At 40.8% G+C, this 60,948-nt stretch overlaps 1 protein-coding gene and 1 non-coding gene across 5 annotated transcripts; one reads left to right on the top strand and one right to left on the bottom strand.

Moving 5' to 3' along the window:
- Nucleotides 1-30,322: 30,322 nt before the first annotated feature.
- On the top strand, nt 30,323-52,105 carry SERBP1 (SERPINE1 mRNA binding protein 1). 4 transcript variants are annotated; one of them, XM_010357071.2, is made up of 8 exons: nt 30,323-31,098; nt 34,803-34,953; nt 35,805-35,945; nt 36,047-36,136; nt 36,695-36,817; nt 41,311-41,488; nt 47,031-47,204; nt 49,882-52,105. In XM_010357071.2, exons 1-8 carry the CDS (start codon nt 30,573-30,575, stop codon nt 49,936-49,938), a joined length of 1,440 nt encoding a protein of 479 aa, XP_010355373.2. In that variant the 5' UTR covers nt 30,323-30,572; the 3' UTR covers nt 49,939-52,105. The 4 variants fall into 4 exon arrangements, with proteins under 4 accessions (XP_010355373.2, XP_010355375.2, XP_010355374.2 ...); XM_010357073.2 differs by having other exon boundaries at nt 36,740-36,817; XM_010357072.2 differs by having other exon boundaries at nt 36,065-36,136.
- LOC115892494 lies at nt 44,457-44,561 on the bottom strand. Its single transcript, XR_004052373.1, has one exon. It is a non-coding gene; the product is annotated as a U6 spliceosomal RNA (small nuclear RNA).
- Nucleotides 52,106-60,948: the final 8,843 nt, after the last annotated feature.

Below are 60,948 nucleotides of genomic sequence, written 5' to 3' on the forward strand. Positions count from 1 at the left end.
TAAAACCCAGTAGCAGCTGTTGGCTAGTTGTGAAAATTGTCCAACCTTAGTAGAGCCTGTCGCCAAGCACACAGGGCCTCCTTGGGGCTGGACCCTGAGGCCAGGCAGCTTGCCCAGGCAGCTCCATAAATAGCACCTGTGATATGTGCAAAAAGAGGTGAATCAGGGAGGGCTGCTGCTGCTCCTCAGTGATGGTAAGCCAGTGAGTCTCAACAGCAGGTCTCGGATAAAGGCAGTTCCTATCACACATGTCTGACACTGAGGATCTAAAAATCAGTTCATATTAGGAATGGTTTAAGACTTTCTCTTTCCCTCATTCCTTCACTCCTCTTTCTCCCAGCCCTCTAGTAACATGCCTTTTCCATCACGTCTGTCAGATGATATTGTATAAGAATCCAGACTGAGTTTTTCTGACTATTTATAGAAGGCAGTTGTGCTGCGTTAGCCACTATAGGAACTAAAGCTTGGTTCTGGGTTATGTGACATGTGAAAAACTTACAGAAATGTGTTTTCTCTCAAATGTGCCTATCCGATCCTTGTCCTATCATATCAAACAGGCCTCTTGGAATAACACATTGCTCTACTATGTCCTTTTATAATCAAATTTTTTTTTTCTGATTCTCAAAGCATGTTTATACTAGTTAAAAGTTTAAAAGACTATAATGTATACAGTCTTTTACATTTTGGGTTTGTTTTGTTTTGTTTTGTTTTTGAGATGGAGGCTCACTCTGTCACCCAGGCTGGAGTGCAGTGGCGCAATCTCGGCTCACTGAAACCTCCACCTCCCGGGTTCAAGCAATTCTCATGCCTCAGCCTCCCAAGTAGCTGGAATAACAGACGTGTGCCACCACGCCTGGCTACTTTTTGTATTTTTAGTAGAGATTGGGTTTCACCATGTTGGCCAGGCAGGTCTCGAATTCAAGTGATCCACCCGCCTTGGCCTCCCAAAGTGCTGGGATTATAGGCATGAGCCACCATGCCGACCTATCTTTTACATTTTTAGCTATATAATTATAGCTATATAATGTATAGCTAAAACTGTAAACGTGCTTGCTAATTTTTCACCCAGAGGTAACAACTACTAATAGTTCAATGTGGTTTTTAGCTTAGGGGCTCTTGAACTGATAGGAAAAGTAAAGAGCACTGACAGTGGTTACAGAAAGGAGGTGGCAAATACAAATATGTTTCTAAATAGAACCAATGGGATGTTAGGGGAAGAGGAAGGTGAAGGAAATTAGCCCCAATCTTTTAGCCTGGGTGACGGGGAAGGTGTCTCATGAAATAACCCAGAGGCCACCTGCCAAAGGGTAGATCTAGGAAAGCTATCTAGTCTGTTAGGCTTGCTGGTCATTTTGTATCAATTATTATCATCCAGGAGTCACAATTACAAATGATTAAAAGCCTACAGTTGGCCTCACAGATGTGCTGTTTAATATTCCAAGCTCAGACCACTTCAGCATCTCAACAGGATTTAGAAGCTGAGAGGCAAGAAGAAAGTTCAAATGTAGAAGTGACTGACTCACCTATTGGAGGAAATGGAAGTTTTCCACCATCGCCTCCAATCAGCTGCTTGGAACGTTTCAGCTCTGGAGTCCACATTTTCTATGAAGTCACCCATCACCATCTCAAGGTGTAAACACTCTTTAATAAATTCAAAATCAGCTTCAAGAAAATTCTTAGAGCTCTAACTTAAGCCAAATATACACCTTAAAGCTAAAGTAAGAGGTAGACTGTTTCTAAGTTAGAAATATGACTTTGTCAGCCTACTTGGTTGCCACATCATCTAATAATGACAGCAGACCACGAGTTAAACTTTTGATCCCATCACTCTTGCCACTATTTAATGTTGCTGACACTCATTTTGTGGTGTGTATAACCAGGAAAATTCCAGTTTTAGGGCCTGACAAACAGGTCCCACTGGTCTTTCCTTTTCTTAATGCACAATCCTGATAGGTAGCACACACTATTAAGTAGACTATAATAATGTTGGTTGCTATGCACCTTGAGTGAGGCTGGTGAGGTTAAGTCAGCCATGGGTCCTGCTGACTTCACAGTGGGAGGGTAATTGCCGCTGACTCGAAGCTCTGGCTCCCCCAGGCTTTGAGTCTCTCTGGTGAGGTCTTTGATGGGGGTGATGATTGCTGTATCTGTACTTTCCTTGCTTTTTAATTATCAAAAAAGAAAAATAAAAGTGCAGAGATATTGTTGCTGCTACATGGTTCTTTATTTCATTTAGTTTGTCATTTTAGGTTTTTAACATTGTCTTAACTAAAGCTTAAATTTTCTCACCATAGCTCCAAGGAGTGGAATGAGGATCAATGAGAAGAAAAGGAAAAAGCAAGTTTTAGCATTTCTAAAGGCACCAGCCAAAGACTGAAAGTAATTTCATGAATACTGAGTTCTCTCTTTCTAACAGGAGCCAGGTACAAGCAGTGTGACCTATTGTTAGGATGTGGTCATCTGAATAGAGAGGCCTGGCATAAAGTCATATGTTACTTGGGCAAGGCAAGCTGGCTGACCATCTAGAAAGTTTACCAAAGGCTGGCATCACTTGAACATAGTCACCAGATTTTCTGGAAGGGTTATCTTCTTTGTGGGCTCACACATTAAATTACAAGTACACCAAGAGACAAAAAACACTAAGAGACTAATTTACCAAACTCATGAGAGACACGTGTATAAAAACAAGAGAGCCGTTTACTTACTCCCATTGAGAAATATAACTACACAGGATATTGGATATGTCGGCCAATTGACTGCATTATCAATTGTGAAGGAAAAGAACAAGATTTAAACATATCTACAGAATCTTGGAAATATATTGTCAAGATTTCATTGTACTTTAGGAATAAAATCAGCCTTATGTAAGACTATTGACAGATTTTCTCACTCTCTCATTTAGAAATGTGTTTCCAACTTTTGACTATACCTATGTTTCCAAAAATATATTTGCCTTTATGTGTTTAGTAGAAATGCTTGTTTTGGAGGATTCACAGATTCTCTCTTTTTTTACCTCCTCAGTTACTAAACTTATGTCTTATATTTTGATTCATACTAATGCTCTTCTCACAGGATTTTGAGTCCATTCTTTGTTTGTTAGGTTTTGGTTTTGTCTTTGAGATAGGGTCTTGTTCTGTCGCCCAGGCTGGAGTGCAGTGGTGTGATCATGGCTCACTGCAGCCTTGAACCCCTGGGCTCAAGCAATTCTCCTGTTTCTTAGCCTCTCGAGTAGCTGGAACTACAGGTGTGCACCACCTCATCTGGCTAATTTTTTATTTTTTGTAGAGAAAGGGTCTCGCTATGTTGCCCACACTGGTCTTGTACTCCTCCAGGCCCACCTCAGTCTCCCAAAGTGCTGGGATTACAGGCATGAGCCTACTGCACCTGGTCAAGTTGAGTTCGTTCTGAGAAAAGCTTATAGCTCAACCCCATACTAAATATAGGGTATTTAGGTTTTAAGTGGGAAGCCACACTAGATGACCTTTATTGTCCTTCTGAATTGAGGTTTTATGGTTCTATGAATACAGCAGGGGAAGGAGAGATGCATGGGAAAACTTGGGAGAGTTGAGGCAGGGGAATAAGAGGAGGCTAGAGGCCAGAACTGATTTAATTAACTAAAGAAGTTATCTTTGCCAAACTGAACAGAGATATGGAATTGCGTATGTTGAATTTTCTCTACTTTCATTGTTTATTGGCAAATGCTACTTTTGGCAGCTATGTATCCAGGGAGGCTCTTCTGTGAGACAAATGAGGCAGTTGCTCAGAACTGTGCCTGTGCAGTGGCCCCCATTGTGTAATGGCCCAGGTACCTTGCGTAAGATCACCAAAAACACTTCCCAACTTCATGCAGGAACTGGTTTGGCCTCAATTCCATTTAGCTAAGTAGCTTGCTCTGTCCAGTAATTCATTTATTCAAATAACTTTTACTGAGCACTGAGCCAGATGCTAGAATAGAAAAATAAGGAAGATAGTTTCCACCCACAATCTAAGGAAGAAGAAAGATGTACAAATAATGGTTTTAAAAAAGAAAGTTTAACATAAACAATGCCAGCGGATTCAGAGGACAGAGGTATACCTCTAAGGACTGCTTTAGTTGTATCCTGCAAAGTTTGACATGCTGCACTTTCATTTATTTCAATGAATTTTTAAAAATTTCTCTGAAGACTTCTTTTTTGACCCAGGAATTATTTATATGGATGTGGTTTTTCTTTCAAGTGTTTGGAGATGTTTCTGTTATCTTTTTGTTATTCTAATTTTATTTCATTGTGATTAGAGAACACATTCTGTATATTTTCATTTCTTTTAAATTTGTTAAAGTTTTATGGCCCAACAGATCATGAGGTCAGGAGATCGAGACCATCCTGGCTAACACGGTGAAACCCCATCTCTACTAAAAACACAAAACATTAGCTGGGCGTGGTGGCAGGCGCCTGTAGTCCCAGCTACTTGGGAGGCTGAGGCAGGAGAATGGTGTGAACCCGGGAGGCGGAGCTTGCAGTGAGCCGAGATGGCGCCACTGCACTCCAGCCTGGGAGACACAGCGAGACTCCGTCTCAAAAAAAAAAAAAAAGGTTTTATGGCCCAGGATATGGTCTATCTGTATCTATGATCCATGGACAACTGAAAAGTTTGTTTACTCTGTTGTTATGGGGTGGGACAGTCTATAAACATCAGTTAGATCCTGTTGATAGATGATATTGTTGAGTCCTTGTTAATTTTTTGTCTACTTGTTATATTGGTTGTTGAAACAGGTGTACTGAAGTCTCCAATTATAATTGCTAATTTGTCTATTTCTCTTCTCAGTTTTGTCAGTTTTTGCTTCATGTATCTTATAGCCCTGTTGTTTGGTGCACACACATTTAGGATTGTTATGTCTTCTTGATGTAATCTTCTTGGTGTAGTGTTCCTTTTATCATTATACATTATCCCTCTCTCTCTGTCTCTCTTTAATAACTTCTTTTGTGCTGCAGTCTACTTTATCTGATATTATTTTGGCCCACTCTTTCTTTGGATTAATATTTACATGATAACATTTTTTCTATCTTTTTACTTTCAACCTTTCTCTATCATTCTATTTGAAGTAAGCTTTGTTTTTGTTTTGTGCTAACATGCCCAGCTAATTTGTTTTGTTGTTGTTGTTTTTCTTTTTTGGTAGAGATGAGGTCTCACTATGTTGCCCAGGCTTGAAGTAAGTTGTTTATAGACAGCACTTAGTTGAATCACGATTTTTAATTCAGTTTTCCAGTCTCTGTTATTTGATTGGTGTATGTAGATCATTTACACTTAACATAACATGTTAGGTCTTAAATTTGTCATTTTTATCTTTGTTTTCTGTTTGTTCTGTCTGTTGTCATTTCTGTTTTCTCTGTTTTCTTTTTTATACCTTCCCATGAGCTACTTGAACATTTTTGATAATTCCATTTTGATTAATCTACAGTGCTTTTGAGTATATCTCTTTGTATAAGCTGTTTAGTGCTTGCTTTTGGTAACAATATCAAATATACATAACATATCTACTGGGATCATCTTTTTACTAGTTTGAATGATATAAGTGATTGAATCATAGGTGAAGTTCTTTCCAAAGTCTTTAGTATTTAAAAATAACAGTTCACTTGAGAAGGTCTTGATGTCATGGAGGCCCAGATTTCTAATCTTCCTCAGGTCTTCAGAGGTGGCTGTCTATGAAATCCAGGCTGTCAACTCCATAGGAAAAGGAAATGTACTGAAATGTTTACCTAAAAAGCTATCAATTATCCATGCTGGTGAGCAAAGGGAAGACTAAAATTCAAATGGAGCTTCCCAAATTCCAAATGTTAGCTGCATATGCCAATTTGTTAAAGTTTCAAGAGGAAGGCTTAAAAATAGCAAAATTGAATTACTCAAAAATTTCACCTGATTATTTTATTCTCTTGCTAACTTTTTTTGTTTGTTTGTTTTTTGAGACAGAGTCTCGCTCTGTCACTCAGACTGGAGTGCAGTGGTGTGATCTTGGCTCACTGCAACCTCTGCCTCCCGGGTTCAAGCAATTCTCTGCCTCAGCCTCCCAAGTAGCTGGGATTACAGGCACCTGCCACCACGCCTGGCTAATTTTTGTATTTTTAGTAGAGACGGGGTTTCACCATCTTGGCCTAGCTGGTCTTGAACTCCTGACCTCATGACCCACCTGCCTCGGCCTCCCAAAGTGCTGTGATTACAGGAGTGAGCCACCATACTCAGCCCCTAGCTAACATTTTATATAAAAACGGAAATGGATCATAAATGACTCATACTGCATGTACTCAAAAGACTGCATGTACTTTGAGTAAAGCTGTATGAATTGGCTATTTGGACTTTTGGAAGATGTTGAAATTTAAATGTCAGAGAGCTGTAAGGTTGAATCTCAGCTTTGCCATTTGCTATCTATATGGCATTAGATAAATTACTTAACTTTTTGGATACCGTGTTTCCTAATTTACAAAGGTTAATCATTTTTCCTGCATATAAATTATGAAAAAAGCCTAGCCTAGAGAAGGTGATCAGCAAAAATGAGTTCCCTTGCTACGCTCCTGTTGACTTTTCACAAGGAAAAAGCAAATATCTCTGTTTCCCAACTCCATGCAGGAATTGGTTTCAGTGTATGTGTATTTCCAAACTAGACCTCTCTCACCAACCAAGGTTTGTATTTATTTATAGCATCTTGATGCATAGGCATGAGACGGCTATCAGAGAGCAGAAAGGTATGCTAGTTAATATTTTGGGAGCAGTAAAGAAGGCCCTTCTTGGCCAGGTGTGGTGGCTTATGCCTGTAATCCCAGCACTTTGGGAGGCTGAGGTGGGCAGATTACTTAAGCCTAGGAGTTCGAGACCAGCCTAGGCAACATGGTGAAACCCTGTCTCTATCTTTACAAAGAAAAATTTTTAATTAAAAAAATAAAGAAGGCCCTTCTTAAAGAGCTTTTTAAAAAAAACAAAAACAAAAACAAAAACAAAAAACAGCATTTACTGCTCACTGACTATGCAATAAGCAGGGAGTGGGCAGTTTGACATCTGATATCATGGGTGTCTTTCCTTGCATCCATCTTGTCATTTCTGAGATCCAGAGAGACAAAGAGGCAGGCAGAGAGGGGGATGACCTGAAAATTAAAGTCTGGGATCCAGATCGAAGCTGCTTAGGTAATTGTTTGACCTTGAAGGAGTTACTTAGCTTCTTTACACCTCAGTTTCCTCGTCTAGTAAATGAGACTAGACCTGTCTTTGAGCAAGTTGTAAGGGTGAATTAGGTCATGTCCATAAAATACTTGAGGTCTTTGGAAGAAAAGCATTTACAAACCTATAAACGGCATAATTAATGTCATCATCACCATTATTATTGTTGATGAAGGGGAATAGTTCAATGCACATGCCAACTTCAGAGTTGGGAATATCTGTTACAAAGAATGTGAACCTAAAGACTCTAATATGGATCATCTTTTTCCCACTCCATTTTCTACTGGATTAAAACAACCCACTCCCACAGAAGTATTCTTGTTCATAGAACTGGTGTTTTATAGCTGGCAACAAAATATGTGCCTACAAAGTCTCCTGACCCATTACCCTTCTTTTCCAAAATGATTCAGAGTCCCTTAGGAGTATCTTAGATGGAACCAGAAAGATTTTCACCTACTTAAAGCCTTATCTGTAATGCCATACTTTCTATGTTAATATTGACAACTAGCACTGATAGAGAACCCAGTGTATTCCAGGTACTGTGCTAAGAGTTTACCTGTGTTATCGCATTTAAATCTCATAACAACCTGGAACACTCTCCACTCTCTCACATTCCTTAGTCTCTACTCAAAGAGGAGGCTTTTCAGATCACTCTCTATAAAAAAGTAACCTACTCCATCACTTCCTTTCCTTTTTCCTGGCTTCCCCGCTACCCCCATAGCAATAGTCACCATCTGACATATTTACATTTCTTGGCTTATTCTCTGTCTCTTCCATGGAAATGTGAGGTCTATACAGGTAGAATTTTGTTTGGTTAACTGGCTATCCCCATCATATAACACAGTGCCTGGCATAAACTGGGTGCTCAAAAAATACATATATTCGTGAGTGAATTAATGGCCCTGTGAGTTAGGTGTGATTATACCATTTATTGATGATCAAAAGAGGCTTCAAGATGTGCCCATGGTCACATGATAAGTGGCAAAGCTGCGAATGGAACATTTCTGATTATGGCCTGATCACCAACCACTGATCTCATGCCCCACTGCCTTCAGGGAAGAACACAAAGGTGGTAATTTATTGCTGTGGTACGTGTCTATCAGAAGAGTCATGAAAGCAATAGAAATGAAATATAGGCAAGTGTTGTGTCTAAAGCATCAGATAAAGTGGAGGAAATAATTAGATTCTAGGAAATGGCACTTTTGTCTCCTTCTAACATCTTTCACATCTAGACAAGGTACCTCAGTCAATTTTATTTTCGGGTTTAGCTAAGAAGACCTGTAATTTCAAGAGCCTCAGGTGTCTCCTCTCTCTTGTCTAACTTCCGTAACCTCTCCATCAGTTTGCTGGTGCCACAAGTTCCTATAAGGAGAAAGAGGGAAATCACATTTATTATTTAATACACATCTCTACTGCATTAGGCATGCTACATTCTTTATCTGCACTACTCATCGATTTACTAGCAGCAGCTATTTTAAATTTTATAGATGAGAAAACAAAGTCTCAAAGAGATTAAATATCTATTCCAACTTGTCTCAGCCTGACTTCAAACCTCATGCTCTTTACCTGTGTAGATTACAGAAGATGGTAAAAGAGACTACTGAATTTGCCTATTGGGTAAACCCACTGGGATTTTCCTACTGGGATTCTGTTTGTTTTACTAGGATATTGCGGACAAATGCCAGGTCTTAAATATGATGATAGTCAAGATTGCAGGATTGCAACACCAGAGCAAAATGACAAGATTGCTATCTCCGTACATGGGTGAGCTATGTCACTGCCATCTTCCACACCTTGTCCTCAGATGCTCTCATACATAGGAAAAGACCAGGGTCCAGGACTGGGCATTCTCTATCCCTGAGGCTTTATTCTCTCCAGGTAGAAAGCCTATGCTTAGAGAAGAAGGTCTTGATTAAAATAAGTTATCCTAGGACTGTAGCAGATTTGGGCCATGAGAAAATGGATCTGACTCTGGAAAACAAAAGGGCAGGAGTATTGAGAGAAGGCAGCCTAAGACAGGAAAGGTGGTTAGGCTCCCGGGGAAGGACAGGAATTAGACCTGACATTTCCTCCTAATTCTCTACCTTCTTCCCCAACTCCTTTCCTAATTCCTCCCACCCACACCCCCTCTACCACTATACATATTCTCTTTCTGTCCACCCTCCACCTATCTCCCACTCTCTCTACGCTACCCCACCATCCTGCATTCTTAAAGGACTCCCTCTAACAGAAACAGGCTTAGAGAGAAATACAAATTCCTAATCAACGTAAGAAAAGCTGCCAAACCTCTCTGGAAACCTAGAAAATGGAAATTTAAAACAAAGCTAACAAATCTTGGAAGAGTTTTTAAACAGGGAAGCGATGTGGTCAGAACATTTTTTTAAAATACACCTTTGTTCAACTTGAGATTTTAGTGCAGCATATAATTCCTTGAATACATTTCAAAAAATGAATGATTCCATTTGAGGTGAAAAAAAAAATACATCAACAAGTACACTGGTGTTTTGGTATTTAAAAACAATGTGGTACTCTTGTATATGGAAAACTAGTTTTGCAATTACTTGTTATCTTTCTTTTTCCATATCTGAAGAACTTCTCTTACCTTGGGACTTATAGGACAAACAAACAAACAAACAAAATGATCACTAATGAAGAAGTAAAGGACAGCACACACTCTAACAGGAACAATTTACACTTTGTAAATATTAATTGAAATATAACGGTTGAGTATCCCTTGTCTGAAATGCTTGAGACCAGAAGAAGTGTTTTGGATTTCTGATATTTTCAGATTTTGGAATATTTGCGTATACATAATGAGGTATTTTGGACATGGGACCCAAGTCTAAACATGAAATTTATTTATTTGTTTATTTATTTTGAGACCGAGTTTCGCTGTTTCACCCAGGCTGGAGTGCAGTGGCGCGATCTTGGCTTACTGCAACCTCCGCCTCAGGTTTCAAGCAATTCTCCTGCCTCAGTCTCTGCAGTAGCTGGGATTACAGGCGCCCGCCAGCACGGCTGGTCAATTTTTGTATTTTTAGTAGAGACCAGGTTTCAACATGTTGGTCAGGTTGGTCTTGAACTCCTGACCTCATGATCCACTTGCCTCTGCCTCCCAAAGTGCTGGGATTACAGGCATGAGCCACCACGCCTGGCCTGAAATTTATTTATATTTCATATCTACCTTATACATATTGCCTGAAGGTAATTTCATACAATATTTTTAATAATTTTGTACGAGACAAAGTTTGTGTACATTGAACCATCAGAAAGCAAAGGAGTCACTATCTCAGCCACCACATGGCATTATGTCAGCACTCAAAAAGTTTCAGATTTTGGGACCCTTTAGATTTTGGATTTTCAAATTAGGAATTCTCAACCTGTGTGTAGATATGCATGAATTTTTTTTTTTTTTTTTTTAATTTTTTCTTGAGATGGAGTCTCACTCTGTCACCCAGGCTGGAGTGCAGTGGTGCTATCTTGGCTCACTGCAACCTCCGCCTCCCGGGTTCAATTGATTCTCCAGCCTCAGCCTCCCGAGTACCTGGGATTACAGGCACAAGCCACCACACCCAGTTAATTTTTGTATTTTTAGCAGAGACTGGGTTTCGCCATGTTGGCCAGGCTAGTATCAAACTCCTGATTTTAGGTGATCCACCTGCCTCGGCCTCCCAAAGTGCTGGGATTACAGGCATGTGCCACTGCACCTGGCCTCATAAATGTTATTTAATAGAAAGCATACATTTAGAGTGGTACTAGGGTTAACGGCATAACTCAGAAATCTTTGAAAAGTTTCAAAAATTGAAAATTGGTGGGTTTTTGCTTCATTTTGTTTTGCAACTCATTCTGTGGCAAGACCTAACATAACCTGAATTCATTTAGTAGCAAAACCCGAACTGAGCTCATGTGTCATGTGGCTATATATATTCTTTATTTACTACTTATTATGAGTATTCTAAATTTCACTGCAGAAATTACATTTGATTATGATTACAGGTCTGCTTTATTGGAGTGTTACATACTCTACTTCACATGCACATATTATCTTTCCTAAATCTGAACAATTCTGAATTCTGATAACCTCTGCCTCCAAAGATTTTATTTTATTTTATTTTATTTATTTATTTATTTATTTATTTTATTTTTTTTTTGAGACGGAGTCTCGCTCTGTCGCCCAGGCTGGAGTGTAGTGGCCAGATCTCAGCTCACTGCAAGCTCCGCCTCCCGGGTTTACGCCATTCTCCTGCCTCAGCCTCCCGAGTAGCTGGGACTACAGGCGCCCGCCACCTCGCCCGGCTAGTTTTTTGTATTTTTTAGTAGAGATGGGGTTTCACCGTGTTAGCCAGGATGGTCTCGATCTCCTGACCTCGTGATCCACCCGTCTCGGCCTCCCAAAGTGCTGGGATTACAGGCTTGAGCCACCGCGCCCGGCCCCAAAGATTTTAGACAAGGAATTGAGGATCACCTTTCTCTCATCTCAGGTATTAATAGCTGCATTAAAATGTTAAAGACAGAAACTATCTCAGAGCAGTAAGTCCAACATTGTCCCCTGTTTAAAGGGAGAAAACTAATGTCAATAGAGAAGGAACATACACAAACTGTTACTCATAAGGCTGGGGCCAGCATCCCCATGTCACATATCTGATTCTGGAGAAATTCAGCCAGCGAGTAGCACCTGTGGTGTCTTGGCCTAAATCATCTATTTTCCCCGTCATGATTCTGAGCCTGGCTTTCCCTATCTTGTCTTAGAAGCTGAGAGAAGCCCAGGCCATGTATGGATTTTGAAAATCTTGGTGGCCGGGTGCGGTGGCTCATGCCTATAATCCCAGCACTTTGGGAGGCCAAGGTAGATGGATCACTTGAGGTCAGGAGTTCGAGACCAGCCTGGGCAATGTGCTGAAACCCCATCTCTACTAAAAATACAAAAATTAGCCAGGCGTGGTGGCGCATGCCTGTACTCCCAGCTACTCGGGAGGCAGAAGCAGGAGAATCACTTGAACCCAGGAGGCAGTGAGCCAAAGATCACACTACTGCACTCTAGCCTGGGCGACAGAGTGAGACTCCGGCTCAAAAAAAAAAAAAAAAAAGAAAAAGAAAATGTTAATTGATAACACATTACAGTGGTGGGGTCCAGTAATGAAACACAAGTTTAAAATTGCATAATGACCGGCCGGGCATGGTGGCTCAAGCCTGTAATACCAGCACTTTGGGAGGCCAAGACGGGCGGATCACGAGGTCAGGAGATCGAGACCATCCTGGCTAACACGGTGAAACCCCGTCTCTACTAAAAAACACACACACACAAAATTAGCCGGGCGAGGTGGCGGGCGCCTGTAGTCCCAGCTACTCGGGAGGCTGAGGCAGGAGAATGGCGTGAACCTGGGAGGCGGAGCTTGCAGTGAGCTGAGATCCGGCCACTGCACTCCAGCCTGGGTGGCAGAGCGAGACTCCGTCTCAAAAATAAAATAAAATAAAATAAAATAAAATAAAATAAAATAAAATAAAATTGCATAATGAACATGACTTTCTTTCAATTCTGTAAGTATATGTCTAGGACAAATATATAACCTCATTTGCAAATAACATCAAGAAAACCCAAGAAGTACCCGCTTTGACTACCAAGGGATGCATGGAGATGGCTGAGAGTTTGTCTGTGTTTTATAAAGTAGGAAAAGGGAGATTGTACAAGGGAATGTGGAGACTGAGAATCCCTATCACCTCATTTATCAGTGGGTTCTTAGTTAAAATAATTTTAGCAAAGAATACAAATGGAGCATACAAACTGGAATTAGATACCTAAAGTTATCCATGCCGAAGAGCCCTTGGAAAGTCCGTAAGTGGGCAGGCACGGTAGTTCATGCCTGTAATCCCAGCCCTTTGGGAAGCCAAGGCAGGCAGATCATTTGAGCCCAGGAGTACAAGACCAGCCTGGCCAACATGGTAAAACCCCATCTCTACTGAAAATCCAAAAATTAGCTGGGCGTGGTGGTGCATGCCTGAAATCCCAGCTACTCAGGAGGCTGAGGCAGGAGAATCACTTGAACCCCAGGAGGAGAAGGTTGCAGTGAGCCAAGATCTTGCCACAGCACTCCAGCCTGGGCGGCAGAGTGAGACTCCAGCTCAGAAAAAAGGCCATAGGTGTTCTCAAGATTATCTGTACTTTTTTTTAAGACTCACCAAGTGATGTGTTAGTTTTTTTCTACAGAATATTTGCCACCCAAATACATGGACTATGATCCTTTTGTTTACCGTTTACCGTTTCCCAGTGTTACCCTTAAATCTCCTATGGTGCCTACACATTATCTTTGCACATAAGAGGTTCTCTGCAAATATTAGTTGCAGTGGAAGAATCCATTGTATCACTTTAGGTGAGCAAAGACAATTAAAAGGGCCGGATGTGGAAGCTCAGACCTGTAATCCCAACACTTTGGGAAGCCAAGGCAGGTGGATCACCTGAGGTCAGGAGTTTGAGACCAGCCTGGACAACATGGCCAAACCCCATCTCTACTAAAAATACAGAATTAGCCGGGCATGGTGGCACATGCCTGTAATCCCAGCTACTCAGGGGGTTGAGGCAGGAGAATCCCTTGAACCCAGGAGGTGGAGGTTGCAGTGTGCTGAGATCATGCCATTGCACTCCAGCCCAGGCAACAAGAGCAAAACTCCATCTCAAAAACAAAACAAAACAAAACAAAAACAAAAACAATTAAAGATAGCAACCATTGTGTACCATAAGGAAAAAAAGAAGTGTAACAGGAGGGCTTTGGATGGGAAGCCTAGGCCACAGGGCTTTCCTGACAGTCCTGGGTCAAGACTCCTGGCTGTCCCTGGATTGTTTGCTTTCCTGTTTTAATGCTGATCTGCCAACTGCACAGAACCCTCACTTTCTGAGGGTACCCCAGGTTTGGTCCTTCAAGCATGGGCTTCCCCTGTATGACATATTTCTGTTGCTGAATTTATATTATTCTTATGTTTTGGGTCTGGACCTAACAATAATAAATCAGACCCACATATATCGGGAGCCAGGATTCTCCCTCCAGTGAAAATCCTTCCAAAGGCTCTAGAAGTCAGTGGCTCTTCTCTGCCCTCAAGATCAGGCTGTTAGGACCTCAGTGCCTAGAGTCTATTGAAAAGCAGGCTATCTCCTGGGCCAAGTGCTGCCCGGAAGACTCTCCTCTTACTCAAAAACCTTTTCCTCTGGTTATTTCCTGCCTTTCACTGTAATTGTCTCCCTGGCAGAGAAACCACCTGCCCTAATTCTCTGGGGGCTGAACATAGCCAACTGACCTCAGGTTTTCCATTTAACTACTTCATGCCTACCCTATATGATTTGTGATAGAGAGAGGTTATGTAACTTGCCCAAGTTCTTACCCCTAGCAAATAGCAAAGATCAAAATCCATATTCTAGTCCATTATGCTAGATAGACCGGGTAGTCTGTTTCTTCTGACTCTTACAAAGCATTGGCAACTGACTGTTGAATCAATTACAAATTACCTAACTTTGCTATCCTGTGACCTATCTCTCTCTCGCTTTTTCTCAAGGAATTCATGAAATGCTATGCTAAATGTCATTAATTCTTTATGAACTGTGCAGTGACTCCATTAAAGAAAAAAGTATGTTTAATTTGTGGAGCAAGTATTTCTTGAATACCTACTTTGTCTACCATAATTTATTCCTAATGAATCCATGTGGGATCCTAGTAATAAATTCTTCCTCTTTTAGTAATTCAAAAACTATTCCCTCAACATGCTGTTCCAGAATTTAGCCCAAGATGTACATTGAAGTAACTAAGCTGTAGTTTGTAGATTCCAACATCTTCACCTTTTAGAGAATCAGACTATTTATGCATCCACAGGATGGCCTCCTTGATGCCTCAGAGAGATAACCAAAGTAGTTTACTCCCTCATTTTTTTTTCTGTTTTTTTAGATATGGGGTCTCACTATGTTGCCCAGACTGGAATACAGTGGCTATTCACGGAGGTGATCGTGGTGCACTACGGCTTTAAACTCTGGGTTCAAGCCATCCTCCTGCCTCAGCCTCTGAAGTAGCGGGGGCTATAAGCACACTCAATCATGCCCAGCTGTTCACTTTTTTTTTTGAGATGGAGTTTTACTCTGTCGCCCAGGCTGGAGTGCTGTGGCACAATCTCGGCTCACTGCAACTTCCGCCTCCCAGGTTCAAGCGATTCTCCTGCCTCAGCCTCCCAAGTAGCTGGGACCACAGGCATGCACCACCAAGCCTGGCTAATTTTTTTTTGTATTTTTAGTAGAGATGGGGTTTTCACCATGTCAGCCAGGCTGGTCTCGAACTCCTGACCTTAGGTGATCTGCCTGCCTCAGCCTCCCAAAGTGCTGGGGTTACAGGCGTGAATCATTGCGCCTGGCACACTCCCACTTTTATTTATTTATTTTTATTTATTTATATATTTATTTTTTGAGCTGGAGTTTCACACTTTCACCCAGGCTGGAGTGAAGTGGTGCAATCTCAGCTCACTGCAACCTCCACCCCCTGGGTTCAAGTGATTCTCTTGCCTCAGCCTCCCGAGTAGCTGGGAATTATAGGCACCTGCTACCATGCCTGGATAATTTTTGTATTTTTAGTAGAAACAGGGTTTCGCCATGTTGGCCAGGCTAGTCTTGAACTCCTGACCCCAGGCCTCCCAAAGTGCTGTGGTTACAGGCATGAGCCACCATACCGGGCACGCTCCCACATTTTTAACTGCTATTGCACCAGAAAATCTAATGCAGAGTACAACTTTATTCATACTCTGACTTTTATTTTTAATGGTAATGTCTCATCCGTAGCTGTTTCTGAGGAAAATATATGGCCTGCCTTCTTCTCCTAGGGTCTGCCCAAATGGGAATCTCTCTGATTCCAGGAAGGTCTTACTTTTAGATCTGGGATTTATGTGTTTCATTGTGTAAAATCAACCTCATTGTATGTATCTGAGCAGAGGGTCCTTCATAGACTCACTGCCTTTAGCATTTTTCTGGTTAGGACTACCTGCATCTGTCTTGTAGCAATGTTATGATTATTTATTGCGGCGTAACAAATCACCCCAAAACTTATTGTATTAACATAACAGTTTATAATTGTCTCTCATGGTTCCATAGGTTGACTGGGAAGTTCTTTTTACTTTTTCTTTTTATTTATTTATTTTGAGACAGAGTCTTGCTCTGTCACCCGTGCTGGAGTGCATTGGCACGATCTCGGCTCACTGCAACCTCCGCCTCCCAGATTCAAGCGATTCTCAGCCTCAGCCTCCCGAGTAGCTGGGATTACAGACGCCTGCCATCAGGCCCAGCTAATTTTTGTATTTTTAGTAGAGACGGGGTTTCACCAGGTTGCTTTCAAACTCCTGGCCTCAGGTGATTCCCCCTGCCTCGGCCTCCCAAAGTGCTGGGATTATAGGCGTGAGCCACAGTGCAAGGCCCAGAAGTTCTTATTTAGGGTCTTTTGACTTGTTGCAGTCAACGTCTACACAAAGAGCCAGGGTTGCTTTGTGACATGTAACCTGTGCAGTGACATAGGGCCCCTTGCTTAGAAGGGGCCTCATGCTTGGTTTAATGCTGTGCTGCTGCTGTCTTGAATCCTTAATACTTTTAGTTATTTGGTGGTTGTTGTTTGGTTTTGTTTTTAATTTAAATGTTTAAAAATAATTATTACCTGGGACCAGGGACATGGGCATGGCCTGCAGTGGCCTCACCCACTCCCACCCAATCTTATTTTTTGAACATGGAGCCCCAATTTTTTTTGTTTTGCACTGGGCCCTGCAGGTTATGGAGCTAGTTCTTGCTGAGGCTGCAGTCATCTGAAGGCTTGGCTGGACTGGACATCCAAGATACCTCACTTACAGGCTGGCACTTGATGCTGGCTGTCGATACAGAGTTACACTAAGGCTGTCACCTGGAGTCCCCACATCTAACTTCTCTGTTTGGCCTGAACTTCTCAAAGCGAGTATCTCAAAAGCAAGTGTCCCAAGAGATCCAAGCACGAACATACTTCCTATTACTCTACTTCAGGAGACCCAGAGCATCCCTTGCAACATATTCTATTGGTCAAGCAAGAGATTAAGAGCAGCATAGATTCAAGCAAGAGAATAAGAGCAGCATAGACTTCACCTCTTTTATTTATTTATTTATTTATTTTTTGAGGCGGAGTCTTGCTCTGTTGCCCAGGTTGGAGTGCTATGGCATAATCTCAGCTCACTACAACCTCCACTTTGCAGGTTCAAGTGATTCTCCTGCCTCAGCCTCCTGAGCAGCTGAGATTATAGGTGCCTTCCACCACGCCTGGCTAATTTTTGTATTTTTAGTAGAGACAGGGTTTCACCATGTTGGCCAGGCTGATCTCGAACTCCTGACCTCAGGTGATCCACCCACCTCGGCCTCCCAAAGTGCTGGGATTACAGGCATGAGTCACTGCACAGGGCCCCTTTTTTTTGTTTAATTGACAAATAAAAACTATATGTTTTAATCGCACACAAACATGTTGTTTTGAAATAGGTATACACAGAGGTAAGGTTAAATTGAGCTAATTAATATATGCATTGCCTCACATACTTATAGACTCCACCTCTGAATGGGGGAGTTGCAAGATCACATTGCAAAAGAGCATGTGGGCTGAGACATATCTGTGTTCATCTTTGGAAAATACATTCTGCTGCAGGGATATTTGGGGCACATCATTGCTTTGATTGGGTGCTCTGCCTCTTTCTGGTTTCCCTGCAAGCCCTACCCTATTGGTAGGCGTTCATCACCATGTGTGAATGAATAAGACAGCTTCAGTGTATCAGCCCTATCTTTTGACTTATTTCTAGTAGAATTAAAGATAGGTCTTCAAATCAAGTATGTGCCTATGAGAAGTGTGCTTAAGGAGGACTCTGACCTCAACATAGTGTCAGGGGGTACTAAAACAAATGACTCTTTGAGCCCTTGTTACAGGTTCATGTTCAGTAAAAATATTGAGCTTTTCTAGATTACACTGCTAAATCTTCAAGATTTCAGCTCTAAGACCTTACAATGGAGATAAAAGAAAAGAAAGTTTGGAGTTTGATAATCCTAGAGATAAATCTCAGTTTTACCATTTACTAGGTAGGTAAGCCTCTGAGAGCCTCCATTTCCTTATTTATAAAGTAGGATTAATGATACTCCCATATGGGCCATTGTGATGATTAAGTAGGAATAGTGGGCTGGACGTGGTGTCTCATGCCTGTAATCCTAGCACTTTGGGAGGCTGAGGCAGACGGATCACTTGAGGTCAAGAGTTTGAGACCAGCCTGGCCAATGTGGTAAAACCCCATCTCTACTAAAAACACAAAAATTAGCCAGGTGTGATGGCACATGCCTGTAATCCCAGCTACTCGGGAGGCAGAGGCAGGAAAATCCCTTGAACCCAGGAGGCGGAGGTTTCAGTGAGCCGAGATCGTGCCATTTCACTCCAGCCTGGGCAACAAGAGCAAAACTCTGTCTCAAAAAAAAAAAAAAAAGTGGAATAATGTATCAGGTACTCAAAAGATAATAGGTGCTATGATATTAATAAGTATACCACTTGTTATTGATTCTTGATTTCTAGGGCAAAAGAAACCTAAAAGGGACTGTACACGGGAAATACAAGTGAAGAGAAGGAAAGATAACTGTACAAGGGAAGTACAGTTCGTTTTAGGTTTATTTTGCCCTGGAAATTCATGGTCGGGTTACCAAACACATCAAGATTCTCTGGGGAGACTTATGAGCATAGACATAATGAAAATAAACTCAGACCGACATAGTCCAGAAGCCTCAATACTAGGAGCTATAATATGAGGCATTGGTTTCCACCCATAAATGTTGAGAGTTGGCAAAGCTAGTAGTAGCGGTAACTAACATATGCTGAGCAGGATATTTAAATGTGTTAGTAACTTTTGACTTGATTCTCACCACAACTCTGTGAGGTGGGTACTGTTTTATTCTTAATTTTAAAGCTGAAGAAACAGTAGTTCGGTGAGAATAAGCAATTTGTACAAAATCGCCAAGGTGGTTTAAGTAGTGGGCCAGGATCCAAACTGAGGTCTCTCTGGCCCCTGGGCCTGTGCTTTCTCCATCCTGAGATATGGCTTTCCAAAATCTGAAGGCCTCTCCATCCTGAGATATGGCCTTCAGATTTTTGAATCCTCTGCATGTAACCTGAAATCCCAGGTTCTTGCTTAGTGACTGATTTGGGTGCTTAAGGCCCTAATATTTTACCATTAACTCTGGCTGTAGGATCTCACTGGGACAAAGTTCCTGAAATCATCCAATTTTCAGGCTGTTGGTGTAAATTTTCCTGGAGAGTTACCTAGTGGTGAGCCAGTCTCTCCAGCCTATGTCTGGGTAGCTTTCAGCAAAGCCTCTGACATTTGGCATTTTTCCTGGCAGGCAGCCAAGTGACTGAGTTTTTTTTCTTTGTTTTACTTTCATCCTTAACTGTTTTCCTCTCAAACAAAAAGGAACTCAAGGATTTTACCAGTGCATTTTAAAACGTTGTTTGTGAGGGAAAGTTTGTAGCTGGAGGGAAAGGAGGGAAAAAGATGATTGAGAGAAAGGTGGAAACAGGCTCTTGAAATTGTTCACAGAATTTAGAACGCTCTTGAGCTAGAAAGGTTCTGTCTAATTTAGAAAGCTACTTAGATTCCTCAAAAAAGAGGTGTTCTCTAAGTATAAATATATGATCAGACACTCTTCAGGAGCTGTGGAGAATCCCTAAAGTTATTGTTTGTGTTGTCCCCAACATTTCCTTTTAGCAAACATTTACAATGGCCTTGTCTTTCCTAATGTTGAATTCCCAACCTTGTGGAAAAGTAGCAGAAGTGGTTTAAATTTGGATACTTTCTCTTCCTGCTTCTACTTATTTGGAAAAGGTGCTGGCAGCTATTCATAAAACACTGATATGATCATTTGGATCTGGTGCCCCTTCCCAAGGGGAAAAACTTTTTCCTCCTTATTTTTTGAGCATTTAACTGCATGCCCTGCCCTGTTTTAAGTGTTGTACATGTGTTAACTCATTGAATCCTCAGTCCTAAGAGATCCCTAATAACTATATTCCCATTCAACAGTTAAGAAAACTGAGGCTTATAAAGGCTAAGAAATGTGCCCTTGGGCCGGGCGCGGTGGCTCAAGCCTGTAATCCCAGCACTTTGGGAGGCCGAGACGGGCGGATCACAAGGTCAGGAGATCGAGACCATCCTGGCTAACACAGTGAAACCCCCTCTCTACTAAAAATACAAAAACTAGCCGGGCGAGGTGGCGGGCGCCTGTAGTCCCAGCTACTCGGGAGGCTGAGGCAGGAGAATGGCGTAAACCCGGGAGGCGGAGCTTGCAGTGAGCTGAGATCCGGCCACTGCACTCCAGTCCGGGCGACAGAGCGAGACTCCGCCTCAAAAAAAAAAAAAAAAAAAAAAAAAAAAAAAAAAAAAAGAAATGTGCCCTAGGTCCCATAGCTATGAAGTAGGGTGATGGTTTGATGGGAGAGCCTTTATTCTATAGCAACACATAGAAACAGGTTCATACAGCCCCCAGATCAAAGCTAGGCTCTGCCACCTCCCAGAATGATCAGCCAACTCACATTTTCAACCATTGCCAAGAATATCCATGACATTACTCCTATGAGAAATGAAGTGCAGTGGCTCCAGTGGCGCAATCGGTTAGCGCGCAGTACTTATAAGAGAAATGAAGTGCATTCCAGTTCCTAATACATCTTGTTTCCTCCTTCCATAAATGGTCTCAGGACTTCCACTTCTGTCAAAGTAGGAAAGGATTCTATTTATTCATTTCTTCATTTGACAAGCACTTACAGACACACAGGCAATAGGGCATAATGTTAGGAGAGCAGACACTGGAACCAGACTGCTTCCTTTGAATCGTGGTTTTGTCAATTACTTGCTCAAGTTCATACAGCTTATTGTTTAACCTTTCTGTGCCTCAGATCCCATGTGTAACATGGATTAATGATGACACTAACCTCACGTAGGTATTATTGTTTTAAATGAGTTAATCCATACGAAACACTTAAAACACTGCCTAGCACATAGTAAATGTTCAATAAGCATGAGGTATCATCAAACAGATATTTAGGAAATAAAAATATACTAAGCATGGGGAAACAAAAGGACTTATAATCCAGTAGGAAGTACTGGATATTCATTCCTTCAACAGATACTTTTATATGCTAAGCACTAGGCCCTAGGAGTATAACAGCTAAACAAAACACCCCACTACAAATATGTACAAACTCCTAGAAGAGGTAAATAGAGGAACAAACAATGACAACGTGGTGTGATAAATTCTGCAACTCGGATGGAAGTGGGTAATGTCAGAGTATGTGTGGGCCGTGAGGTTTAGGAATCAGGAGACATCTCAGAGGAAGGGAGCCCAAGGTGAGACCTGATGGATGAGAAGAAATTTGCCACATGAATTACTAGAACAGAATGTGAATTATAATGTATGTAAAGGGCATGGAGCATGTGCCTGTACACAGGGCACACGCAGAAGCAGGAAGAGGTAGAGCAAGTAGTCCTGTATGGCTTGGGGGTTAGGGTGCATGGGGCAAGGGTAGGAAGAAAATGAAGAGGCTGGAAAGAAAATGGCACCAGCTTGTCAAAGGCCTGCGATGCTTTGTAGAGGATTTTGGACTTGATCCTTATGTAATGGGAGCCATGGAATGCTTTACCTCTAGCAAAGATGTGATCAGATAATCCAGACCAGAGGAATGCTGGAGTCAGAGCTCCAGTTACAGTAACCCCTGGTGAGAAATAAAGGCCTGCAGTGGTTTGCTGGCCATTGGAATGGAGAAGTTTAAGAGATAAGAGAAAGAAGAATTATTAGAATGTGATGACTGATTAGACCAGAGTGGAAGCACAGTAGTATCTTACACTGCTTTCACAGGTTGTATCCTTCTAGCCATTATGAGTACTTTGTCGGAAGAGTTTGAGAAGTACTGATAGCATAATGGAAAGCACATGAGTTTTTGGAGCTCCTTGCAATTGAATTCAAATCCAGTCTCTACTATTTGTTGGTTTCAGGATTAGTATGGCTAATAAACCTTCATCATAGTTTGTTAGGATTAGTAATATATTAATAATATGTGTAGAGTGCCTAATATAGTGCCTAGCACATAGTAAACAATTAGTACATGATAGTTGTAAGTGTTGTGGGATTAGAAAATAGAAAATGGACCAGGCGTGGTGGCTCGCGCCTCTAATCCTAGTATTTTGGGAGGCCAAGGTGGGTGGATCACTTAAGGCCAGGAGTTCAAGAGCCACCTGGCCAACATGGCAAAACCCTGTCTCTACTAAAAATACAAAAATTCCCCAGCTACTTGGGAGGCTGAGGCAGGAGAATCGCTTGAACCTGGGAGGCGGAGGTTGCAGTGAGCCAAGATCGTGCCACTGCGCTCCAGCCTGGGGGAAGGAGCGAGATTCCGTCTCAAAAAAAAAAGAAAAGAAAATAGAACATGGTTAGAGGTTAATACTAAACAGCAGTGGTTCTTAGTCTTTTGAATGTCTTACACGCTTTTATTAAAAAAAAAAAAAACCCTTTGAGATATAATTCACATATCATATAATTTACTCACTTAAACTTTGCAATTCAACGCTTTTTAATATATTCACAATGTTGTGCAACCATCACTACAATATAATTTTAGCACATTTTCATCAACCCTAAAATAAACCATTAGCAATCACTAGCTGTTCTTCCTCATCGTCCCTCCACAGCCCTAGATAACCCCTATCTACTTTCTGTCTCTGTTGATTTGCTCTTAGATCCTTTTCATGATGAAAGTAACTTCTACTCTGGAAATATGCACAAATTTTGCATGCAATTTCTAGGAAGTCAGAGATCCCAGATTACAATATACAAAGGAATATCCTTCATAAACTCAAACCCATTCTCTACAAAGCTGGCACTAAAGGGAGAAACTCCTAGTGGTGGTACTGGATAGCAGGATCTTGTGACCCTCACTCCTGTATCTCTGTTCGACCTGGGATCTCTGTGTACACACACAATTTACTCCAAAATTTCTACAGATAATCTTCACTGTGAATACCAGTCCTGGAGACTCCATCTCTGTTAAGCTTACCATTTGTTTCCTCTGGAAGCAGTAAAAACCTAAGAAATTCAAGCCAGCAATCAAGAGCAATATCTCTGGGGATTAGTCAAAGCAACTGAGATAATGGCTACCATTTATTAGGTGCTTAGGATGGCTGAGTATTGTGCTTAGAATGATCTCTTTCAATTTTTCAGTTCTAGGGACACCACCTGCACATGTTTTGTTTCAGCTCTGTGGTAGCTCCTAGTAAATAATGTCATCACCATGAAGAAGGCTTCTGTCAACACTATTTGTTATTCCTTCTAATCCACTTCACAGAAGCCAAAAACCAGTATGGAGAGGAAACTATTTTCTTAGTAAAAAAAGCAATGTTTGAAGTCAGAAGGCTGAGGCAGAAGGATCACTTAAGCCCAGGACTTTGAGACCAGCCTGGGGAACGTAGCAAGACTTTTTTCTCTATGAAAAAAGAAACAAAGCAATGTTTGAGCTCCCATTGGATCAAACAGAAATGCCTTTGCCCTCTCAGTACCTAAGGTATCAGGTTAGAGCTTCAAGAATGGGTTGATCTGGCCTCTCACAATAACATGAGAATTTTGCTTACAGAATAGTTCATTGGTTGAAATGAAATTTGAAACTTTATTACTGTGTTAGTTGAAGGATTCTTCTTTATTATTTATTTATTTATTGAGATGGAGTTTCACTCTTGTTGCCCAGGCTGGAGTGCAATGGCACGATCTTGGCTAACCACAACCTCTGCCTCCCGGGTTCAAGCAATTCTCCTGCCTCAGCCTCCCGAGTAGCTGGGATTACAGGTGCCCTCCACCACACTCAGCTAATTTTTTTGTATTTAGTAGAGACGGGGTTTTACCGCATTAGTCGGGGTGGTCTCGAACTCCTGACTTCAGGTGATCCACCCACCTCAGCCTCCCAAAGTGCTGGGATTACAAGCATGCGCCACCGTGCCCGGCCAGGATCCTTCCTTAAAAGGAAAACTAGAAGCAACTCGAAAGCACACACAGACTTAACTACTTTTGCATTCACCACAGGTTCTGTTTTATAGCCTACTCCCCTACTTCATGCTCATTTGGCTAAGGACATACAGAGATCTTTGAGTTTGGTTTTGTTTTCAGTCTTGGAACCTGTAAGCTACTTCCTATCATGCTCTCTTGCTTACTGTTTCTTCAAATCTTCGCAAGGCTGGTTTCTTGTCATGATTCAGGCCTCACTCACCTCTAATGGTTTCCGACCATACAATCCAAAAGTTGTTCCCTCTTCACAGCATATTTTCTAGTACTTATGACTCTGAAAATGATCTTGTTTACTTATATTTATTTACTTCCTTACTCTTTGCTTCTCTCTGCCAGCTTGTAAACTCCATGAAAACAGAGGGGTTGCTTGTTTTGTTTACCACAGAATCCTCAGGGCTCAGAACAGTGCTTGACACACTGGTGGATGTTCAATAAATAGATATTGAATTTAATGTTTATTATCAAGGTGGATAAATAGTAAGTGTGAAATATATTTTCTACATTCAGAATGTCATTGGATGTATTTAAATTTAAAAACTTGAGCTCTGTTGTAATGTGTAAAATAAAATGTTTTAAAAAGAAGCATAAGATGAATAACTATCTCTTTTATTTCTTCTGAAGTTTTTCTTTTTGGTTTTACTATTAAAAATTACTTTAAGTTAAAAAGAAGGGGAATATACTGAACACAAAACGTTTTTCTTTTTTTTTCTTTTGAGACGAAGTCTCCCTCTGTCGCCCAGGCTGGAGTGCAGTGGCGCGCGCCATCTTGGCTCACTGCAAGCTCTGCTTCCTGGGTTCACGCCATTCTCCTGCCTCAGCCTCCCAAGTAGCTGGGACTATAGGTACCTGCCATCATGCCCGGCTAATTTTTTTGTATTTTTAGTAGAGACGGGGGTCTCACCGCGTTAGCCAGGATGGTCTCGATCTCCTCACTTCGTGATCCGCCTGCTTCGGCCTCCCTAAGTGCTGGGATTACAGGTGTGAGCCACCGTGCCCAGCCCACAAAATTAATTTTGAATAGATTAAGGCCTAGCTGTAAGGCCTAAAACTATTTTTTATTTTTACTTTATTATCATTTTTTTCTAAAACTATTTTTTTTAAAAATCCATAAAACTTTTAGAAGAAAACATAGAAGTAAATCTTTGTGACCTTAGATTAGGAAAAAGCTTGTTAGATATGACAATAGAGGACTGGGTGCAGTGGCTCACACCTGTAATCCCAACACTTTGGGAGGCTGAGGTGGACGAATCGCTTGAGCTCAGGAGTTTGGAACTAGCCTGGGCAACATGGTAAAACCCTGTCTACAGAAAACACAAAAAAATTAGGCGGATGTGCTGCTGTGCACCTGTAGTCCTAGCTACTAGGGAGGCTGAGGAGGGAGGGTCACTTGATCCCAGAAGTTCAAGGCTACAGTGAGCCTTCACTGCACTCCAGCCTGGGTGACAGAGTGAGACTCTATCTCAAAAACAAACAAACAAACAAACACAAAAAACAAAACAAAAAAAGATACCAGAAGCAGAAATGACCAAAAAAAAAAAAAAAAAAAGATAAATTGGATTTTATCATAAAGATCACATCAAATTAAAAACTTTCATGCCCCAAAGGATACTATCAATAAAGTAAAAAGTCTTATGATGTTGGCTATGGGGGAAAAACAAAAGAAAAAAAGAATTAAAAAGAGAAAAACAAAAAAAAAAAGAAAGTGAAATGTCAATCCCCAGAATGGGAAAAAAAATTTGCAAATCATATATCTGATAAGAAACTTGCATCTAGAATATATGCAGAACTCCTAAAATGCGATGATAAAAAAGAGAAGTATACCAGTTTTTAAAAAGGTAAAGGATCTGAACAGATACTTCGCCAAAGAAGATACAAAAATGGCTACTAAACATGTAAAAAGATGCCCAACATCATTAGCCATTAGGGGAACGCAATAAAAAAACCACAAGGAGAACCACTTCACACCCAGTAGAATGGTTATAATAAAAAAGACAGACAATAACAAACATTAGTGAGGATTTGGAGAACTTGGAACTCACATAATTGTTGGTGGGACTGTTAAATTGTGCAGCCTTTTTGGAAAATAGTTTGGCAGTTCCTCAAAATGTTAAACGTAGAATTACCATATGACCCCAACAATTCCATTCCAAGAGAATCGAAAACATATGTCCACCCAACCCTGCAAACAAATATTCATAACAGTATTATCCATGACAGACAAAAGGTGGAAACAACCCAAATTTCCATCAACTGATGAATGGATAAATAAAATTTAGTCTATTTATACAGTAGAATATTATTCAGTTACAAAAAAAAAATGAAGTCGTGATATATGGTACAATATGCATGAACCTTGAAAACATTGTGATAAATGAAAGAAGTCAGTTATAAAAGACCACACATTGTAAGATTCCATTTATATGGAATGTCCAGAATAGGCAAATCTATGAGACAGAAAGTAAATTAGTGGTTGCCTAGGGCTGGGGGAAGAAGGAATAAAGAATGACTACTAATGGGTACAGTTTTCTTTCAGGGGTGATAAAAATGCTCTAAAATTAGATAGCGGTAATGGCTGCACAACTCTGTGAATGTACTAAAAACCATTAACTGGTATCCTTTAGGTGGGTGAATTATATAGCACATGAATTATATCTCAATATGACTATGTTTCTCTTTATGTTTTTGTTTTGTTCTTTTTTGGTAACGCAGAAAAAAAAAAAAGGAAGTTTAAACCCAAGAAGCTCAACCTTCAAAGTGAGTTTGAGGTGGCAAAAGAAGGAGTATAATATTTCTATTTTTAGCTCTGATAGTCTAACTTTAGCACAAGCCTAGACTTGCAATATTATACTTAGCATTCCAGTTTCAGACATAGGGGATTTGTCCTTTTCTTCACAAGAACCACCTTTACTGGTTTTGTTTTAAAAATACATTATATATTGAATACACTAAAAATTAGTCTATTTACATTGATGTGATGCCTATATCCAGTGTCCCCAAACTGTTAGAATAGTTTGATTTTGCTACATGTGGTAGCAATGTAAAGATGAAGGACTTTTTCCTCTTCCTTGTTACCACTGGGTGCCCAGGCTGTAAGATCAGACTGCCAGACTCTTTCAGTCAATGTGAATTTCAGAGGGGCACTTAACCTCAGGTTCCCTATCTATAAAAGGGGGATAGAGGTAATACTACTTTTTACTTCATAATGTTATTCTGAAAATTAAACAAAATAATGCATGTAAGCTATTTAATATTTAATACTTAGCAGTGTCTACTGCGTAATAAATGTTCAAATGGTAGTAAGTAGACCCGATGCAGTGGCTCACGCCTGTAATTCCAACACTTTGGGAGGCCAAGACAGGTGGATCACTTGAGGTCAGGAGTTCAAGACCAGCCTGGCCAACATGGTGAAACCCTGTCTCCACTAAAAATACAAAAATTTAGCCAGGCGTGGTGGCACACGCCTGTAATCCCAGCTAATCCGGATGCTGAGGCAGGAGAATCACCTGAACATGGGTAGAAAAAAATGTAGTACAGAAATTGTTAATTATTACTATTATTTATAGCAACAATAACAGGGGGTTGAGATTATTAAGAAATGGATAAAAGCAAGTTGGAATGTGGCTGAGAACTGAGTACTGCATTAGTATCCTGAAAGTAAATGAAGGCAGGAAGGAAGGAGATATAATATTGTTTCTCCATTTCGTTAACGTTAGGCAACTACATCGGATATTTAATCATGGTTTTCAGCATTTATTGCTAGAAAACCCTTCAGAGAGGCTTGTTGTAGATAAGACTGTTAAGTTTCATGAGTATTTTTCAGAGAAGAAGATGTGATTCAAATATTGCTACAGAGAGATGACATTTTAGGCCACATGTCTAATCAGTGATACCGTCTGACACTTGTCGCTTTTATAAATCATGCCTTTAATTTGAATACTAGTGTCTGCCGGGAAATTTCTCTTCCCTTGAGGATTATTTGGCTGATGTTTTCCTAGTGAGAGTAGCAAGAACTTTTAGATATTTTAATATTAAAAAATTAATATTTCAACTTTGTACAATAAAGGAAACAGTGAAAATAACTAGTTATAAAATAACAATTGAGAGATGTAAAAGACCATCTTGAGCTTTATTTGCATACTTTAAAAATGGACTTTAAAACTTTTCAGAAATATAAAAGATTCTCCCCTTTTCTTCAAATGCTTATTCATAACATTTTTATGTAATCTTAATAGGTAAATTCTCTGAGGAGCATAAATTAACCTCATAAATTCATAGCCGAAAATTTCTCTAAGGGTAGCTTATTTTCAAATATTCTTATTGTAATAATGCTTGGTGGTCACGAAGATCTGTCTGAGCAAACCAGAAATCTGTAATGGAGGAAAAAAATGACTAACAACAGGCCTGCCCCACCCCCCAGATTGTGGCAGGAGTAGTTAACTTACTTAAGCTCTTTGTTCTCATTTTCTTCATCTTAAAACAGAAGTAATAACATTTTTGGGGGGGGTATGGAGTAATAACTTTCTTATAGAGCTGATGTAAGGTTTAAAGGGGATCACATATGTAAAGTGCACCAAGCACATACTAAAACATCACATTTTGGCTATGAATATCGTTACTGTGGCCGTGGCCAGAAAGAGGTAAGAAGAGGAGCTTTCACAGATGTCTCAAAGATGCAGATAGTCTCAAAGATGCAACAGCCCGTGAAGAGAGAGGATCTGTCAAAATGTGGAGATCTTCTACATTGCACTTGAGCTATTTCGAAAAGGTGGGAAGAGTATGGTCAAAAGCTCCTTGTCTTGGTAGGTGCCACAGAGCCAGAGCCTGTGGAAGGGAGGATGAGATAGGGGGTGTGTTTGAGGTTGGGGTGGGTAGGACTGAGGCAGCAGAGAAGTGGCTCTGAAGAGTAGGGGAGGATCGAGAAACAAGAAAACCAGGAGGTTTGCTGCCACATGTATGTAATATGACTTGTGTCTTCTATTTTCCCTGCTAAGGAATTGATTTAAAATCTGCTTGGAAATTGATGATTACATTCCTCCATGTTACATACCCTGACACACAACCATGTTTAAATCATATCGGAAACTTAAAAATTGGACAGCTTTCTATCAGGGCAGAGTCTGAATTAAAGAGCTGATGTCCGGTCTCCTAGTGGAGGTAGAAGACTGGGCTAATACCTGTCACTAGCACTTACAGAGGTGTGAATTTGGTAAATCATTTCATCCTCTGAAGTGGTTTCAGCATTAGTGAAAAGAGGCAACTATTTGCCTAACACAATGTTGAGTTCAAGGTTATTCATAGCTCCTGCCAAATAAGAGATGCATTTGCTATTTTGTGTTAATGGAAAAGGATTTAAAAATTATGATATATTTAAACACGGTGCTACCAAATGCGCTTAAATATGCATTCAAACTGTTTTAATGAACTTTAATATTCTCAACTAGTATCAATGCTTTGTCATTATTAAGTATTGACTTCAATATTTCCCACCCCTCACCAGAACTCCTAGCACACACGCACTCGAAATGCTCTAAAATGGTATTTATTGGGCGCATGTGACTAACACCACAGCCACCTAAGCCCTGACTTGCCGGACACGAACGGACAATTAATTGGAACGATTGTAACAGCGTTTCTATAAACAGTGCTTCCTGGCGGCTTGCCCCGCGTCTAGCGCTGCACCGTCAGGAGTTAACCACTCCTACGACACCGGCCGCCACACGGTGAGAAGCCCGGGAAAGACGCGCCACGCTCCCATGTGATAGTTTCACTTGTCTTTTTGGTTAGTTCTGCTACCCTAGTTCATGTCCCCGCTAGAGGAAACGTATTCCACCTCACATTAGACAGAAGAGCCTCGATTCACGGTGGAGCCTGACGGAAGGGCACTCCAGCAACTAAGCAGCTCGGACTTGGCACAGGCAGGGTCCACCCTACTCGTGGCCGGCGCGGCGCCTCAGTAACACCCCCTCCCCCGGAAGTTTGTGCGTCTCAGATGTAAGGTCTGGGAGTCACCTTGACCCTTCCCGGAGCGATGGGGAAAGTTAGCCTGAGCTCGAGGGAGCATGAGTGAAACCAAAGAGCACTTTCGCGAGTCAGCTACGCCGTCACGTTTTTCTGGTTTCAGGGTAGCTGAAGACCTAGAGAGTTTAAGGGTGACCAGAGCAGGTGGCAGGACTCCGCCCACCACCACGCTCCCCCTCCTTCAGCTCGCACGCTTCACTCCCTTCTTGGGGTCCCACCTCTCGGGCGCGCGCGAAGAGTTGTCGCGCGGTGCATCCTGGGAATTGTAGTCCCAATGCAGGGAGTCGCCTCAGGAGAAACGACTCTGGCCTACATACCCCACAGTGCCTTGCGGCGCTGGCCGCTCCCGGATGTGTGCCTGGCGCCGGAAGAGAAGACGGCCCTCCTCTCTCGGCCCGGCCATCTTGTGGGAAGAGCTGAAGCAGGCGCTCTTGGCTCGGCGCGGCCCGCTGCAATCCGTGGAGGAACGCGCCGCCGAGCCACCATCATGCCTGGGCACTTACAGGAAGGCTTCGGCTGCGTGGTCACCAACCGATTCGACCAGTTATTTGACGACGAATCAGACCCCTTCGAGGTGCTGAAGGCAGCGGAGAACAAGAAAAAAGAAGCCGGCGGGGGCGGCGTTGGGGGCCCCGGGGCCAAGAGCGCAGCTCAGGCCGCGGCCCAGACCAACTCTAACGCGGCAGGCAAACAGCTGCGCAAGGAGTCCCAGAAAGACCGCAAGAACCCGCTGCCTCCCAGCATTGGCGTGGTTGACAAGAAAGAGGAGACGCAGCCGCCCGTGGCGCTCAAGAAAGAAGGTAAAGCAGGGGCAGAATGTGGGGGAGACTGGGATGGAGGGAAGGAGCGAGAGGGCTGCCGGCTGCCACTTGTTTCTGGAGCTCCGAGGGTCCGCGGGAGACTTTGCCGCCTATTTCCTCACGTTTCTTCGCGCGACAAAAGCCAGGTCCTGCGAAGGTGCCAGAAGCGTGGTAGCCCCAAGTTCAAGCCACCGCCGGCGAGGCTCTCGGAGCCACCCCCTTCCCGCCTTAGGTTGTGAGCAGAGGAGCGTGGTCGGAGATGAGCTGTTTCTCGAGCGCGCTAGAAGTCCTGGGAGGCTGTTGCCTTCCCGCCGGATTCCTTGGTGCGCGAGCGCATGGACTGAGGTGCGGGGAAGCCGGCCACTCACCGAAGCTTTCCGTAGTTAAACGGAGGGGCTTGGGGTCCATCGCTGCTTACTGCGCAGAACTGCTCCTTTGAGGTGCTGTTGTTTCAGGCTCCTGTCCTGCCATCTTGTCCCACGACGGCGCGGAGTATCCCCTCCGAAAAGCAGGGGGTCGCTCCAGGCCATCGGACTTGCGGAGTAAGCTGCAGGTTGGGGTGCCGCGTGTGCTTTATTGTTTCTCCTCCACCTCTCAACTGTTAGGACTTTCTCAGAACTTGCTGGGGTGAGTTGAGCTGTTGGGAAATGGAGGAGTTTGGCCACACTCGACTAAGCAGAAGCGGGAATTATGAATGAAGACTGGTGATCGCAGGACGTCCCGAGGAACGTCCTCGAGTCACGATCCTCTCTCTAGACTCCCCAAACTGAGTCACGTGGTAGGGTCTGGGCCTCGTGGGTAAAGTGAGTGCAGAGGTTGTCACAGCATTAGTCGCAGCAGAGCTCTTTAGAGTCTGCAGCTTTTTTTTCCCCCACATGTGCGTGAAGCATGGTCAGAGTTTCACTGGCGGTTAATAGTTGCTTCCAGGGCACTGTGAGTTCACAGGATTGTCTTGATTTTTGCATTCTCATTACCAGTTTGTTACGGATGAAAAAGAGCAAGTAGTTCGAAGATAAGAACGTGCATGATCAATAGCAAGCAGGTGTCGGACCTAAGGTCTGAATCTTTAAAGCTGTATTTATATGTTGAAAGTTGAAATTACCCCTTCCTGCTACGTGCTTCTCTGAAAGGAGTTCTCATTAGCTTTAGTTGACTTCTGTGACATTCAACAAATTTTAAAAATCAAAACAATTTCCTCGTGGTAGGTTTTGTTTTAGGAGGTTTTTTGTTTTTTGTGTGTTTTTTTTTTTTTTTTTTTGAGGACTTTTGTGAGGCTTAGAATGAAGAACCTCGGTCCTAGGTTGTGAATGAAAGAAAATAATTAATTCTTGTGGTAAAATTATGGGTTGAGGAGAAACCCAGTTGGAGTATTAGAAAGCATGTACATCACTTAGGCCAAGTATGTCTTCAGCCAGTTAAGCTTTATGGCAATCTAACACAACTAAATAAATCATTTAATTCGTGTGTTAAGTAACGCTGACTTGTGTAATTATTTAAACTATGCTTAAGCTTAAGAAAGTACACAAAAAAGTTGAGTCTGACGAATAATGTGTACCAGGTAGATGTGTTCACTCATTTTGAATGTTCAAAACACGAAGCATGTTTAAATGCCTGAGTTATGTTGATCATGAAGCCCATCTAAGAAATAAGCTCTTACCTGAAAAGTATTTTAAGTTATAGATGTGGGGAATGATTACATAAAGTTAGAACTAAGACTTAAGTTCACCATTCAGTAAGTCTTTCCATGGGAAAACTATTCCATATTAGCAATCAACATTTTCCTTAGGCCAGTATTTCAGAGCACTCTTACTAAGTTGCATAAAATACAAGCATGTGCATGTAAATACAGGAAAACTGTTGAATGGACAATACCCGTTTTGAGATTCTACTGTCCTATTGACTGGGAATAAATCTGTAAACAAAATCCCTCCAGATAGTAGGAAGGTTAACCTGATTGTGTTCTGTGGTTTTGACAACACATGGTGACATAATGCTTGACATACTTTAGACAGATATTTAATGTTTATGTTTTATGAATTAATTTTGTAGCTTCTCTTGCCCGTTTGAAGAACTTGAGAATTGACAGCAGAATGTCATTGAGAGTGTAGACCAGGGATTTTCTAAAACAGAATGGATGCCTTGAAACTAGTGCAGTTAGTGAGCTTGCAGGTTATACATAAGTATATCAAAAGAAGCTTGCATTTTTAAATGTCAGTCTTTTTCATTAGGTGAGTTTAATAAGTTTCTAAGATTCTGTAAGCTTAATATTGATGTTGGGTGGGGACGCCAACTATTGTTCACTTGGGTGTGTGTGGCTTGGATATTATTGCAAGGACTGGCTCCATAACTCCACCCCCGTACACTTTATTACTGATGACATTTATTTAAATACCTTGGTGTAAGGTCTAACATTTGTGGTCTATCTTGTATTTGTAGGGAATGAACTTCAAAATTCTATTGAAGAGATTAATAGTTACTGTTTGGCTCCAGTTACAGGCAGTTGAACAATTGGGTGTGTCCTGATGGTGTTCTACTTTCTTAGAACCAAAGTGAAGCAGCTTAAAATCTTGTAAAACCAATTCCTCAGCTGCTGTATGACTTTGTCAGAAATTGGGAATTAGAGCATACCAACAATCTTAAAGTCATTAATTTAATCATCCATCTATTGATCCTTAAGGGCACCAATAATTTAAATTGGTTGCGTTTGTGGGGTTTCAAACATTACAGGAAAACCAGTAAAGGGGGAAATTAGTAAATGCTTCGGCTATCACTTAGTGTCACAAGTTTCTTATTTCTTATATATTGCTTAAAAGGGGTCTTATGTGTGTCTATTTGGTTTTTAAAGATTATTTGATAATAAAGATAGTTGTTAGGGCAAATTTTTTAGAGGACTGTCTCCATGCATAATAAGTAACTGTTTCCTAACTTGGAAGAACTTAGAGATGTAGGAGTGTGTACAAACATATATACACTTACATGTTATAAATTTTTAAACTATTTAATAGGGGAAGGTGGCCCTTTTTGTGTGCCTGCAGTTAAGAAGACTAAAAGATGACACTTTCTGGTTAAATGGCTGTTTTAAACTGAGGTGATGTTCTTTAATAATCCTAAATGCCATATTTTCCTTTCAGATTTGTAATTCCATAGAATTATGAGTCTTAATTGCTTTTTTTTTTCAGATTAGATGGGATAACATAGTGTGGCCCTCACTTTTGTGAGGGGCCATATCTAGTGAGTGTGTTGATTTGCTTGGTTATGAATGGCTGCTGGTATTTTCTTTGGCATTTTAAAAGCCAAAATGTATCACTTGCTTAACATTTTTTAAATTTAAAACTTTTTATTAAGAGACTGATACCTTGGAAAGCGACGGGAATAATGGTTGCTCAAATGATTTCCAAGTAAGTTATAGAAAATGCTTATGAGGGGAAGAATAACTTGGCAAACTAAATAGAAGTTTAAAACAAGTTTATTGTCTTTATTTTATTTATGTATTTGGTCCGTGGTATGGATTGGAAGGTTTATTGTCTTTAAATGGCAGTTTCCCTAAGGTACTTTGTTACATTACACATTAGAGTTGCCCAGTGTTTGCTTTTTTCCAACAGGAAATGGTAGTGGATTGGAAGAGAAGCAGCTTTTGACAGTCCAGGCCTAAACTTTTTGTATTGCAAAAATAGTTTGCTTATGCAGATTATCTATCCTTTTAGGAATAAGACGAGTTGGAAGAAGACCTGATCAACAACTTCAGGGTGAAGGGAAAATAATTGATAGAAGACCAGAAAGGCGACCACCTCGTGAACGAAGATTCGAAAAGCCAGTTGAAGAAAAGGGTGAAGGAGGCGAATTTTCAGTTGATCGGTAAGTTGTTTTTTTTGTTTTCGAGCCAGGATCTTGGTGTAACACCTAGGCTTGGAATGCGGTGATGCAAGCGTAGCTCACTACAGCCTCTGCTTCCTGGGCTCAAGCAGTCCTCTCATCTCAGTCCTCCTGAGTAGCTGGGACTGCAAGATCACACCACTACACTCAGCTAATTTTTTTGTAGAGCTGAGGTCTCACTATATATATATTGCATGGGTGGGTCTTGAGCTCCTCTGCTTAAGCTATCCTCCTGCAATATTGGGATTACAGGCATGAACCAAAAAAGTCTTCATATTTTGTTACTTTATAGAGTCACCGCTTAATGTTAAGCTGTAAATTGGGAATAATTGCCAGGTAGCAGTCTGGCTAATTGTTTCTATTAGTTTTTGACAGAAACATCTGTATGTGTGCATTGTTATGCTTTAGACCTTTGGGTGACGGTTCAAACTTAGGCCTCTTGTAATGGAAGCACTTTATTGAATTGATAACCAGTTTCTTTTTCTTGCTGTCTCCAGATACAGAGTTAGAAGGAAAATACTGTTATTTATTAAATGTGTTTAATTTTTAAGTGTATTGGTAAATAGTGATGGACTGGATTATATATGCAATGAATAGCAGTGGAAAAGTATATGCATTGGTAGTAATGTTTTAGAGTACTAAAATAGTTTTCTTGTTCTGGGAGGCTTTCTTGTTCTGGTTTCCTTTATGTTTAGAAATAGACTATTTTGAATTTTCTGAAGCATGTGTATTGGTTTTTGAGCTGGTAAACATGTTCTGTATTTTTGGTTTTTTGGATGGATTTCCCTCATTCTGGAAACCATGGAAGTATAATTTATTTGTTTATATTATAGACCGATTATTGACCGACCTATTCGAGGTCGTGGTGGTCTTGGAAGAGGTCGAGGGGGCCGTGGACGTGGAATGGGCCGAGGAGATGGATTTGATTCTCGTGGCAAACGTGAATTTGATAGGCATAGTGGAAGTGATAGATCGTAAGTCTTACTGGTTTTTAGTTTATTTTAATATTTTAATCTAATAAACAAACTTTGAATTTCTAGAACTAAAGAGTATTATGTTAACTCAGTTTTGTTAGTTCTTTTTCACATTACAGTGGCCTGAAGCACGAGGACAAACGTGGAGGTAGCGGATCTCACAACTGGGGAACTGTCAAAGACGAATTAACGTTGGTATTCTGATTTTTTAAAAAATTCTGTACCTAACTAGAGGTTAATCCATACCTCTGTCAAAGTTTACTTGTCTCTGAGATAAAAATGAATGCTCTCCTCTGAGAGCTACTATAAGATAATGTCCTATGGGATGAATTTGGGTTGTAGTGTATTGAATGACTGGTTTTTCTATACTTCAATATATTTGTTACTCATTTTTTTCCCCATATGTATTTGTAGCTTTTCCTGAAACCCCACAATAAGGTTATTTGGGTATTCTGATTATCTCAGTGTCCTTAATAGTTCCTATTCTAGCTTTTGACTTTGTTGTCATTACAAAATTTGTTAAGCTAGTAAAGCTTTGTTTTATAATTAACTGCCTTGTTCTGTTACTTTTTAAGTATGAAGTATATGAACTAAATAGTTTATATTATTTCATTTTCAAGGTCTTCTGGGGAGTGTATTTAATAGGAAGGGAGTTAGAGAAAGTGAGGGCTTATGGTATTTTTGTATGAAGAACTCTTCAGCTACATGTAAATGGACCTAGATGCCTTTCTTTTTCTTTCTTTCCTTAGAGAGTCCCCCAAATACATTCAGAAACAAATATCTTATAATTACAGTGACTTGGATCAATCAAATGTGACTGAGGAAACACCTGAAGGTGAAGAACATCATCCAGTGGCAGACACTGAAAATAAGTAAGTGGTTTTGTGTGTAATAGTAATGACCCAGAATTGAAAGCACTGGATTTTGACCAATGAGATAACCCATAGATTTAATGCTGTTGCTTGATGGCTTTTTGTTTTTGACAAGGGAGACGTATTGTACCCTTATTCCTCAAAGAGTATTTAAAAGAATGCTTTTTCTTCTTCTTTTGATAAGAGACTGGGTCTCACTATATTGCCTAGGCAGGTCTGGAATTCCTGGGCTCAAGCATTCCTCCTGCCTTGGCCTTCCAAAGTGCTGGGATTACAGGCATGAGCCACTGCACCCAGCCCTTAAAAGAGTGCTTTATGTGTATATATTTGACTCTAATGCTTTGAAAAATAGACTATTTTAATGTGGTTATTTCTGTTTGATTAGTCATTTGATTGTCATACAACCGTACAAATTTTACTTTGAGATAGTTAAAAGTAGAAAATGTGGCCATTTTAAGATTAGTTCTGTCTTGAAGTTACTTCCAATGTAAAATTTGGAACAGAGCATTACTGGCCTGTTTTTAAATGTGTGAAGAGAGCAAAGATCAGAGTATGTTATTCACGAACATTTTTTCCTTTTTTTGAGACAAAGTCTCATTCTGTTGCCCAGGCTGGAATGTAGTGGAGTGATCTTGGCTCACTGCACCCTCCGCCTCCTGGGCTCAAACAATCCTTCCACCTCAGCCACCTGGGTAGCTGGGACTACAGGTGCCTGCCACCAGGCCTAGCTAATTTTTGTGTTTTTAGTAGAGCAGAGTTTCACCATTTTGCCCAGGCTGGTCTTCAACTCCTGAGCTCAGGCAAGCCACCCACCTTGGCCTGCCAAAGTGCTGGGATTACAGGCGTGAGCCACCTTGCCCAGCCCTTCACTAACTTTTCTTTTTTTTTTCTTTAATGCCTGGCTAATATTTTATATTTTTTAGTAGAGAGGGGTTTCACTGTCTTGGCCAACTGGACAGGCTGGTCTTGAACTCCTGACCTAAGGTGATCTGCCCTCCTCGGCCTCCCAAAGTGCTGGGATTACAGGAGTGAGCCACCACATCTGGCCCTTCACTAGCTTTTAAAATTACATGGTTCTTTGTTTTTTTTTTTTGCTTTTTCGAGACAGTCTCGCTCTGTCACCCAGGCTGAAGTGCAGTGGCGTTTTCTCGGCTCACTGCAACCTCCGCCTCCTGGGTTCAAGCGATTCTTCTGCCTCAGTCTTCCGAGTAACTGGGATTACAGGCGTGCATCACCACACCTGGCTAATGTTTTGTATTTCTAGTAGAGAGGATTTCACCATGTTGGCCAGGCTGGTCTCAAATTCCTGACCAAAGTGCTGGGATTATGGGTGTGCGCCACGGCGCCTGTCCTAAAATTATGTTTATTTTGTCAGTTATTTGTTATAGTATTGTGGTTTAAAGTCTTGGATTACAGGTTATTTAGGACAGTGATTCCTAACCAGAAGCATATTCAAGTTAGTTTGGGGGTGGAAGGGGCAGATGCTTTCTAAACTCGCCCCTTTTTTTTTTTTTTTTTTTTTTTTTTTGAGACGGAGTTTCACTTATTGCCCAGGCTGGAGTGCAATGGCGCAATCTCGGCTCACTGCAACCTCTGCCTCCTGGGTTCAAGTGATTCTCCTGCCTCAGCTCCTGAGTAGCTGGGATTACAGGCATGTGCCACCATGCCCGGCTAATTTTGTATTTTTAGTAGAGATGGGATTTCTCCATATTGGTCAGGCTGACCTCCAACTCCCAACTTCAGGTGATCTGCACACCTCAGCCTCCCAAAGTGCTGGGATTACAGACGTGAGTCACTGCACCTGGCCTTAAATTTTTGCTTTTCTTCAGGAAGAACTGCTCTTATGGTGAAACACTGTTAATGATGGGAGTATCATATTCCATGGATTTGTTGGGATAAGGAAAAATGATATACTATTGGAGGGAGTAGATAAAAGTACCTAGTATTGGGTGATGTTTTGAACTTGGTAGTAAAAATTTATGCAAAACTATAATGGAATCATACTTTTGCCTGATAAACAACGAAATTGTGATTGGTGCCTTAACAAATGAACCCTATGCAACGTTAAGTTTCTCATAGTGGTCAACATAACTTTTTTGTTTGTTTATTTCTTTGAGACACAGTCTCCTGTCTCCCATGCTAGAGTGCAGTGGCGCAATTTTGGCCATTCTGAGGTTCAGGCGATTCCCCTGCCTCAGTTTCCCGAGTACCTGGGACAATAGGTATGCTCCAGCATGCTCGGCTAATTTTTGTATTTTCTTTTTTTTTTTTTTTTTTTTTGAGACGGAGTCTTGCTCTGCCACCCAGGCTGGAGTGCAGTGGCCGGCTCTCAGCTCACTGCAAGCTCCGCCTCCCGGGTTCACGCCATTCTCCTGTCTCAGTCTCCCGAGTAGCTGGGACTACAGGCGCCCGCCTCGTCGCCCGGCTAGTTTTTTGTATTTTTTAGTAGAGACGGGGTTTCACCGTATTAGCCAGGATGGTCTCGATCTCCTGACCTCATGATCCGCCCGTCTCGGCCTCCCAAAGTGCTGGGATTACAGGCTTGAGCCACCGCGCCCGGCCAATTTTTGTATTTTCAGTAGAGACACGGTTACACCATGTTGGCCAGGCTGGTCTTGAACTCCTGGCCTCAAGTGATCCCCCCGCCTTGGCCTCCCAAAATGCTGGGATTACAGGTGTGAGCCACTGCATCCAACCACAGCTGTTTAATAGAGCCCATGTTGAATCACTCAGAGTGATCTGCAAATATTGTAACTGTTTACCAAAAGGTACTAATGTGTTGATAGGGTATCGGTAGCAAATCCTTAGCTCAGTACCCAGGAATGAAATTGAAGGTGTTTGGTTTAAAGGAAGTAATTATCCATCACATTAGAACTGTCTCTAATCTTACTCCAGAGTAGGGAAGAATCTGGGCATAGCATATGGAAGTATAAATTTAAGAAACACAACATTGGTTGACTTTGATTAACTAGCTTATATATAGCTTCCAGAGCTTCTGTTTGGTTTTTATTTAATCCTTACAGTAATTCCTGAAAGGTGGGTGTCATGCCTCCATGATACGATAAAAGGTATGCTAAGTTATATTCCTGGCTGTGTCATAACATGGGTAACCAGGACTTTTTTTATATTCTTGGATTTCTCATCTGTAAAATGACTGGGTGGACTCAGTACCCAATTCAGTGTGAACTTGCTCTAGAAAGTTGTTTTTTGTTTTTTGCAGCATAGATATAACTGGAGGAAGTTTTAAGATAGGATTTGTCAAACAGTAAAGGGCAGCATCCAGGGAGATATTTGAGCTGTAAAGCTAACTGAATCATCTGCTATCTTTGGAAAGAAGGGCTCCCCAAATAGCAAATGACTTGTTTGATGACACTTGCAAATTGAGATTATACTAAAATAATGGAACCCCAGGCCAGTGCTTTGTTTCTGTAAAAAGAGGAAAGGATCATATTCAATAGTTATGACTGGAGAATTATATTTGGAAATAAATGGTTTAGTATTAAATAATGAAACCAGTGTGTGTTTGTGGATAGTTCTATTAGCAGTGAATCCTTGGCCTCCTTTTCATATACAGGTTGGTTTGAAAATTGGAGTATAAGGATTTTAGGATTTGTAGAAACATGGCTATTGTTTTTATTTGCTGTAAGTGTTAGTTGCCGAAGTAAAGCATAGAGGAACAGTTTTTTTATATTCCAAAATTTGAACCCTGGTTGCTGACAGACATCCTTCTGTCAAGAGAATTACCTTCTTGTGTGTTATTAAGAATTATGTATTTTGGGAATTATGGAAATTAAAAATGTGGTTTAGAAGAAGATAGGCTGAGGATTTTACCTAAGAGGGTAGTTTTTAAACAAGGTACTGTTTGGTTTTTTATTTTTTGAGACGGAGTCTTGCTCATAGCCCAGAATGGAGTGCAGTGGCGTGATATTGGCTCGCTGCAAGCTCCGCCTCCCGGGTTCACGCCATTCTCCTGCCTCAGCCTCTGGAGTAGCTGGGACTATAGGGGCCCGCCACCACGCCTGGCTAATTTTTTGTATTTTTGGTAGGGACGGGGTTTCACTGTGTTAGCCAGGATGGTCTCGATCTCCTGATCTTGTGATCTGCCCGCCTCGGCCTCCCAAAGTGCTGGGATTATAGGCATGAGCCACCGTGCCTGGCCGTTAACTGTTTTTAAGAAATGTATATTTTAGTATTAGTAAAGCCTGTTCTAGGTTGTATTACTGATAAATGATCATTTAAGAGTTCATGAGGATGAATTCTATATCCCTTATTTGTCTATAGTCAGCAAACACTGAATTCCTGGTCTCTACCAAGTTGCTTAGTTACACAGGAAACTAGGATACCCTGTGTATCCTAGTTTTATCATCCTTGGATAATCTTTCTCTAAAAGATTACAAGGTTAACTTTCTTAATTAAAATCATAAATTTGAAATACTTTTATGTAAATTATATCAGCTCTCCACCAGGTATAAAACTTGAAAACCTTTTCACAGGGAGAATGAAGTTGAAGAGGTAAAAGAGGAGGGTCCAAAAGAGATGACTTTGGATGAGTGGAAGGCTATTCAAAATAAGGACCGGGCAAAAGTAGAATTTAATATCCGAAAACCAAATGAAGGTGCTGATGGGCAGTGGAAGAAGGGATTTGTTCTTCATAAATCAAAGAGTGAAGAGGTAAAATTAAGTTTTGTCGTGTTTGAAAATGTTCAGATGTGACTTGTATTTATAATTTTTGTTTTAAAATTTCACATGGGTGATTTGTCTAAAAAAGCTTTACATAGGATCATTTGGGGCAGATAATTTGCTTTATAAGGAAAATAAACTATTATCACATATTCTAAGAAAGTCCTTCGATCAATTCATAATTATGTTTTATGTGGTAGAGATGCTTTTTCCTAAAAAGCTGTTAGTGGTGTATCGTGTAATTATTAGTGTTCAGAAATATGATAGTTCTTTTTAAAGTTGTGGTTGTATTTTTGAAATCTTGCCAAACTGGGGATCATTAAAGGACTTTGGTATTACGGTGTTAGGTTGAAATCTTGACGTTTTCATATGGTTTAACCTAAAATGTAAGTGACTTCATTTGGAATTCAACTTTTGAAACTGGCTGCCTATACCATATGTAATGGCCAGGACACTCAGTAAGTGGTAATATGCATCTTGTCTAAGGAATGATGGCTTTAAAAACCAAAGAATATGTGAGTTTTACTTAAGAAACATGGAAACTAGTGAAAATACAGTTGACTTGTTGAACAACATGAGGGTGCTGGGGCACTGACCCTGCGGATCAGTGCACATGTAACCTTTGACTGCCAAAACTTAACTACTAATAACCTGTTGACTGAAAGTCTTATTGATAACCAGTTAACACATTTTGCATGTTGCATATTATATACTGTAATTTTACAGTAAAGTAAGTTAAAATGTTGAGAAAATATATTTACTGTTCATTAAGTGGAACTGGATCATCACAAAGGTCTTTATTTTGGATAGGAAGAAGAGGGGTTGGGCTTGCTTATCTCAAGGCTGACAGAGGCAGAATGTTCAAACCCAAGTTGTTCAAGGGTCAGCTGTATTGGAGAAAGTCACATTGATGGCTTTTGAATTTGGTAGCTTCCGTTTAAGCTTTGGGGTGTGTTCTTAGAGGAATGTTTCAGTGCCGCTCCCTGTTAGGGCTTGTATGAGTTTTTAAAGCCAAACTATATTATTTCTTCTCCTAAATTTTTTTTCTCTATCAGCTTCCTTTAACCTTTTGACATTTGTGTTTGATTTATTCATATCATAAATTGGGCTGTGCCAGAAATCCAGACTGCAAGTTTTATCATCCTAAGGTAAAGTTAAATTAAAATATTGTGAGGGCAAACCCATTTAATAAGGTATTAGTTGTTTTTATTTTTTTTGAGACACAGTCTGACTCTTTCGCCCAGGCTGGAATGCAGTGGTACCATCTCTGCTCACCACAACCTTCCGCCTCACGAATTCAAACAATTCTTGTGTCTCAACCTCCCCAGTAGCTGGGATTATGGGCATTCGCCACCACGCTCGGGTAATGTTTGTATTTTTAGTAGAGATGAAGTTTCACCATGCTGGCCAGGCTGATTTCGAACTCCTGGCCTCAAGTGATCCAGCTGCCTCAGCCTCCCAAAGTGCTGGGATTACAGGCGAGTGCCACCATGCCCAGCCGATACGCTTAATTTTTTAAACTGTAAAATGGCTATAAGACAAACTGGGAAACATTGTAAAATAAAATGGAGGTTAAAAAGATTTAAAGTTTTTTTTAGGTTTAGAGATGATTTTCAATATTTACTCCATATGAATAGTAAATGAGGATATTATCTTTTTTTAAGTCCTGTAGAGAAAAAACTGCATTAGAACACTTGGTTTTTGCCAGGCACGGTGGCTCACACCTCTAATCCCAGCACTTTAGGAGACTGAGATGGGTGGATCACCTGAGGTCGGGATTTCAAGACCAGTCTGACCAACATGGAGAAACCCCATCTCTACTAAAGATACAAAATTAGCCGGGTGTGGTGGCGCGTATCTGTAATCCCAGCTACTCAGGAGGCTGAGGCAGGAGAATCACTTGAACACAGGAGGCGGAGGTTGCAGTGAGCTGAGATCACACCACTGCACTCCAGCCTGGGCAACAGAGCAAGACTCTTTCTCAAAAAAAATTTTTTTTAAAGCTGTTTAACTTGTACATATCTTCATTCTCATGACAAATGTGAGGTAGTTAAGAGGAAGGAAGAAACTGTTCACAAATGGAGAACTGTGTTACCATGTTATTGACAGAGCTCAGTTTCTGTTTTCTACTGCTCATTCTCTGAGCGCTCTAGAAAGAAGGAGGCTGGGCACAGTGGCTTACACCTGTAATCCCAGCACTTTGGGAGGCTGAGGCGAGCAGATTGTTGAGTTGAAAGTTTGAGACCAGCCTGGGCAGCATGGCAACACCCTGTTTCTACAAAAACTATAAAAATTATCTGGATGTGGTTGCATGCACCTGTGGTCTCAGCTACCTAGGAGGCTGAGGCAGGAGAGGATCACTTGAGCCCAGGAGGCAGAGGTTGCAGTGAGCCAAGATCGCATCACTGCATTCCAGTCTAGTTGACAGAGCAAGACTGTCTCGAAAGAAAAGAAAAGATTCCCCCCAAACCCCTGCCCCAAATTTATCCCAGTACAATTTCTTAGTATCTGCAGGGGATTTGTTCCAGGACCCAGAGATACTAAAATTTTTAGATGCTCAAGTCCATTATATAAAATGGCATGGTATCTGCGTATAGCCTAAACACATTTTCCCAAATACTTTATTTTTTATTGTTTCTATGTTTTAGTTTTTTTTTGAGACGGAGTCTCGCTCTGTCACCCAGGCTGGAGTGCAGTGGCCAGATCTCGGCTCACTGCAAGCTCCGCCTCCCAGGTTTATGCCATTCTCCTGCCTCAGCCTCCTGAGTAGCTGGGACTACAGGCGCCCACCACCTCGCCCGGCTAATTTTTTTTTTTTTATTTTTTAGTAGAGATGGGGTTTCACCGTGTTCGCCAGGATGGTCTCGATCTCCTGACCTCGTGATCCACCCGTCTCGGCCACCCAAAGTGCTGGGATTACAGGCTTGAGCCACCGTGCCCGGCCCTATGTTTTAGTTTTTAAAAAATAGAACAATTTACAGTTTTGCTTGTCATCCTTGTGGGGATCATGCTAATAATCTTTGTATCATTCCACTTTTAGTATATATGCTGCCAAAGTGAGCACTCCCCCATATACTTTATTTTGAGACAAGGTCTTAGTCTGTCGTATAGGCTGGAATGCAGTAGCATGGTCACAGCTTATTGCAGCCTCAACCTCCATGTGCTCAATCGATCCTTCTAGCTCAGCCTCCTGAGTAGCTGGAACTACATGCCTGTGCCAGCTCCTGGACTCAAGCAGCCCTCCTGCCTATGCCTTCCAGAGTATGGGATTACGAGTGTCAGCCACCACCCTTGGCCTTACTTTTTATTGTTAGGTGGTTGGTTGGTTTCATTTTTTTCTGAATATTTTTGATAGGTGGTTTGCAGTTAATTGAAAGCATTGGTTTGAAAGAGCAAACATTTAAAAATCACACAATTAGTATATATAATTCATCTTAATTTGCTGGTGTTTTTGTGAATTTGTTTTTATGTTTCTAGGCTCCTTTAAAATTCGTATTAGAGCCTTCTATTGCCTTACAGTGTGTTGGTGTGGTACAGAGGATTGACGTTTAATACTAGTATGAGTTGATGTAAGGGATGAAAACGGGTGAAAACACAAAAATTTATTTGTATTTTAAAGGCTAGTTATTAACAGTTGTAATATTTTAAGTTGAATCTAATGGAATTGTAATAGTACAAGTTCTAATGAAAGAAGAAAATGTTTTTTATCCCTTTAGAAAAGAGGATTTCTTACACGTATTTAGGAAAAGAAAGCTGTACTTTAAAGTCCCATAGGGACAGTTTTCAACTAGAAGATTAAAACCCATCCCAAGCATGGAAGAAGACATCAGGCATGGAGCAGTGTAGAATTGTCTGGCTTTTTGTTTTTTTCTCCCAGACTGGGTCATGTATCTTAGACACAAATAGAAAGGATCTGGATTTCACAAACATGACTTCATTTTTAAGAAGTTTCTAGCTGGGCATGGTGGCTCATGCCTGTAGTCCCAGCACTTTGGAAGGCCAACACCAGCGGATTGCTTGAGCCCAGGAGTTTGAGACCAGCCTGAGCAACACTGCAAAAACCTGTCTATAAAAAAATACAAAAAAATTAGCCAGACAGCCGGGCGCGGTGGCTCACGCCTGTAATCCCAGCACTTTGGGAGGCCGAGGCGGGCGGATCATGAGGTCAGGAGATCGAGACCATCCTGGTGAACATGGTGAAACCCCGTCTCTACTAAAAATAGAAAAAAATGGCCGGGCGCGGTGGCTCAAGCCTGTAATCCCAGCACTTTGGGAGGCCGAGACGGGCGGATCATGAGGTCAGGAGATCGAGACCATCCTGGCTAACACTGTGAAACCCCGTCTCTACTAAAAAATACAAAAAACTAGCCGGCCGAGGTGGCGGGTGCCTGTAGTCCCAGCTACTCGGGAGGCTGAGGCAGGAGAATGGCGTGAACCCGGGAGGCGGAGCTTGCAGTGAGCTGAGATCCGGCCACTGCACTCCAGCCCTGGCGACAGAGTGAGACTCCGTCTCAAAAAAAATAAAAAAAATACAAAAAAATTAGCCGGGCGTGGTGGCAGGCGCCTGTAGCCCCAGCTACTCGGAAGGCTGAGGCAGGAGAATGGCCTAAACCTGGGAGGCTGAGCTTGCAGTGAGCCGAGATTGCGCCACTGCACTCCAGCCTGGGCGACAGAGCGAGACTCCCGTCTCAAAAAAAAAAAAATTAGCCAGACATCGTGGCATGTGCGTGTAGTCCCAGCTACTTGGAAGGCTGAGGTGGGAGGATCGCTTGAGCCTGGGAGGTGGAGGTTGCAGTGAACCCAGATCGCGCCACTGCACTCCAGCCTGGTGACAGTGAGACCTGGTCTCAAAAAAAAAAAAAAGGTTCCTGTGACACATTTAAGCTGTGGATTTATTTGTGCATAGCTTTACAAGATTCCCCTCTTATGTAAAGTGTGTAGTGTTTCACTTGAATTTGTAGCTCTTTATATTTGTGTAGAAAAACATAACGGTTGTATATTAACAGAAGATGCTTCTGAAAAGTTTGTATGGAATAAGGTCGTTACCCTAGTTATAGTTGAAAGAGTGTAGAACAGAGGTTTTCTTTTTAACTTGCATGTTCTTTTTAACTTCAATGATAGTAGTAGCCTTATATGTCATCTCTCCAGAGGTCTTCATCAAGGATTCACATTGGAGTCCTGATCTGAAGGACATATTTAAAATGTACTTGTCCAGATTTCACTGCTAAAGGTTATGATTCAGTAGGTCTGGGATGGGCTTCAGCCATTTGGGTTGATTGTGATAGCATATATGTCTTTAGTTGAGGACTGCTGATGTTACCTGCAATTTTGAGATAGAGAAAAGTGAAGGAAATTATTCCTCCAAGATCATTATAGCTGAGCCCTAGCTTGTTACCTGTGGAGGCATTGAGACGTTTGTTCACAGAAAGTACAGTTTGGATTTTTGGTCTTTTTAGAAGAAAGCTCATTATTTATAAATTTTGCTACGTGACTTTTCTACTAATAACCCAGTCATCTTCACTTATATTTTTAGGCTCATGCTGAAGATTCCGTTATGGACCATCATTTCCGGAAGCCAGCAAATGATATAACGTCTCAGCTGGAGATCAATTTTGGAGACCTTGGCCGCCCAGGACGTGGTGGCAGGGGAGGACGAGGTGGACGTGGGCGTGGTGGGCGCCCAAACCGTGGCAGCAGGACCGACAAGGTAATTTAAGACTTTGTTTTCCTTTTACGTAATTTAAGGACCTCTTAGAAGTCACTGGCTGGGTCCTTTTGGGAACATAAGAAGTAGAAGTAGTAGCAGTGTCTTTAAGAAACCACGTGTTGGCCGGGCGTGGTGGCTCAAGCCTGTAATCCCAGCACTTTGGGAGGCCGAGACGGGCGGACTCCGTCTCAAAAAAAAAAAAAAAAAACAAAACGAGAAAGAAACCACGTGTTAGGTTATATTTTTGTTTAAAGCACTTAAATGTTTTTTTGTATAGTACTGTAAGTAGTGTTAAGTTACCACCCTTTTGAATTCTTACTAGGTGCTGGTCATGGTGCTGGGCTAGGCATTTTATGTACTTAATGTCATTTAATTCTTGTTACTGTGATGACATTCTCATTTTCCAGACAAGAAAATCTGGTGTAGTGAATCAGGTTAACTCTTGACCTTTGCTAAGGCTTACCTGAAAAGCAATCTATTCACTTTGGTAATTCCTAACTGCTTTTTAGGTCCCTGCTTAATAACCATTGTGTTCCTTGTATAATTCCTCTTGTGACACTCATGATTGTTGACGCTTTTTTCTTTTACTAGACTCTTCTGAGAGAGCTGGGATTCATTTTTGTCTTACTTTCCTTTTTTTTTTTTTTTTTTTTTTTGAGATGGAGTCTCGCTCTGTCACCAGGGCTGGAGTGCAGTGGCCGGATCTCAGCTCACTGCAAGTTCCACCTCCCGGGTTTACGCCATTCTCCTGCCTCAGCCTCCTGAGTAGCTGGGACTACAGGCGCCCGCCACCTCGCCCGGCTAGATTTTTGTATTTTTTTAGTAGAGACGGGCTTTCACCGTGTTAGCCAGGATGGTCTCGATCTCCTGACCTCGTGATCCACCCGTCTCGGCCTCCCAAAGTGCTGGGATTACAGGCTTGAGCCACCGCGCCTGGCTTGTCTTACTTTACTTTCTATAATCTCTCCGATGCCTTGAACAGTATATGGCACAAAACAAGTTCTTAGAGAAATATTTTGATGAATCCCAAGTAATTGATAGATATGAACTCAGATCTGATGATTGGAAACAACCATAATGTCCTCCTAGATTCTCAACACCTTACAAATTTGGGGACCCACCTGCTTGATTGAGTCTGTTTTTGATTATTATAAGGGTAACTTATCACTGCCAGTGTAATGATGCTTTGTTCCTCCAAGACCAATCCTTTTTTTTTTTTTTTTTTTTTTTTTTTAAGACGACGGTTGTGTTTATGGGCTTTTCCCATACTTTTTTTTTTTTTTAGTTCTGTTATTTATACTTTAGGCTATAAAGAGCAGTTTGGACTCCTTTTTTGGACTTTTTTTTTTTTTTTTTGAGACGGAGTCTTGCTCTGTTGCCCAGGCTGGAGTGCAGTGGTTGGATCTCAGCTCACTGCAAGCTCTGCCTCCCGGGTTCACGCCATTCTCCTGCCTCAGCCTCCTGAGTAGCTGGGACTACAGACGCCCGCCACCTCACCTGGCTAGTTTTTTTTTGTATTTTTTAGTAGAGACGAGGTTTCACTGTGTTAGCCAGGATGGTCTCGATCTCCTGACCTCGTGATCCACCTGTCTCGGCCTCCCAAAGTGCTGGGATTACAGGCTTGAGCCACCGCGCCCGGCCCTTTTTTTGGACTTTTAACCTTGTTGATTATTGCTACTTAAGTATGTTTCTTAGCATGCTTTCACATTGATGGCATTCTTATTTAGCAAGTGGAAAAAGTATAAGAATTCTGAACAACAATGCAAATTCACATACATAATTGCTTGTGAATCTATTCGTATGGTTTACTGGAAAAAATAAAACAACTGGGCTGGGCACATTGGCTCATGCCTGTAACGCCAGTACTTTGGGAGGCCTAGGTGAACAGATCACCTGAGGTTGGGAATTTGAGACCAGCCTTGCCAACGATGTGAAACACTGTCTCATTAGCCGGGTATGGTGGCACAGCCCTGTAACCCAGCTACTTGGGAGGCTGAGGCATAAGAATCCCCCGAACCCAGGAGGCAGAGGTTGCAGTGAACTGAGATCATGCTATGCACTCCAGCTTGGGCAACAGAGTGTAAGACTGTCTCCAAAAAAAAAGGAAAAAAACAACCCATACTGTTACTCTGGAATGAAAATAGGTCTTGATAGAAATTTAGGACAGGGCTCATTGCAAATATATGTAGTTTTTTTCTGATCCATAATTTTGTCTTGATACATTTTACCTAGAGTTTAACAGTAGGTGTGTGTGTGTGGTTTTTTTTTTTTTTTTTTTTTTTTTTTTTTTTTTTGAGATGGGAGTCTCTGTTGCCTAGGCTGGAGTTTAGTGGCACAGTCTCGGCTCACTGCAACCCTCGCCTCCCAGGTTCAAACTATTCTCCTGCCTCAGCCTCACGAGTAGCTGGGATCACAGGTGCCTGCCACCACGCCCAGCTAATATTTTGTATTTTTAGTAGAGACAGCGTTTCACCATGTTGGCCAAGCTGGTCTCAAACTCCTGACCTCAGGTCGTCCGCCCGCCTTGGCCTCCCAAAGCACTGGGATTACAGGTTTGAGCTACCGTGCCTGGCCAACAGTAAAATTTTTTTAGAGTTCTATCTTAATGTGGACACTAGCTAACAATGTAATTTTGAAGAATTGAGAACTGTGGTTAATTTTGGTTTTTCTTTTTCAGTCAAGTGCTTCTGCTCCTGATGTGGATGACCCAGAGGCATTCCCAGCTCTGGCTTAACTGGATGCCATAAGACAACCCTGGTTCCTTTGTGAACCCTTCTGTTCAAAGCTTTTGCATGCTTAAGGATTCCAAACGACTAAGAAATTAAAAAAAAAAAAAGACTGTCATTCATACCATTCACACCTAAAGACTGAATTTTATCTGTTTTAAAAATGAACTTCTCTCGCTACACAGAAGTAACAAATATGGTAGTCAGTTTTGTATTTAGAAATGTATTGGTAGCAGGGATGTTTTCATAATTTTCAGAGATTATGCATTCTTCATGAATACTTTTGTATTGCTGCTTGCAAATATGCATTTCCAAACTTGAAATATAGGTGTGAACAGTGTGTACCAGTTTAAAGCTTTCACTTCATTTGTGTTTTTTAATTAAGGATTTAGAAGTTCCCCCAATTACAAACTGGTTTTAAATATTGGACATATTGGTTTTAATACCTGCTTTGCATATTCACACATGGTCAACTGGGACATGTTAAACTTTGATTTGTCAAATTTTATGCTGTGTGGAATACTAACTATATGTATTTTAACTTAGTTTTAATATTTTCATTTTTGGGGAAAAATCTTTTTTCACTTCTCATGATAGCTGTTATATATATATGCTAAATCTTTATATACAGAAATATCAGTACTTGAACAAATTCAAAGCACATTGGTTTATTAACCCTTGCTCCTTGCATGGTTCATTAGGTTCAGATTATAACTGATTTACATTTTCAACTATATTTACTTTTTAAATGTGTGACTTTCCCATTTTAAAATCTAAGCTAGACATCTTAATTGGTGAAAGTTGTTTAAGCTACTTATTGTTGGTAGACACATCCTGTCAAGTGAAGTAGTTTTATAGGTATGGGTTTTTTCTCCCCCTCCACCAGCGTGGGTGGAATAAGTTGATTTGGCCAATGTGTAATATTTAAACTGTTCTGTAAAATAAGTGTCTGACCATTTGGTATGATTTCTGTGTGTGAAAGGTCACAAAATCAAAATGGTGCATCCATGATCAGCAACCATTTAACCCTTCCTTGTTCTAAAACAAAAACCAAAGGGCACTGGTTGGTAGGGTGAGGCGGGGGAGTATTTTCATTTTTGGAATTTGGGAAGCAGACAGCTTTACTTTATAAGGTTGGAACAGCAGCACTATCCATGAAATATAAACCAAAAATCTTTACTATTTTCTAGATTGCTATTATATGGTCCTAAGTTGAGTATTCCACAGAAAGTGGTAATTATCTTTTCTCTCTTCCTCCATTAGAAAATTAGGTTAATAATGGATTCCTATAATGGGAGCATCAGTACTTATTAAAACACACATAGAATGATGAATAAAGTTTTCTAGGATTGTCTTTTTTTCTGCCACATTTATTGATAAACTGAAGGAATTTTTTAAAAAGTTTTAAGAATCATTTGTCACGTCATTTTTAGAAATGTTCTACCTGTATATGGTAATGTCCAATTTAAAAAGTATTGGACATCTTCAGTCTTAGACATTTATATTTAGCTGATTGGTTCTCACATATACTTCTAAAAGAGAAATTTTATGTTATAAGAGTTACTTGTTTGGATTAGATTTATTCTAAGTTACCTGCCATTCTGACATTTTAGGAAGGAGGTAATTGTTTTTAACGATGGATAAACTCGTGCTGGTGTTTTGGATCTTATGATGCTGAGCATGTTCTGCACTGGTGCTATTGTCTAATATAATTTTATATTTACAAACATACGTGCTACCCAGAGATTAATTTAGTCCATGTGAACTGTTGACCCCTTTTGAGATGGCAACATACGCACTCATAAATCAGTGTTTTTAGACTTTTCAAGTATCTAACTCATTTCCAAACATGTACCATGTTTATAAACCTCTTGATTTCTAGCAACATGCTATAGAAAACACCTGCTATTCAAAACACAACTTCTCAGTGTCATCCATTGCTGTCGTGAGAGACGACATAGCAATATCTAGTATGTTGCAAGCTTTCAAGATAGCCTGAACTTAAAAAGTTGGTCCATTAGTTGTATCTGATGGATATAAATTTGCCTCCTAGTTCACTTTGTGTCAAGAGCTAAAACTGTGAACCTAACTTTCTCTTACTGGTGGGTAATAACTGAAAATAAAGATTTATTTTCATGCTCACTTCTTAAAAGTCATAAAAACAATCAAATAGGATCATGTTTATTGTCATGTGTTTCCTGGTTTCTGACCTGTGTGCACACCCCTGTGTGCTTACAATTTTTAAATTGAATTTTATATGGGGTTTTTATTTGCTAAAAACCAGGCTGTTGAATCACATTTGGGAAGGGTACTTATCTTAATGACTAGTGACTTAATTGGGAAAGTTGAATTCTTGTAAGATACAAAATCCAAGGACTTCTTGGATTTAATCTAATTGTCACTTCTTAGCTTAGCAGATCACTTTTTTGATCATGAAAATTAAGCATAATGCTACTTTTTATTGACAAACTGGCTATAATAGTCTAGGGGAAAAATTCCTAAACAGATACAGATTCCTAAAGTAATAGTGGCAGCTGATATTTCAGTGAACTTTTATCTTGATGCGTTTAAATGGAAGTAATACCAGAGCTGACATTTTTAAGGCATTTTTACAGCTTGAAATGAAATGATTTATTAGCTGTTTTGAGACCTGTGGAGTTATGCAAGAATTTTAAAAAGTGACACCATATACATCTAGTCAGTTCCTTTACTCTTATTTTTTGAATGGAAGTAGGACACATCATTTCCAGGATTGTAAATATATTTGGGGCTTGTTTTTGGTGTGGGTTTAAAAGGAGGATATTAAGTATTCATTCTAATGTTGTTATTTTTCTAGTTGCCAGAGATGGTTGCACTGAAATAGAAAAATAGGAAGTTGCATACAAAGCCTCAGTGTGTATTGGATTTTGAAAATACTAGATTGGGGCAATTACTTTTGTACCAACCTAACATGTCTTTAGGAAAGTACCATCATATGGAAGGAAACAACAGGTATTAAAAGGTTCAAAGGAATGAGAAATAGGAAGTTGATAGAACCTAATCGATGTTGACTTTAAAGGTAAGATTGTTCAGGTATGTTAGTGGACATCTAGTCCAATGGTATAGCAAATTCCAGAGGTCTCAGGTGCATGTAATTCTACTTTCTAAAGAAAGTAAACTCTTAGTAGATTATAACCCAGATATTTGGATTACACTGAGATAAGTATGTAAAGTTGTAGCAAGTCTGAACATGTACAAGCCAGATCTTTAGGTTGACTAAGAAAAGCCCAGAAAGTTCATTATTTACTGTGCTTTGTATGGCATAACTGGTGACAAGGCAGTAAAATGATACATATTTGAACTGGACCATAGTAATTAAATGATTGCTCAATGTCATTTGCAAGATAATTGTCAGTTTGAGATTAATAGTAAGTGGCAGCTTCCCAGAAATTTGGTTTGTTATTTGGCCCAAGCTGTGCCCTGGGATTACCTCTTAATCTTGCTTGACTTTTAAGTTCAAATTTGGGGGTTATGTGATTTTGACTGAAATAAATCAGGCTGAGGAAGTCGGTAATTTCAAGAATATAGAGAAAGCATGGTTGTAATCTAAACACGAGAAGCTTAACTTTAGGAAATGGTTAGAATATAAATTGCTAAAACGATCAAGCTTTTGGTCACAGATGAAAATAATGAACATTGGAAATGAATGCCATTTAAATAAAATGCTATATGTAAGCCAGGGTCAGCGAAGTTCAGCCTGTGACCTGTTTTTTTTGTTTGTTTTTGTTTTTGTTTTGGTGCATCCCTGGGTTAAAAATGGTTTTTTAGGCTTGTATAGGATTAAAAAAAAAGCCCACAAAAAAAAGTAGGCAGCCCAGCATAAGATACCACCCTTCACAGAAATGTTTGCTGACCCCAGAACTATCACTCTCAGGTTACAAGAGTTTGTTTTTTTGAAATACTCTGGCTCTGTCACCCAGGCTGGAGTGCAGTGGCATGATCTCAGGTCACTGCAACCTCCACCTCCTGGGTTCAAGCAATTCTGCTTCAGCTTCCCAAGTAGCTGGGATAACAGGTGTGTACCACCACACCCAAGAATCACTTGAGCCCGGGAGGTGGAGGTTGCATTGAGCCAAGATCGTAGCACTGCACTCCAGCCTGGGTGACACACTGTCTCAAAAATAGAAGTTTAGTTCTAGGTACAAATTAAGTAGTCTACCTGACAGGAAGCTGTGAAATTAGAAGTAATTTTAAAGCATACTTTACATCTCTAATCAAAGTAAGGGCAAGATAAAACTTGTTAGTAAAACATGTTTTGTTATTTTCTGAATATGTAGCCTGCAACAAAATATATTCTGAAAGCTGTTAATGTGTTACAAAAATACCATGATTATAGTTTAGTATGTCACATTTAGTTACATTTTCAGATCCCTTTGTGTAAGTCCTTTGTGTTGTGCAAAGAGATTTGTCCATGAGATGAGAATTACGAACATTTTATATAGGTAAATAAACTCCATAGGTTGAGCTGGGGCAGAACTTAATGGCTCCTGGAAACTGCCTTTTTTTTTTTTTATTTTTTAAAGAGGTTGGAATGCCCATTTGGACAGAATTTTGCTTTTGTGCTATTGATTACTTCCGTACTAAACTGGTAGCCAGTTGTTCACTTCTAAATGTAAGGGAAAAAACTACCCACACAAGTTAGAAAATGATTTGCCAAACTATTTTTTTGAGTTAGCATGTATGTACTGTTTTAAATCAGTAATGTTTGTTCCTTTTGCTGCCCATTTGGGAGTATGTGGCAATTCCTAGTGCTCTTGTATGACATTACTCTTCCTGAGACTTGTATATGCAAGAAAGTATATATATAAAAGATAAATGGTGGTAACTTACCTGAGTTCTGATTCATTATGGACTTTTAGAAGTCTATTTAGATAATTGGTTCATACTAGGTGCTCAGTTACTCTGACCTTGTGTGGCTTTATTCCTTAAATAGTTGCTTTAAGTGTTACTGGGTAGATGCATGGAAATTGAAGGGCCAATATTAAGGATTTTGATAATGCGTTACTGAGTAAGGAAAATGTGAAGTGGCTTATCTTTGGACAGTTGTATTACTTTGCACTAATCACCTTGTTTGCAGTTGTAGCTGATTCAGTTCTAGACTTTAAGACCAAAAAGATCTCTAATTTAAAGAAACAGTTTTCATATACCTAGAATGAACATTCTGTTTAAAGTGGTCTTGGTTAACTTGGTTCTTGACATTTTCCTAGAATTTTGTTGGATAGGACTAAAATGTTCTATTAGCCAATGAATAACGTCCAAGTAAATTTTTGTTTTATTTTGGAAACTATGCATATTGAATTCTTTGTTTTACACGTAAGCCACAAAGAAATGTTGCTTCATATGGCAGCTGCACTCTGAGAGTACTAAGATAAGCACGTGTTTAGACATTGTCAGAGTGCCCCGACTGCTGGGGTTTTTTTGGAAATAAATGGGCTGAAAATGCGTGGATTTTGTATTTTTCCCATTACATGACAACATGTTTAGGCCTTCATTATGGTGAGCTAAACACATCTTTGTTTAGAGATAAGACAATTGATTTGTGTACTTACCCTGAAAATTCAGAATTTCATGTTTGTTTTTGAGACGAATCTCACTGTGTCACCCAGGCTGGAATGCAGTGGCGCTATCTCGGCTCACTGCATCCTCTGCCTCCCAGGTTCAAGCCATTCTCCTGACTCAGCCTTCTGAGTAGCTAGGATTACAGGCGCCCACCACCACGCCTGGCTAATTTTTTGTATTTTTAGTAGAGACGGGGTTTCAGTATGTTGGCCAGGCTGGTCTCGAACTCCTGACCTCAGGTGATCCACCTGCCTCAACCTCCCAAAGTGCTGGGATTACAGGCATGAGCCACCGTGCCTGGCTGTTTTGTTTTTTGAGACAGGGTCTCCCTCTGTTGCCCAGGCTAGAGTGCAGCGGCATGATCTTGGCTCATTGCAACCTCTGCCTCCTGGGTTCAAGCAGTTCTCATCCTTCAGCCTCCCAAGTAGCTGGGACTACAGGCGTGCACTACCATGCCCAGATAATTTTTGTATTTTTGTTAGAGCGGGGGTTTCAGCATGTTGGCCAGGCTGGTCTGGAATTCCTGGCCTTAGGTGATCCACCCATTTCAGCCTCCCAAAGTGCTGGGATTACAGGCATGAGCCACCAAACCTGATTAAAATTCAGAATTTCTAATGAAACTTCCACTTTTTTAATAAAAAGAACTTTTCATTAACAACTACAGATAATTTGGTTTTAATTTGATTTTGTGTTCTACGCTTTGTAGTGTATTTCTTGCATATTTGCCAAGCCTTTACTTAGGTGCTAAAGTCTAAATCAGGATCTTCTGAAAAATGTATGGGAAACCTGGATTGGATAAAGCTTTTCTTAAAGTAGATGTTCATTGGTCACTATTCACAGGCAAATCAATATGGCAGGTATATTGTGTGTACTTCAGACCTCTGTATTTTGTTCGTAACAGTATACGTTGAAGATGGAGTGGCACTTAGTCACAGTATATCAACAAAATTCAGTAGATTTTGTTGATACACAATCCAGTATTAACAATTGGACTGACCTCTTGCATCTTTAGTCAAATGCTAGAGTTGGAAGTCATGTTGAATTAAGAAATACTTTGTATGCTGAGTCCTTCTAAGTGAAAATACAACAGGAGAGGTTCTCTTCAGGAGGAAATTGACAGTTTATTAAGAGAAAACTTCCAATAAATCGTTGATTGAAGAATTTAACCAGCACTTCTCAGTTACAGGAGAGCATGGATGTTTCCTTTTTTCAAAGTCATCAATCTCTTGCTACTTAGGGTTATTAAACCTTAAAACTAACCGCAGATTTTTAGATGAAAAATTTTGACTTGAAGATTGCAGCTGTAGCTGATGAAATGACTTACTGATTATCCTTGCAAATTATTTTAATCTCACAAGCAGGTTAAAAGTGGGTGTAATTCTTTTTAAGCCATCTCTACAGCTACTCTGAAAGCTACTCTGCCAAAGACAGATTAGAGGCTGTAAACTAGAGACGGAAGTGTTTACAGGAAAGCAAAGGAATCCAGTCAATTTAAGTATGAGAGTTGGAAAAAAAAAAGATAACTTCGGAAACAAGTGTTGTGAAAAGAAGGAAATGCTCTTTGTTACTAATCTTCATCCAATTTTGTAAGTGTTTTTACAGTTTTTCTAATTAGTGAAAATGCCCTGAGGGTGAGTGGGTGTTCTGTCCTTACTTGGTCCTATTACCTATGGGTGGGTGGTAAAATGCCTGAAATTGGAAGGTATCTTGAACCTCACCTGTCATAGACTTGCATAGGCACTGCTAAGGTCTCTTGATGGAAGAATTCCTTAAAGTTGTGGAACTTGAAAAGAGGCCTGAATTGACCTAAGGGGACCCTTTGGCAGCATATGATAGGTTTGTATCTTAGTGATGTGATGGAAGTCTCAGAGGAGCCAACTTTAGAATAATTTTGACACTTGTAAAGAAGAAGTGACCACTAGCAAAGTATGGAGCCAATTACCACAGAATGAAGGAAAGGCACTTATTTGTGTTTCAACAGCTCAGCAACAAAATTGAGTTAAATACAGCCCTAATTCCTTTTTGTTTAAGAAACAGCCTTTATTTTTAGAAAAAGTCAAGTAAATTGGGTGGAGTTCTAGATATTTCAGTTAAAGAAGAGGGAAGAGCATATTTTCTGGTTACTTCCTGTTCAAAGGAGAATGTTTTTATTAATGACTTAAAATACTCCATTTACCAGTTTACTTCAAATAGTTCTTTTCAAGGAGTGGTACTTCCTTTTTCGTGGTCTACCTGTGCCTTGTATTATAGGATTTAGATTAGTTGGGTAGATAAGTTAGCAAATTCAAGAGTGCCAGATCTGTCCTAGTGTCAATTTGTTTTTAAATTTATCTGGTTTTTTAGGTTGATTTTGGAAGAAACAAGAATGACCTAGAACTTCAGAAGTATGGAAACACCAGTTTTGGGTTGCCTCATAAAAATAACATTTTTTGGTCTGAGTTTATTTCAAAGGTTTTTTGGAGACTTCAAAGATTTGTACAGAATCACAGTTACAGTCAACTACAGTGAGAATCCCAATTGATGTAAACTTGTACAGTATTTGCATAGAATGGAATTAGAGAGTATTTAAAAGTTATGCTTTGAAACTAGACTGTCTGATATAAGGTATTAGTTGTGTGAATTCCATTGTTATTTAACCTTTGTGTCTGTTTCCTCATCTGTGAGGTGGTAAGAACTGATTTACAGTCCTTAAAAACTATGCACTAAGTACTGTTAGTGTTATTGATTATAATTAACAATCCCTATTAGAATAGGAATTGGCAAAAATTGGCTTATTATATTTTTATTTATTTTGAGACAGAGTCTCATTCTGTCATCCAGGCTGGAGTGCAGTGGCACGATGTTGGCTCACTGCAACTTCTGCCTCCCAGGTTCAAGTGATTCTCCTGCCTCAGCCTCCTGAGTAGTTGGGATTACAGGCATGTGCCACCACGCCCAGCTAATTTTTTTTATTATTATTTTTAATAGAGATGGGGTTTCACTGTGTTGGCCAGGCTACCTGACCTCAAGTGATCTACCTGTCTCGGCCTCCCAAAGTGGTGGGATTACAGGTGTGAGCCACCACGCCTGGCCTATACATAAATTGGATTTCAAAGACATTAATTACCTCAACTACTACCCTAATGCGCCCATCCCCACATCACTTGATCGTATCATGTGCTTTGCATTTTCTTGGTCTGACAGAAGCACTAAGGGTCAATGCGAGTGCCAGACACAGAAGGCGGAGGGCAAAAGAAACATGGGCCAGGGCCACAAAGAAAGTAATCAGCAGTATCTGTTTCTAGACCCAGTGTCCCAGGTCTTTGAAAACAAATTGGTAATATTTTATTGAGTATCCAATTACAAGAGTAGTGAATAGGTGTGATTAAAAGAATGCAAAACTTTAATTAAAAACTATGGCTAGAGGCCGGGCGCGGCGGCTCAAGCCTGTAATCCCAGCACTTTGGGAGGCCGAGACGGGCGGATCACGAGGTCAGGAGATCGAGACCATCCTGGCTAACACAGTGAAACCCCGTCTCTACTAAAAATACAAAAACTAGCCAGGCGAGGTGGCGGGCGCCTGTAGTCCTAGCTACTCGGGAGGCTGAGGCGGGAGAATGGCGCAAACCCGGGAGGCGGAGCTTCCAGTGAGCTGAGATCCGGCCACTGCACTCCAGTCCGGGCGACAGAGCGAGACTCCGCCTCAAAAAAAAAAAAAAAAAAAAACTGGCTAGAGATAACCATGGTTAGCATTTTGATGTATAGTCTTTATGATTTTTTGCATTGATTTATAAAAGTGAAATGATTCTATTCAGCCTTTCTTTCCTTTTTATTTTTTTCCAGATGTCATTACAAATATTCAGCCTTTTGTAAATGACCATTTCTATGTCAAATATTGATATGCCTTTTTGTTTTTTTTAAAGAGACAGGGTGTGCCGGGCATAGTGGCTCACTCCTTTAATCCCAGCACTTTGAGAGGCCGAGGCGGGTGAATCATGAGGTCAGGAGTTTGAGGCCAGCCTGGCCAACGTGGTGAAACCACGTCTCTACTAAAAATACAAAAATTAGCCGGGCATGGTCGCGGGCACCTGTAATCCCAGCTACTCGAGAGGCTGAGTCAGGAGAATCGCTTGAACCCGGGAGGTGGAGGTTGCAGTAAGCCAAGATCACGCCACTGCACTCTAGCCTGGGTGACAGAGCAAGATTATATCTCAAAAAAAAAAAAAAAAAGAGACAGAGTCTCACTCGTGCCCAAGTGATCCTCCTGCTGCCACCTCCCAGGTAGCTGGGACTACAGGCATAAGGCACCATACCCAGCTAAAAAAAAAAAAAAAAAAATTACAGAAATGGGGTCTTGCTATGTTGTTGCCCAGACTGATCTTGAACTGGCTTTAAGTGATCCTCCGGCCCTGGCCACCTGAAGAGCTGGGAATACAGGCATGAGCCACTGCACCCAGTCTTTCTTACACTAAAAACAAAAAAACTGCACAGAATGCTTTTTATCAATTCTAAGATACATCCCAAATTTCAGGCATATTAATATGTTTAAAAAATTGTGGATCATAGATATCAGTGGCATAGTTTTATTAGCATTTTTTTCTACTTAGAACATAAACTAATGAGATGTCTTAAAACTACTGGAGTCTTAGATTCCTTGAAATTCAGTGTTTCATTGTACAGATATGTCATGATTTAACCAGGTCTCTACCAAAGGGAATTTAAGGCTTTTCCCCCTCACTCCCTACCCCTCACCATTTTATAAAATCAAATGCTGTTGAGGAATCCTATATTCAATTTAATATAATTATACTGTTCCTTGGGCTATAGTGTAGGAGTGAAGTTGCTTATTCAGATTTTATCAAATATTGCCCATCTGCCCTCCACAAAGGGGCCTTACACTCCTGAGTTTTATTTATTTTTATTTTTATTTTCATTTCTATTTTATTTATTTATTTATTTATTTGAGATAGATTCTTACTCTATTGCCCAGGATGGAGTGCAGTGGTGCAATCTTGGCTCATTGCAACCTCTGCCTCCTGGGTTCAAGTGATTCTTATGCCTCAGCCTCCTGAGTAGCTGGGATTACAGGCGTCCACCACCATGCCCAGCTTTTTTTTTTTTTTTTTGAGACGGAGTCTTGCTCTGACGCCCAGCCTGGAGTGCAGTGGCCTGATCTCAGCTCACTGCAAGCTCCGCCTCCCGGGTTTTCACCGTTCTCCTACCTCAGCCTCCCGAGTAGCTGGGACTACAGCCACTCGCCACCTTGCCCGGCTAGTTTTTTGTATTTTTTAGTAGAGACGGGGTTTCACCGGGTTGGCCAGACTGGTCTCGAACTCCTGATCTCAAGTGATCCGCCCATCTCGGCCTCCCAAAGTCCTGGGATTACAGTCATGAGCCACCATGCCTGACCTGTTGGCAAATGTGTGTGTGTGTGAGAGAGC

This window comes from Rhinopithecus roxellana, chromosome 12, assembly GCF_007565055.1.
Source record: "Rhinopithecus roxellana isolate Shanxi Qingling chromosome 12, ASM756505v1, whole genome shotgun sequence".
Classification (NCBI taxonomy): Eukaryota; Metazoa; Chordata; class Mammalia; order Primates; family Cercopithecidae; genus Rhinopithecus; species Rhinopithecus roxellana.

Excerpts from the sequence above, each read along its gene's own strand:
- SERBP1 (XM_010357071.2), top strand. The coding sequence starts at position 30,573 with ATGCAGGGAGTCGCCTCAGGAGAAACGACTCTGGCCTACATACCCCAC. Across the intron at positions 41,489-47,030 it reads ATAAATCAAAGAGTGAAGAG|GCTCATGCTGAAGATTCCGT; the intron begins GTAAAATTAAGT and ends TTATATTTTTAG. Across the intron at positions 47,205-49,881 it reads GTGGCAGCAGGACCGACAAG|TCAAGTGCTTCTGCTCCTGA; the intron begins GTAATTTAAGAC and ends TTTCTTTTTCAG.